The sequence below is a fragment of the Parasteatoda tepidariorum genome, chromosome 6, assembly GCF_982258835.1.
Source record: "Parasteatoda tepidariorum strain Cologne lab strain chromosome 6, Ptep-v5.0, whole genome shotgun sequence".
NCBI lineage: Eukaryota > Metazoa > Arthropoda > Arachnida > Araneae > Theridiidae > Parasteatoda > Parasteatoda tepidariorum.
Window position 1 is genome coordinate 37,949,448 of NC_141760.1, and position 72,089 is coordinate 38,021,536.

Here is a 72,089-nt window from a genome sequence, read left to right on the forward strand (position 1 = left end):
ATTTTTATCTTTGCAGTGACGTTTGATGTATCAGTAGAATTTTAAAGTTAATGGTGTGTAATGTACTGTCTGTGAATCACGAGCAAGAGCCAGTTATGTGACTTCCAGCCAATATTAATTGGTATTTTATCGGTTATAAGTATTGTTGCTAATAGAATTTGTTACCGTCATTAGGGCACAACTGCTTCAAAATGTGAACAATATTTATAATTGCAACAAAATTATTTCAACATCTGAGAACAAAGAAGGCTACAAAATTCAACAGAATAACATAAACAGTTTATTTTATAAAATAGAAAGAGGCATATATCCATTACATGGTATTCAAATACAATATATTTTATACATAAAAAAATATAAGTACCTTCTAACACTTTAAGAGTTTCAAATATTTTGCTTTGATAGAACAACAAGTTTCAAACATTTTGCTTTGATAGAACAACAAGTTTCAAACATTTTGCTTTGATAGAACAGCAAGTTTCAAACCTTAATGAGCATAGATGCTTCTAAATTTCTATAAATTATACATCTCTTATTGTTATCTAATTACAAAGTTTGTACATACTGGGCAATAAATGCTTTTTTGTACTTGCAATTTATTTCTCTTTTGTACTTGTGAAGAATATAAACTATCATTATTTTCTAAAATTTACTTTTAAATGTATACCTTAAATTCAGTTGACAAACAATTCATGATTGCAAGCGTTGAATTCTAATATTATGTTTTTTCATCTAGTTTTATCGTTATCTATTTAATAATGATTCTAATTGCTTCTAATACAAGATTTATGAAGTATTATAAGAGTGTATTCTTCAACTGCACATTTTATAACTATAAAGCACATTTGAAAATAGTAAAGCAATAATAGCTTTGAAAGTCACTTTGCACAAATTATAAAAAGCGTTTTGAAGTGTAAAAAATATATAATGTTACAATGTTCGATGTGCTAAAATGAAAACTATGCATAGAGCGGTTATGTTACGAGTAAGAGTATGATAGAGTATGGAAATATGCCAGTAGAAAATGGAAAACGGTAGGCAAGTTTAAGAAAATTTTGTGTTCTAACGTTTGCATAAATAGAAAAGATTTTTACATGCATAAATAGAGAAGTTTTTATTTGAAATTGTTAAATTCATATTGCTAAATTTTATGTTTGACGCTTAAATTCAGTTATTTTCTTAAGAAATTACAAATGTATTTTCTGTTTATTTCATATTAGCTTAAACAGTATAGCTGATTTGTGACAGTTTACTGCAACGACGTAACAGCCACTGTACGCTTAGAATAACGGACTAAATATCAAAAACAAGCTTCTCAAACAAGTTTATTTACATAAGTATTTTTGATTGGATGTCTTAGGCATATATTTAAAACTTTTTTTTTAAATAAAATATTGTGTTTGTTATTTTATTTTTCAGAAACAACAAATTTTAGATGATTTCAAAAAAAAAAAATTTAAAAAAAAAATTAGCATTTGGTAATATTATTCATTTAAGTTTTTTCCTATTAACTTTTAATTCCGATAAAAATTCAAAAGAACATTTGGTAGTATCACTCATTTGAGTTTTTTTTTTAAATTTTAATTCCAATAAAAATTTAAAGAATAGATCCTTAATTATTGGATTATTAGAAAGCACAATTTTATGAGTATTTTATGTATCTTGTCAGTAAGAAAAGTTATTTCATAAAGAAATTTTCTATAAACAACAAATTTTATATATAATTCTCTCAATTGTTATAATACTAACGAAAACTTCATTTTTTCTAAAAAAGTACAAGACTTAAATTATTTTGCTGTACAGTTTTGTATAGAAACATATTTTAATATATGCAAAATTATTACTTTCTCTGAATGTCGGATCATGAGGTCAGAATATGAATTCTTGTATTATTTCACTGAATTTTCTTCTATTAAATCCCCCCCCCTTTGTAAGCGGACAAATTATTGTGAGCTGGAAAAAAAATTTGGATTATTAGAATGCACAATTTTATGAGTATCTTATACTTCTTGTCAGTATAAAAAGCTATTTTATAATGAAATTTACATTAAACAACAAATTTTATATTTCCTTCAATTTTTACAATCACAAAAACTTCATTTTCCTTAAAAAAATACTGGGCTTTAATTATTTTCTTTAACAGATATTACATAGAATTATATTTTAATATATGTGAAATTATTACATTCTTTGAATGTTGAATTTGATGTCAGACAATGAACACATATATTATATCACTGAATGTTCTCTGTTAAATTCTCCCTGTTTGTAAGAGCACAAATTGTTGGAGCTGAAGAAAAATATTATGATCTACTGTCTGCCAATCACGAGTTGAGCTTTCAGTGAGAACAATGACCCATTATGTGATTGCTGATCAATAGTAATAGGTATATTAATATCCGTTATGAGTATTGTTATCAACAGAATTTTTAGACTAAAAGTTTTCCTATTGCCCTGATATTTGGTGCTTCAGTAGAATTTTAAATTTATTGATGTGTAATCTCCTGTCTGTCAATCACGAGTTGAGCTTTCTGTGAGAACAAGTACCCGTTATGTGATTGCTAGACAATAGCTATTGGTATTTTATCAGTAACAAGTGTTACTGATAGAATTTGTTTCCGTCAATAGGACGCAAATGATTCAAATGTGAACAAATTATTTCAACATCTGAGGACAAAGAAGGCTACAAAATTCAACAGAATAACAAGTTTTTTTTCTGCATAAAATAGAAACTGTCATATATCCATTACATGGTATTTAAATACAATATATATTTTTAAATACAAAAAATATAAGTACCTTATGACACTTAAAGAGTTTTAAACTTTTTACATTGATTAAATAACACGTTTCATACCTTAATGAGCATAGATGCTTCTAAATTTCTATATATTTTATTTCTCTAATTGTTATATAATTACAAATTTTGTATACACAGTGCAATAGATGCTTCTTTGTACTTAGAATATATTTAATTCGTTTTTGTACTTTTGAAGAATATAAACTATAATTATTTTCTCAAATTTGCATTTAAAGGTATATCACAAATTCAGCTGACAAACAATTGATGATTGCACACACTTGTTCATCTAGTTTTATCGTTAGCAATAAATGTAATGTGTAATAAATGTTATCGGGCAATAAATGCTTTTTTGTACTCACAATTTATTTATCTTTTGTACTTCTGAAGAATATAAACTATCATTATTTTCTAAAATTTACTTTTAAATGTATACCGTAAATTCAGTTGACGAACAATTGATGATTGCAAGCTTTGAATTCTAATATTATGTTTTTTCATCTAGTTTTATCGTTATCTATTTAATTATGATTCTAATGGCTTCTAATACAAAATTTATAAAGTATTATTAGAGAGTAACTTTCAACTGCACATTTTAAAATCACATTTTAAAATAGTAAAGTAATTATAGTTTTGAAAGTCACTTTCCACAAGTTATAAAAAATGCGTTGAAATGTAAAAAAGTAATAAAGTATGTTGCAATGTGCTATGTACTAAAATGAAAATAAGAAAATTGCATAGTGTGGTTATGTTACAATGTTACGAAGAAGCGTATGATAGGCTAAAGAAATATGCCAATAAAAAATGAAAAACAGTGGTCAAGTTAAAAAAAATTTAAATTACGTTCTAACGTTTGCATAAATAGAAAAGTATTTCTAGAAATAATCATATTGATAAATGTCATGTTGTCTAGTGAAATTACAAATATATTTTCTAATTATTTCATATTTTATATCAACTAAACAGAACAGTTGATTTAAGACAGTGTACTGTAATCATGTAATAACCACAGCACATATGGAATAACGGACTAAATATATATATAAAAAACGTTTTTTAATTAAGTTTTTTATATTTATTTCTTTGATTGGATCTATTAGGCATATCTTTAAAAAAATTTTTTTCATTTTTCACTTAGAGAGACAACATATTTTGAGTGATTAAAAAAAACAAACAACATTTTCAAAAAATAAAATACAAAAAATAAGCTTTCAGTAGCATTATTCATTAGATTTTTTTATTTAATTCCGATAAAAATTCATAAAGAATTTTCATATAATGGATTATTAGAATAAAAACTTTCTGAATATTTTACATTTCTTGACAGTAATGAAATTTATTTCATCAGGAAATTTGCAATAAGCAACAAATTTTATATTTCTTTCAATTTTTACATTAACAAATTTCATTTTCCTTAAAAAAAAAATACAAGAGTTAAATTATTTTATGTAACAGATATTGCATAGAAACATATTTTAGTATATGCGAAATCACATTCTCTGAATGTTGAATCATGATGTCAGATTATGAACTCTTGTATTATCTCACTGAATGTTCTCCCTTTAAATTCACCCCATTTGTAAGAGGACAGATTGTTGTTAGCTAGAGGAAATAAATAAAAGATTTATAACAATAGCAAATGTTATAAGCCATAAAATAATCCATATTATTACAAGAAATTATTAAACAACTCAAATCATACAACAAGATTATGAAATTTCGGCTCTTTTCGAAAATTACTTCGATTTATTGGCACTTTTGGTAAAGCAATGGAAATAAATTGAAGATAATTATATGTTTTTAAGTAAAAAAATACCGTCATCCATATCGTGAATTTGAGTGAATAGAGAAGTATAACGGGAAGGCTCCGGTTTAAGGTGTCATGAAGCCTGGGGCTAATGAATAAGGTGGTGCTCTATTTATCATAAAATGTTTTAATATCTTAACGTTAAAGTTTAATACGGTACTAATCAAAGTTAAATCAGTTAAAAACTTAACAATCAATACACTAAATTAACAATTAATATATTAAAACATACATTAAATAATGAAAATAAGTTATATAAGCTTATAAATAAATTTTTGATAATATAAAAGCTTCATTTGTTTAAAAAATAAAATATGAAGGTAGAAAATGTCGACATATTTTGAGCGCTTAAAAATGGCTGTCGATTCTCTAGGCTCGTTAGACGATAATCAGTCTTTAGATAAAAGATTTTTTTATAATTTTGTGTAAAAACTTTTCAACTTGCTTAAAAAGCTCCCGAAACTATTTTATTTAGACCATATTTTACAGATTTCGACTACTCCGTATATTTTCAGGGTCAAGATTCCAAACCCATTGGAAAAAAGGTATTTTATGCAGAAGAAGTACAATTTTGTGTCTGTATTTGTTACTTAAAATCTCGTATCTGGGTTTTTCATGTTTAAAATAATATAATAGTAAAATAATGACAACAGACAAAATTTTTTTGGCTTAATATTTAAAATTTATCTGAAAAACATTTACATTATTGTAAAAAAAAAAATCAATGTAGAAAAGAATCGTGTTTTAATTTTTATTTCTAAGGTCCTGTATATTCTTTTCGAAAACAAGTTTTTTAAATGCTTAGTTTTTTATGGCTAATTCATCAATACCAGGAACTTGAATCCAGCCTCTGCTTATTATTTTTTTTTTTAAACTTTCTTTTTATAAAAAGCTCTGTTTAAAATTTTTACATATTTCACCTACTTTTTCTTAAATCCTATTTTTGTTTATCAGAATTGTTTTAAACAAAAATCTATTTTGTTATAGCTACGTTCTCAAAAGAATAATTTATTCCAAAAATTAAACTGGACAGTTAATATACTTTGGAATAAGAGGGTGGAAAATGGATGGTAGAAGAATTCGGTAATATAATTAAATTTAGTATTTCTGTAATGCGACGTAACGAATGCGTGGAATGACTTTATAAATCTATTACTTTATGTTTTACTTCTTCACAACAATTCAGAATATTAAGTAAAATTATATCGCTGAATTATTCTACCACAATCTAAATCTTTCCCTTGCTAACTCCAAAAAAAAAAAAAAAAAAAAGCAAGATAATATCACAAAATACAAAATCTAATATTATATAGCATAAAAACCCATTCCAAAATAATGCTATGGCGAACTCGAGATAATATTAGTTAGTATAGAATCTAAAGTTATATAATGCAGAGAAAACAGCGGCCTTTTGTATCTCTCATATTAGAAAGTTGTGCAAGATGTAGATGACGTTCGATTTTACTGGTTTTCTGATGCTATCTAATATTAGGTGCCAGTTGGGGCTGTGGGAAGAGAGTGGGGAAAAATCCTGCTCACACGTGGTCAACATTTCTTCCCAGCTGCTTGTAGGTCAAGGTCGCGTACAATGGCATGCACACTCGCTGGTAGAAAGGGGAAAATGTTAGGGTAGGGTGGGAATTGGAAGAGTTGAATGTAACAGATTGAGTAAATAAGAAGGGCGTCACTCATAGAAGTGTCCTATGGGCATAGGCGTCGGGGATGAGGGGGCGCTTGCCCCCTCAATAATTTTTCAAAATTTCGTTTTTTTTTTTAATTATTATTTTAAAAGAAAACACTAAAAAACTTTTTTTATTTAATAAAAAATAAATAATTTTCGATAGTTTATTAATAATTTAACGAAATAATTTTATATTTATCACTTTTTGGCGAAAGTTGTATCTTAAAACCATTTCATGAATTTTTTTAAATTATTTTATCATTACTTAGCGATTTTGATGTTGGAATAGATGAGTTTCAATATAGTTTATAAACATGGTTATTAGTTATTTAGTTTAATCCATGCACAATAAACTTTATTTAATTACAATTGTTTTCGATTAACATGGTGTAATGATTTTATAAGACCTGTTTATTTTTTGTAACTGTCGAAAAATTTTAGCATCGTTTAAAGTTATTTTTGTTTTAAAGCATTATAGAATTTTAAGCATGTTAGGAACTTAAAAATTTTTATTCTGATTTTTCTTTTTGGATTTGTCTTCCTTGATTTTTAGGTAAGATGTGATTAAATACATATATTAATTATTCTTATAATTTTTAACCAATAAGTTGTATTTCATACGAAATATCCCCTTTACATTGCTGAAAAATTTTAAATACAATGCAACAATTTTCTGCATGTCTCAATAGAATGTGTTCCAAACTGTTTTATTTGATTATCACATAACTTTTAAGAACCTACAACCGAACTACATGCATAAAAATATTGAGAAGTGGCGGATTATTGCACACAGTAAAAATGTTATTTTTTAGATTTTAAGGGACTTTGATATCGAGGATTACAGTTAAATAATAAATAAAGTACATTATGATGAATCTCATTTTCTGTGACGCTTATTGTCACTCAAAATTAAAATCAAGAGAAAGGACTAAAATTAGATTTCTGGAACATTTCAGAGTCTTCGATTAAATAAAACTACCGTGGGAAATCTCCATCGGCAAATAGTAACTTAAATACGGATAAAGTAATTCAAATAAACAATTAGGTTTATATCTTACAATGTCACCCCCATCATGTGACAAACTCGAAAACAACAATAACTTTTGGACTTGACCTTTCCTCAGATTTGTAACTTTTTATCACCCCAAAAAATACGATATAAAAGCAGCCGAAGGAAAGGGTTGAGGAGGCAATCAAAGAGCAATCAGCCAGTGGTGACAAAAGGCTGAAACCGATACCATGACTAAACTTGGTAAATCCAAAGATAAATTCAAATTCTTAAGTCCAAATTATTAAACAGGAGGTAGGAAAAATAAATAACCATTACTACACTAAATCAAATTGGAACAGCGCACAAGCCAGCTAAAACCAAATTCAAATTATATAAACTAGTAACAATATAAAATTACTTAAAAATGATTTAAAATATAATGTAAAAATAAAATAAAATTGTGTGTTTACAGAGCAGCACTTCATCAGGGAACACACTGTCTGCAAACACACAGGAGCCTTTCTGTTGTTAGTGGCAAAGCCAAAACTAACAGTGCCCCGAGGCCCCTAATGATAATACAAACATAAAGAATAATAATAATTACCACATTAAAAATCATATAAATTTGCAAGAGAATCACACTCAAATTAACAAATATATAAAACACTACAATGAAACGCCCCCAAAGCACATTATAAATAATCAAAACGATAAACAGTTACAGTTAATAAAAGTGAAAATGAAATTCCTAAATATACCAAATCAGCTCAAAAATAAAGTGCTGACACCTAGATGTAAATAAACAAATTAAGACTCTCTCTCCATCTATTCTAAAAGCACGTAAGAATTAATGTATAGATGATAAGTTGAATTAATTGTATATTCTAATTCTAAAATAGTCCTGTAATTGCTAAATCGGTTTAATATAGTTATGTTATTTCTTAAATTGTTCAAATAATAAAGTGTTACTTGTTTTAAAACCAAGACTTCTAATAATTCTTTATTTAATTTTAATAAAAACGCCACATTTCTCATAATCTTCCGAGAAATGGTTAAAAACGAATTTAATCTGTAAAAACTAGTTCGCGTTTTGGGTAAAGCGATCAGATCGTTAAATACCAGCCTAAACTAATTTTATTCATGCAACTCTTTTATTAAAATGTATATTATGACAGTTAGAATTGCATCAGATTTGCTATTATTTTACGTAAAATGAAATATAATTCACATAAAAACACTTTCCTAACATTTACTTAACGATTTAAATGTTAGTATGAATTAGATTAAAATAGGAATGAAAAGTTTAAAAAAAAAATCGATATTTTTTTTTTAATTAATTGTTTAAAAATAAACTTAGTAACTGAGAAAAATTGAAGTTTGACATTTTCATTCCTAGAAAAATATAGAGTGCACATAAAAATAAAAAAAATAAATAAACTAAAAGAAAAAGGTAATAAGGAAATAAATAGTATTAACAGTCCAACTTGAATAACCTTTGATTTAATGATCAGTTCTTCACGTTCCAGGCCTCAATCTTAATTGTTTTAGGGGAGACCAAAAACATGCTAATTAATCAGTGCAGACGATACTTTAAGTTATGAAATCAGACACAAAAACGCATTTTCTTTGAGTAAAAATATTTTTTTTTTCTATGGATTCAAATTTCTCACCCCCAAAATTTATATGGAATCTAGAAAATATGACTCTAATAGTTTGATCAGAACAAAGACTCAAAGTTTGCATCCGTTATTGTTAATTTTACTTTTTGCGTATTTCGCCATATCTCACGAACTTTATTAAGGAATTAAAAAATTTTACCACACAAATAAAAAATTGTTTGTCTTAAGAGAATTCCATGGAAAAAATTAACTTTTAGTAAATAGTTATTACTTTTCAGTAATTTACTTAATTCTAGTAAAACAAATTTAACTGTAAGGTATACAATTTTCAAAACAATTCAAAAGTACGTAATTTTATAAAGAAAAATACTAAGTTTGAACGATTTCGGTGAAATAGTTCCCTAGAAATTGAATTTTAAAAGCAAAACCTTTTTATAATTTGTTTTCAAAGGAACTATTTGACCGATTTCGCTCATTTTTTTTAAAATTTTGCCATGTAAAATTATATTCATTAAAATGATGCAAAATATGTTCAATCTTTCAATTAAAAATTTTTTCGACCATTGCAAAACAAAATAATAATAAAAAAAATATTTACTTAAAGTTATTTTATAGTTGTGCAAAAAAATTTAAATTTGTTTAATAAGTTTTCGAGATGTAACGAAATACGCAAAAAGTATAATTAAGGAGTCAAAACCTTAAGACTCTCGTTTGACCTACTTCTCGTAGACCGTTTTGTGTCTGATTTCGTTACTTACAATATCGCCTACACTAATTAATCATATTTGAGGTCATGATTGAGTCTTAGAAAGTGAAGATCGGATCATTGATAAAAAAAGTTATATAAGGTGTTTTTTTTTTTTTTTTTTTTTTTTTTTTGAGCGCAGTACATTAATCTTAATCTTTTACAAATAAGTGATTATATATGAGAAAGTACGGCACGGTATTTTTAATTTCAATAAAATAAAACATAAAATTTAGATTTTCCATGGTTTCACAATATGCCCTGAACACATGACAGAATCCGTCGTCGCCCACGAAATTTTTTTTTATTCACTAATTTAACTCATCTGTTAAATACAGAAAATTACTCTTGAATAAAGACATTCATAAAATTTTCTGCGTGTATTTCTTTTAATATTTATATTTTAATATATATAATATAATACATATAATATAATATAAATAATATAATATATATAATATAATATATATAATATAATATATATAATATAATATATATAATATAATATATATAATATATATAATATAATATATATAATATAATATATATAATATAATATATATAATATAATATATATAATATAAATATAGTTTTATTGGCTAGCAATCCTGGGGAAGGAAATGCGGAAATTGATCACTGGCAGAAAACTTTTATCTGAGGAGTTAATATCCCCTTCGAATTTCTAGAAAAAGAAAGGGAAAATGTCTTTCCGTATCCAACAGAATGCTGGAAAAAGTAGCATTGAAAATAGCAGCTACTCTTGGACTTTTAGATTTCAAGGCATCGCTGATGTCCATAAAACTAGGGGAAAAAAAGAACGGCATTTCGATGCGAAGAGGAACTAATGAAAGCCTGAAGTTACTAGCTGATCACGTTGAAGCCGTAAAGGGCTTCATTCAAGCTATCTGCTTATGGAGGATGACAAATGACTACACGTCATATAATATGCGAAAAATGGATAAAACCATGATGTGGTTTGATGAACTATACGCTCGGACAAATAATATTGAAGAAAAAAAGCACCATAAGAATCTCTAACATCGGGTGCAAAAAGCTAGGAGCAACTGCTTCTGGAAATAAACTCCACGTATTTGTGATTTTAAAAGAACTGATAGGGTGCATCCCACCTCATGTGCTAAAAGACTTAAAAATTTCACAAATTGTTAAGGTTACCCGTTCTCTCAACGGATGGATGACGGCTAAAGGCCTGGTTTCTTAGGACAGGACGCCGTCAGCTGGAAATCAGCGCTAACCTCTGATTGGTCCATTTGTGAGTTTGATAGTGTACGTCATCGAACGCTCATCTTGAACTCGATGACGTATACTATCAAACTCACAAATGGACCAATCAGGTTAGCGCTGATTTCCAGCTGACGGCATCCTGTCCTAAGAAACCAGGCCTTAACGAGGATTTTGAGTCCAAATGAGGATGATGCTCAGAGGTTAATTATCTTGGATCGGACCACAACTCATTGAACCTCGAGTTTGTCTGAAAAAATAAAAAATCTAGACCCAGATATAGTTTTAATTCCAGCAGGGTGCACAAGCCCTCTGCGGCCAGCAGATGTTTCATGGATTGCGCCCTTTAAAAGTGCATTGCGAAGAGAATGAGCTGTCTTCATAAGAAATGAACAAAGAACCTTGATGGAAATTTAAAAAGGGCAACTCTGCAAGATGTGATTGGTTTTGTGTCGCCCGCTTAAGAAACCGTTTCCGAAGAGACGATTTCAATCTCTTTTAAGCGTTGTAGTATATCCAACGCATTAGATGAAAGCGAAGATGGACTTCTTCATTGCCGATTAACGGAAGTTAAGTCGGATTTATAAACAATGATGCTTCTGATGAACTGAATGCAGAGAGCGTTGACCTTATTTTGAACTCTGACATTTCTTTCGATGGATTTTCGAATTCCAATAAATAAAATAAATAAATTATCTTTCTTTTTATGAAATATTTTATTGTCCATATTTTTTATTATTTCACCTATCTGCATGTGCTGCAATCGTACCGAGATCTAAAAATAAAGTATTGTTATAGAAGGTAACTTAGATTTACTGATTAAAGTTTATATTTACTTTCTTTTGTTATAATTATTTTTACTTTATATTTTGTGATTCATACTTAAAAATTCCCAACCAAATATAGTTGATATTCTTAAAACGGCGCTTAGCATTTTCCTCAGTACCGTTTATTCGCACCCCTCGACATCACTGCGATTTTTGTCAAAATTAAGGTAGTACTTTATCTCGGTATTTTAAGGTATAAAAAGTTTACAATCTTTACGAAAAGTCAACGACATAAGATAGAATAGTCTACGGCATTACCTCTACATTTTCCTTTTCTTTCGAAGATCTCATTTTCATCTTATAGACGATTGGATTGAGCAAATTATCTTCAAACACTGTTGGCTTACCTATCAATCAAACATAATATACAGAATACATAATATGCATAATAATAAATAATATAAAAAAATATATAATGTATAAATGTTAACATAAGCAACACACGATAATGGTAATATAGATCAATTAATATTTCTAATTTTAGTTTCAGGCAAATTTCTATGTCTTTAAAACTCAAATTTGGTCCATTTACAGAAATACCAGCTATCAGCTATTAATTAAAAGGAATTAAAATAAGATTAATTTAAAATTCTTTAGTCTGACTGATCATAATTTGGGGAATATAAGAGACACACTAAAAATTTTAAAAAACTTTTTTCTATCATTCAGCTTAAAAGGTGTAACGGAACAAATTTCTTTGTAAAATGTTAATTTCCTCTCAGCTATTAATTAAGCATGAAGAAAATATGATTAGTTTCAAATATAATTATTTTAATCTTTCAAGTCTGGCTCATCATAATTTCGAATATAAAAGAGATACTAATGTGTTTGAAAAATTGTTTTCTAGGGTTAAGCTTAAAAGGTTTAATGGAACAAATTTCCTTTAAAATGTCACGTATAGAAATAGAAATTGAATTGTTTGCTTGTAAAATCCTATTTTTCCCCGAAACTAAAATTCTAAAAGTTAACTATACAATATAAACTATATTAACTAAAATATTAACATCATTAAATATAATACTACTAAAATATCAACTATAATAAATTTCCAATTTTTCCGACATAAAATCTATATTTACATTTAAAAAATGCGTTAAAAATCTAAACAAAGAAACTTAAATAAGAAATATGCACAGAGTATACCAGAATAACCATCCATAGCAAATATTGTTTGAGTTTTTTTGTCAAAAAACAACGTATAAGAAGAAAGACAAAGTGCAAGTGAAAATTATGAATTAAGCGAAAAAAAGGTTAGAAACGGTGAAGAAGTCTGACTTGTTTGATTGACAATAAAGCGCAGCTTGTCCTCAAAATATTGATAATATTTTTAAATTATGTAATTTTTGGTAAATGACAATGTTCCTTCCAAATAATACCTTCCAATTTCTAGTCATAACATAACATTGCAAACGAACATTTTTCACGTTGTTCATAAGCATAGAAAATCCAGTTTTGGATTACCATCTTCTGAAACAGGAAAAATACCAGTACACCATCTTCTGAAACAGGAAAAATACCAGTACACCATCTTCTGAAACAGGAAAAATACCAGTACTTCTTCAAAGAATGAAAGTACTTGTAACTGTCCTATGTGTCTCTATTTATCTCTCTAAATTTTATTGACAGGTGTTGCTTTCGGAATATGAAACTGAATAAATGCCATGCTCAGATCTAGTTGTTTTGATCTCACAGCCTCAAAAAAAGTTATCAGGATCTTGATCTAATTAAACCTATCTTTCACGGAACATTACTGATCATAAGCGAGATTGCTTTTGAAAGACAACATTTATTTCGCTTAAATTATTATCTTAAATTTATTCTCATCAAAAAAGTAAGAAAATAACATCTTATTTTTGAAAACTCACATTAATATCTTACTAATGAAAGAAATTTATATCATTATAGTTTTAAAACCAATGTTATATGGCTTCCTATTGTTATATAGTAATCTACTGTTACCAATCTTTTCTTTTTTTCTTTTCTTTTTTTAAAATGTCTATGAAAATTTCATTCACTGGTAGGTTTACTTTAGCTATTTTTTTTTTGTTTTTTTGTTTTGTTTCTCTACACATTTGTGATTCATTAGATTACGATGATATTTATGTTTCATTCTGGCTTAAATATTAATATAAGACTACTAATATGAATTACTTTTTTAAAAGGAGACTAAATATATCCATTGACGCCCGGTGGCTGAGCGGTAGCGCTTCGCGCTGTCGTGCCACAGGTCCCTGGTTCGATCCTCGGGCCGGGCAAGGTTGACTCAGCCTTTCATCCCTTCAGTGGGTCGATAAATGAGTACCAAGCATGCTTGGGAACTAAACACTGGGGGTTCGGCTGACCACCTGACCGGAACATCTGCTCCTGAACCCCAGAGCCCAAGGTCAAGAAAACTGAGATGGGCACAGTAGGCCTTGGCCCTCTATGGGCTGTCGCGCCACTGAGTTTAGTTTAAAAATATACATTAAGAACGGAGAACTTTAAAGACTTTCTATATGTATTATTTAAAAGATTAAAATAAATTATCATCATACCAAACAAGTAACTGCAACAGTAGCCCAGTATTACAGTGATCATTACTCCAATAGGACTAAACCACATATAAGAGATTTTGTAAAGAGGAAAAATATGACTGAAATAAAAAAAATTAAGATAATTACTAGAATATTATTAATTCAATGACACTCATTAAATATTCACACTTAAAACTCTAAATTTTACTAACTAAAGTTAGTTTTCACGAACAAACTTTGAACACTAACATCGAAGAAATAACGGATCAAACAATGTACAGTTAAATTTAAAAAAATACAAAAAATTGCTTATATTTTCATAATTTTTTTTTAAATCAAGTATTACATTGGTTCAAATTAAGTAAGCATACAGTGGGAAAGGTATTTATCTTCCATGGCTTCGGTGGAGTTTTATTTATAGTCTAAGAACTTAGTATCTGACTGTTCACCGATTGTATCACAGCAGAGCGGCATTGCTATATTTGGGTTAAGTAGCGTAATGCTAAGAAAATCAGCTTTTCTGGAAATGTTTTATGTGCTATGCAAATAACCTTTTTAATCTACTGTTCTTTGAAAGTTGTGTTTCATAAAAAGGCAGCGGTATCAATTTTGTAGTAGAAATCCGTTTGAATGTGAGGGAAAAAAGATCATTCTTTTAGAACGCACTGGCAAGTGACTGTGGGTTCGTAACAGATTTCATGCTTTGTCAAGTTTAAGAATCTGCGCAGATAGAATGCATATCAAACTTTTCTTTTCTAAATTACGGTAAGTATCGCGAGAAGTACCAATAATCTTTCTGGATAATCACAAGCCTCATACAATTAACATTTATTGTGACATTAACAAACGAAGTTAAAAAAGGCTAAATCAAAGCCGTAAAAAAATCTCTTTTGCTATTTGAAATAACGTCTTTATAATCATATAGGACTTGTTTTTGTGTATTTTTTAAGCACATATCAAAGTATTTGCATCAGATATTTAATTCTGTTCGATTAATCGTTAAGATGTATTAAGTTTTTTTTTAAAAAAAAATTTTCTTTTTAAAAATAAACAGAAACTTGCACAGCATAAATATAATTTAAACAGCATTTCGATAATTAACTTATAATTTTTGATAAAGCTCAAAATACAGTTTCTAGAAAATGAACATAGCTTGAAATGCACATTTGCATAATTGAATATAGCTTTAAAAAAACGTGCGAGATTAATATAGCTTAATATTTGCATTTCAAAACATTAGACATAGATGCTTATTTAAAGCTATGACCATAACTTTAGTGTGTTTTCAAAAAATAGACGGTCACTATGTTCCATCAATAAAACTGGACATAGCATAAAATATACCTATTCAGTGTTAAATAATTCTCCCAAATGTTTTATTCATTCAAGTTACTATTTAAAAAGACGCGTACCACTTTTTTTAAACACTGTTAATAGCATTTGTTAGAAAATTATATCTTTTAAAACACAATGAATGTGGCGTCATTGCTCTTCAAAATTTTGAAACCATAAATTATTAAGGCTGCTGGCAAAATACAAACTTATTGCTGTCTGGCAAAATACAAACTTCTAAATGTTTCTGACTTTATTGATGTGTTTTGAACACCTGTACGTTCTTTGTTAAGGAAATCGTTCTTTTGCTTGTAATTTTTATAATTCCATGCAAAAAATAACTTTCAGTAAATATTTATCTTTTTTTTATTATTTTTTATTAAGAGTCAAATAATTTTGAAATATAAAGTAAAAAATTTTTCACATCATTTAAAAAATTTTTTTTGTTACATGACAAAATACGAAACGCTAGCCAAAGCTCTCGAGAAAGCAAATTTTAAATATACAACTTTTTAACATTGTGATTTTTTTTTTTTTTTTTGCGAGCTGTACATCTTTAAAAGCTATGTCTATTTTTTTAAACATGCATTTTTAGCGAAAGTAATTTTTTTAAAACTAGCGTTTCTTTGTTTATTTTCTTAAATGCAAAATTTAGGCTATGTTCAAAACACAACTTCAAAGATTGTAACTAACGTAAACGTTCACAATTTACGTCAAATACTTACTCTTGAGAATCTTCTTCTACAGAAGAAGTCACTGGCATAAAAGTAGGCATTGTAGAAAAGGATTCTAAGCTGGAATATTCTTTAGGCACACTTGGCGTGATATTTGACATGAAACTTTGATTGGCAAAACATCCATCGGTAGAAACAGGTAACTTAGGATGAGCGATATTTGTAGAAGCACTACCGAAACTTATCCAAGCTGTCACAGAAATAGAACACAGCAATCCAATAATCGCCCCCTAAATCAAAGAAACAATGATAGCAATGAATAGAGCATTTTATTTTTTAATAATGAAGAAATAAAATTTATACCAATGTTATAGTATCAAAATAATTTTTTCTTTTTTTGTTAACGATAATATGTTAGGCAAATTTGAATGATTAACTTTTCAAACAACTGTAAAGACCGATTTATTTAAAAACGTTCTAACTTATATTTCTTGAATAATGTCGACGAAAATTAACACAATAACAAGGATTGGAATTTATTATTTGATAATGATGTAACCAATTGCTAATAAGATATGTTTTAATAGCCCTTTTAATATATAAAGATTAGATCAGTAGGTAAATGGTGGCTTAATTGCAATTTTAGAAAGATGAAATTTAGATGTCAGTAGCATATTAATTGCAATTACGAGTACAGTAGATGAATATTTAATCACCTGGTTAATAGTCACTTAAAAAAACTTTTAGTACGTGAGGTAATTACTTGGTAAAAAGTTGCTGACCGTGCAACATTTCTTTCTTCAACCTCAATAGTTGAAATATTCCGTTGTTCACCAACCTTAATAAAAAATTTCAAAATTCCTATAAATTACAAGTCGTAAGTTTTCATTTAAGTAGGTAGAAATCAAAAGCGGTACAATATTTGACGAATCATTATCGAGAAAAACGGATTAAAAACATTAAAACTTGCTCGATTGCTATATAATCTTGATATAAGATATTTCTAATGATAATTAAACTGATTTTGAGTTTTCTTATTGACTTTGCTAGTTCGTTTTTATATTTGCATAAATATCAATAAATAAAACCTTTTCATTGGTTCTTGCTGTTAAAACACCTAATAGGAAAACGCCTAGTGTAGGGCCAGCTACAAGTCCGTAGACTATAGTAGAGGCCTGCAGTACATTTCCAAAGCTAGCCACGATATATGTAAGAAGAAGGCCAATGGTTCCGTAACACAGAGCTGTAAATATAACAACATAAATTAGATAGATATAATATGCAGGAAATCAATAGAGTATTAAGTAGAAAGAAATGAGTATGTAGAAATGAAGGAAATAATTAGAATTTAAATTTTTGAAATTATTTTCTCCAATTAATAAAATTTTTTAATTACATTTAACATGTTAATTTACTCAGTTTATTAGGCGAATGATATTTTAAATTGAGTTGAATAATAATTGCTACAGCTCTTACAATTTACGAAAAAGAATATCTCTCTCTCTATATATTTCTCTAATATGACTCCCTAAACTCCAATATTTCTATATCCATTAGCAACACTTTAATTAGTAGTAATTTAAGTTGAGTTGAATAGTTAGCTGTTCGTTAAGTATTCATTTAAAAGAATTTTGTATTATTATAGAAATAAAAACTTAATTACGGAGTAGTAATACAGATTCTATATATTATATATATATATATATTCTAGGTGAGTCATCTTGACCATCAGTTAGTAGCAGGTGTTCCTTTGAAACACTCCTTACAATGCCTTTTGTTCGTTTTGGGGGGGGGGGATAGTCTTGTGGCAAGTTGGACTGGTCACCCCCTGGTCAAATTATTAGACGCACTGTAGTTTTTTAATAATTACATGTTTTGCACGAGTTTATATACAATACTTTTATATTTAACCATTCATGTGATGGGTTTTTATTTACGAGATTTTTTTATATACATCCTGTTTGTAATTATTTTTAACGTATTGTATTGTCACTATGTTAACCAATTGATACACGAACATAAAAAAGTGCAAATTGGCTTCAGTCACGTTCTCGCGTGCGTCTGTTGCGGACGTGTTTCTGTGGCTTTATGCGCGTGATACTTTTTTCTGTGGCTTACGAAGATTGGAAGTTTCTGAAACTGGCGTACTATGCATGTAGAAAAAAAATTGAATCTGGGGACGAATTGGACCCTAAACGGAGCGGCAGAAACTTAAAGTGCTAAGAATATATTTATATATATAATGCGATGTTCAAGTTATGGCTCGAAAGGTGTGTGAGATAGTAACACAGTACATAATTTATCATTGAAAAGGGTTTTTTATTTTATTTCAAGACAAAGATGGAAATAACTTCAATACTTTTGTTTACTATGCTTAAATGAAGTAATTTTTTTTAATAATTTCAAAAACAGAAATAAGACTCACTAACTTATCATTTTAGCGACAAATGCAGTTCGTTCTTCACCTAATCCTTTCATGGCACAAACAGGTTTCATGAAATCCTCAACAGTTACAGTGGACAGGGAGTTTACCATTGAAGACATTGTGCTTAAAGCAGCGCTTAACATGCCACAAATACACAACCCAGCTACTCCAGGATATTGTCCCAAAGATATCATCGAAAAATAAGGCAACAGCTGAAAGAAAATTTAAATATAATATTTACTTAACTCACAATAAGCCATCCTCTTAACTTTCAAATGGCTCCATCTATAACTATAATGGTGGCGTACATGTAGAATCATGTGGATATGCGTTACTTCGACTTTCAAGCGCCGTCTTAAGGAAAACTAAGGAATAAGTATTTTTTTTTTCAAAAATGGGAGAAGGGGAGGAAAATTGATGTAGAAAGTTGTAAAGCAATATCGACTTAGTGTGAAGAGACACCTTATGGACATTAATGCTATGAAAATGACATTAAAACCGCTTAACTTTTTGCGTCTTCTTGCGTGTAACAAGACAAAATGTTCTTCGAAAAATTAGAAAACAGATAGTTATCGTAAAATATCTTTATTTTCGATCATTAAACTTCCTCCGATCACTAAAGTCTTTGTACTCTTTGTTCTTCCTCAGAGTTAAAATTATTTGGTGCTTAAAAGAGCCTTACTAAATATTACATGATCAATTTACTGCTGCTGGACACTTTAAGTATAACTGAAGCCATTCAAAGTTAACAGGATGGTCCCAAACAATAGTGGAAACACTTTGTACATAAACGGAATGCCGTAAAAATGTAGACAATTACAGGAATTTAAAACTTGTGATACGTTGTTACAAAACTTTTAGATTTGCGAAAAATGCATCACAATTAGCTTACATGTAAGTTTGGCAAGTCTTAATCGCTAGAAAAGATGCAACTGAAAAACAAAAGATCAGTTTGGAAATTTCGGAATTCGAAATATTTAATACAAGCTAGTTTCTGCTTAGTTTTTAATAATATTGAATGCGAAAGTCTAAATAATGTTTGAATTTTGTTCAATCTTTCTTAGCATTTACGATTTGTTTAAAATATTTAACGCAGGTTTTGCTGTATTTTTTTCGTATTTGAATTGTTATAAAATATACAGAAATGTTACGCATCTTTCAAAACTAAACTCTAAAAAATATTAAAAAGGAGCTTTGGAGCTCAGGAACTGTTTTTTCCCCTGCAGCTGGAGCACTAAATAGTATTATGCTTCTGGGCTCCTCCAATTAAATTATATCCAACAGGTACTTGTAACGGTATTTCCGGTAAGTCAAGTTGTTGTGGAAAGACTATTTTCGGTATTAAAATACTTTTATAAACATATACGATCAAATGTTAAAGAATATTTATTAGATTCAATATTTTTTTTAAGACTGACATGCGAATTAGCTTAAATTTATATTCTCTGTGTGGGCTGATGATTCTGAAATAATTCTTTAAATGTTCTTTTTTATTATAAAAACTTTAAATTAAAACCCGAAATCCAAAACTGAGCATAAATCTATAATGAAAAATGTAGGAGCCGGAGTAAAGCATTAACTTATTATCTAGAGCAGTGTTTCCCAAAGTGTGGTACGCGTACCCCCAGGGGTACGGGAACAGTTTAGCGGGGGTACACGTTCTTATGCGACTTGCAATAAACGAAAATTTCAAAAACTTTTATTTAAAAACAAAGTTAGCCATGAAAATTTACGATTATGTATTTTTCTACAGGTTATTTTTTGCAGAGTTGACAGTTAATAATTAGTGGTGTCAACAGCCAGTCGTGATTTTTAACTTTTGTGCAATTTTTTTATAGTAAAAGTTTGTAATAAATTCTACTTATTTTGATTATTTTTATAAAATATAATTTTTATTCCTAACATAGAATACGGTTGGGATCTAAAAATTTTGTACCAAAAATGAAAAAGAAAGATATTTAAAAAAAATACATTTATTATTTTTTTTAGTGGTACACAGCGTCACGAAAAATGTAGTAAGGGTACACAAAAGTCATAAGTTTGGGAAACACTGATCTAGAGCCTTAAAAAAATTTCAGCTTTGGATATCTGAATTTTTTTATATTTTTGAAAATGTTGCTTTTTTATAATTATGTTTAATTTTTCTGAACATTTATTGAATAAAATATTTGAATATACAAGTAGTTTCATTATACCCAACCTTGATGCATGTAATAAATAAAATACACACATTAATAGTGAAAAATTAATATATAAGGAACGAAACAGAAAAGCTATTGCAACTTGAACCACCACGGAGGAAGGGCACTAAAACCTATTTGATTGCGCGAGATAAGACATAGAAGTTTAAAACCGTTCATAAGAAACACTTTGAAAAAATAATCAGCCTTCACAAAACACTTAATCTCAAATTTTTCAATATATATATCTACACTTTAAAGTGGAAAATGGACTGTTCACTTGTTTTCCTTTAAACGCTTCCCTCAACATTATTTTAAAATTTTTAAAATTTATTAATTATTTTTAAAATTTTTTAAAATTTATTTTAAAATTATTTCTCTGAAAAATATGGTTAAATATTTATAAAAATTAAGAGTGGATTTTTCCTAATTTCTCAAAAACTTGAATTTTTACAGAAAGAGTGGAAATACCCCAGATGGCCTTAACCAGGAAAAGAGAAAATTCAATTCAAACAGGACCAGAGAAAATTCACTTAAAGCAGGACTGAAGATACTATCTGGCCAAAAGTATCCAGCTATAAGGGCTCGGTGAGTGCCAAGGCATATGTTAATGTAGTTCTCTTTCTGCACCAATGACAGTCTGCACATGTTTGACGAGATATCCCACCAGTTTTTATTGATGACATGTATGACGAGATTTTCTCCCAGTTTTTGATAGATGACATGTCTGACGAGATTTTCTACCAGCTTTTGATAGATGACATGTCTGACGAGATTTTCTACCAGCTTTTGATAGATGACATGTCTGACGAGATTTTCTACCAGCTTTTGATAGATGACATGTCTGACGAGATTTTCTCCCAGTTTTTGATAGATGACATGTCTGACGAGATTTTCTACCAGTTTTTGATAGATGACATGTCTAACGAGCTTTTCTACCAGTTTTTGATAGATGACATGTCTGACGAGATTTTCTCCCAGTTTTTGATAGATGACATGTCTGACGAGATTTTCAACCAGTTTTTGATAGATGTCATGTCTGACGAGATTTTCCGCTAGTTTTTGATAGGAATTATTTTCCAGCCATTCATCACAGCTAATGTGAGTGCTCGCAGTGAGGATGGTCGATTCAGATTGTCTGGGTTCTATAATTCGACATAAAAGTGTTTTGCTTGACTTAGATCGGGGCTCAAAGATAGCTTCTACAGTGGTTGAACACTCATTCCGTCAAATCATGGATGTGCAAGACTCGATGCGTGAATGGAGTATTTATCCTGCTGGAAGAGAAATGGCCTTTCCAGAAATATTGGGATAGAAGTGGAGGAGCAGCACTGTTCGGATTATCAAAATACATCTCACAATTCTTGCTCCTAACCACAGGAATCCAAGGACCCAAGGAGAAGCATCCCCATACCAAGCTGTTTCTTCCACATCTTTAGGTGGATGTCTGGACACTTATAGCCAGATTGAGCAAAAATAATTATTTAAACTAATTGTTTATCAAAAATATTTTAGAATACAAAAATTCAATAGCAATTAAAAAGCATTACTTTAAAATGACATATAATCGTGATTATTACTTAAATACGGATAAAACAAAAGAACAGGGAAGAATAACTGTTTTAGTTTAACCCTTTTCGGTCGTAAATAAATTTTTATATAGTTGTCATAATGAATTAATTTTTGCTGTGTAAACAAAATATTCAGACTAATGAGAGAAAAAATTAGAAAGGAAAAACGGTATTACTTTTAAAGACAATTTGTAAAATATTATTTCGCAGTTATTCCAAAAGTCTATTGCCTTAGTTGAATGATCAAAATAGAATCAACATATTTCATTGCGGTAGTGCTGAATATAGAGTGTTATGATAAAAAAAAAAGCTTTGGTAGTATAAACATACGACCGCAAAGGGTTAAGATTTATTTATTTCAAAATATATAAAAAAAACTGACCTGATCAGGTTTGGTAATTTTATTATCCGCAGCTTGTGGATCACAGTGATAAAAATAAGCATACAAAACAAGGCCTGTGAAACAGTTAACAATATGAAAGACGAAAGTACAAGGGAGACTTGCAAATAAGGCCCTAAAACACAAAATGACTTTAAAAATCTGGAGATATTGGTACACTTAACCAAACCAAAAACTCCTTATCAAAAACTCCTTACCAGAACTCCTTAACAGAAGAAAACGTAGGTTCCTACGTTATTTCTTGCATAATCAACATTTATAATAATTTAAATCCCTCATCTACAGAATTAAAACAAACTCCTCTTGGCATAACACACTAATTACCTCATAAAACAATGATTGCATAAAACGGAAATTAGTAAAGGATACCAGTTTCAGTTTTTTAGCTGAAATCATTAAACTAATGACATAATTTGAGAAAAAAGCATTATACACTGAGGGTAAAAAAGTAATGGAACACCACTTAATATCGTATTGGGCCTCCGTTAGCTCTATGGCGCAGCAACTTGATTTGGTATGTCAACAAGTAGATGGAAGTCAAGTAATTGGACAAGTAGTTGAAAGTCTCTTGCAACAAGTAGTTGGAAGTCTCTTGCAGGAATATTCAGCCATGCAGACTCAATAGATGTTCATAATTGTGAAAGTGCTGTGGGTGCAGGATTTTGTGCACGAACTGACCTATCGATTATATCCTACAATGTTCAATGGGACTCATCTAGGTGACCAAATCATTCGCTGGAATTGTCCAGATTGTTCTTCAAAGCAGTCGTGAACAACTAAAGTCCAGTGACATGGTGCACTGTCATCCATAAAAATTCGATTGTTGTTTTGGTACATGAAGTCCATTAAGGGCAGTAAGTGGTCTCTAAGTGGGTGAACATAACAATTTCTCGTCACTGATCGGTGAAATCGAACCATAGGGGCCAATCCATGTCATAACAAATCAGCACACACCGTTATAAAACCACCACCAGATTGCATAATGCTTTGTCGACCACTTGGGGTAATGGCTTCTTGGGGTCTGCGCCACACTCAAAGTCTCCCATCAGCACTGACCAGCTGATATCCTGACTCATTTGACCAAGCTATAGTTTTTAGTCGACTTGGATTTAACCAATATGGTCACAAGCCCAGGGGAGGAGCTGGATGTGATGCCGTACTGTTAGAAAAGGCACTGGAGTCGGTCTTCTGCAGCCATATCCTATTACAGACAAATTTTGCCGCATTGATCTAACTGATTTGCAATTTCACGTAATGCTGCATTGATGTTTGCTGTTATTTCACTTAATGTTACTTGTCTGCTAGCAACGACAATTTTATGCTCACATCGGCGATCTCTGTCATTGAGCGCAAGCTGTCTGTTAATCTATGTAATCCACAGTGGGAGTTTATGCTTGAAATAAGGTATTCTTGGCATTGCAGATCTAGGAATATTGAATTCCCTCTTAATTTCTGAAATGGAATGTCCCATGAGTCTAGCTTCAACTACCAATCTACGCTCAAAGTCTTAATTCTCATCTTGCTGTTATAATTACATCAGAAACATTCTCATACGAATAACTTTAATACAAAAGTACTGCCAGTGCACTAACCATACATACATTTTATTTTACTTACGATTTTACTACTTAATGAATATATGAATATCGCTATCCCAGGATTTTGTCACCTCAGTGCATATTTTAATGTCCTATTTTTTTTAAAATTGAACATTTAGCAGTCAATATTTTTTTCTATGTATTCTACTTTAGAGTTTTGCACAGTTTCACAATGATTTATTGATTCTCTGAAAAATGTTTAGAATTTTTATAATGTACAAGTTAGAATCATTATATTGAACAAGTTAGAATTTTTATAATAAACAAAGCATGATTACCCTACCAATTGTATTGTAACTTAAAAACAGAACGTAATTTGAAAAAAAAAATTTTTTTTTGAGGTGAGAGTACAACCTAAAAAGTTGAGCCCACTGCTCAAAAATCTTAACAAAAATGATGAAAAAAATTTAATAATAAAAATTTACTGTACTTGGACAAACCACTAGGCAGCATGCATTATAGTTGCAACCCTTACAATATATTTTTAGAATCATTATCAAAAATAAAATGAAAAAAGTGTATACAAAACGAGGAAAAAAAACCCAGTAAATCTCGTATAAATTTTGATCTAATGATTGGATCTCCAATTTCTATGACTTAATCTTAATGTTTCGAGCAGGTGACATAAATATGCTAATTAATTAGTGCAGACTGTATTAAGTTATAAAAATACTGAGAAATCGAATTTTAAATATACGACTTTTTCAAAATTCGATTTCCCCTAATTAAATAGCACATTTAGGGCCAGCCCGTTATACGATTAGTCCAAGAATGTGAAGATCGGATCATTAGATCAAGAGTTATTCTGGGTGGCCCATTTCTTTCCGCACTGTTCGTTAAGGATCACATCTAAATCCCTTGATGGAGATAGTAGAAAAAAGATTTTTAAAATCTCAAGAAAATAGAAAATCTATGATTTGAAACACCAAGTTTAAAGCGAGTTTCCAGTTTAAAGTAAATGCTTTGAAATTAAATTACTTTTTAAATGAACAAAAATAAGCATATTTAAACTTAAAATACCAGATAACTGTTTAAGTTTTATATTTAAGTTAGCGTTTGCTTTTACTTCAACTTGTAAACTTTTAAAATACCTAGGGAGATTTTTAAGTTTAGTAATTTTTTAGTTAGTACATAATTTTTTTAGATTTCTGGCAATCAAAACTGTAACCATGTTCCGACTAATGAGAGTGATTAAATCTTAATAGGAGTTCTGAAACAATACAAATTTTAATCTTTTCATAGGTAGAATTTATCATTTCTATCAACATTCTAATGAGTATTTCTATCAATTTCCAAGTAGCAGAAGATATCAACTTCAACAGGAAATGTTTAAAAATTTAACGTCAAATAAAATTTATTACTAACACCAATAAAAATGTCCACCTTTTTCAGCCAAGCTAGGGTGTTTAAACTTCTGCTGGAGTTCCATGCTGGGTAATAATACACATTTGATTTGGATCGATTACATTCCTATCAACTTTAGTACCTGAGTTCTTCTTTTTTTTTTTTGCTATGAAAAACTAGCACACACAAATTTAATTGAAGAAAATAATATTAAAAAAGTTATAAAAAGCCGCGTTTTTCAAAAGGAAAACATTGGTCACACATAAAAATATAAAACGTACCTCCCTTTCGTGATGAGCTTATATCACCACCGAAAAATGTTGCTACGATTACCGACAGTGATGCGCCCTATTATTTATCTCACAGGCATTTCAAAATTATGATTACTTTCCTTTCTTAAATATTCTTGATAAACGTGCTTTTAAAAATATTCTTTTTCACATTTGTTAGTTTTAATGGATAGATAAATACTTATTAAAAAGAAACTTTTTTCATAACAATACTAATAGTGAATTCTTTAAGAGGTTTATAATATATTTTTATTCTTTTTTACGCTTTCTTAAACAAAAAAGCAAAAAAAAAAAGAAAAATCTAGTAGTAAAGATACAAGATAGAACTATAACTAAATTTCAATCTAATATAATGGAGTTTCCCTAAACTATATAGTGGTTGTTTATTACGAAAGGATGTGCGATTCTAAAGGATTCAAGTTTAAGTTTTGATAGAAGTATTTTATATCATTATTTAAAATTAAAAAAATAAAAACAATAAAGTTACTTAAATCATATTTTGTTGATGTATACTGCATGGAATTAAAAAAAAGGTAACACCTGAATAATTTTTTCGAGAGATTGATCTAAAATATGTAGATTAATTTGTGCAGACGTAAATTTAAGTTATGAAATCAGGTCCAAATTTTTTATTTTTATGAATCAACATGAATTTTTTTTCGATTGATTCCGATTCTTGCCACTAAAAATAAGAGGGCAATCTGTAGGATAACATTCGAAAAATAACTAAAGTTTCAAAAAAAGTTATCTTTGCATGTTAATTTCACTTTTTATATACTTTGCCACATCTCTAGAGTAATTTAAGTCTTTAAAAAAATCTTGTGCACAGTGATTAAAATGATTTTTCCAAAGACAAATAAAAAAATTATTGATACATTTTACATTTTATTATCAATTTCAACTTTAAGAAGAAAAAAATGAAGAGTAAGATATAATTGTTGTACCTGATTTTAAACTATGTAATTTAAAATTACAAGTGACACAAGCCTAATCCACTTTTCTCAGAAACTATTCAGCAAATTCGTTAAACATTTTGATTTTTTTAAATCTAAAATGATGTATTTTTGCATACCTTACAATAAATTTTGTTTGACCATTTGTAAACAAAATAATAAAAATAGTAATAATTATTAATTATCTTTTTTTTTACTCGGCAGGAGACATTACTATATTTTAGGAAAACGAATTCATGATTGTGTGCTAAAATGTTTTGATACGCCTAAATATTTTCAAAGGTATAACAACATATGTAAAAAGTTAGAACAAATTCGTTCTCCTCTCTTAAACTTATCAAGACCAAATTTTCTAGATTACTATTAACACCCACATTCTGCTTTCAAAGTACGTAATCTGTATAGAAAAATACACATTTATTCAGAAAAAATTGGTTTCTGTGTTCGATTCTGTAACAAAAAAAATCGCCTGCACAAATACATCCTGCAAACCATTAAAATCGCCTGTTAGTACTTTAAAATTCATTAATTAGGTCGTAAATTATTAAGGTGTTCCTTTATCTGCTTACTGTTCGCAGAACAAAAATTATATTATCTTTAAAATATTGCTTACCATTGAGCCTTTTTTAATGTGCTAACTGTGAGCAACCTTTGTACTTGCATCTGGCTTGCCCCGTATGCAGACAAAGTGGTGACAAAACCATAAATGAAAATGTTGAAGAATGTGTACCGAGTTGTGAAGTCAATGAAAAATCTAAAAAACAAGAAAATATTTTAATTTTTATTACAACTAAACATATTATAAAAGATATTGCATTGTTAATTTATTAAATTAGATGGCAGCTCTTGGGCAAACGAAAGAGTATTTTTATCAAAATGAATATTTTTTAAACAATTAACTTTTATAAAGGAAAGAATTGGGACTGATAGTGATAAGCCAGACTTTCGTTAAACGCGATATATAAGTATACTAACAGCCGACCAGTCTGTGTAGGGGGCAGGGAACTGTCCTTGCATTAGAAAGGTTCTGGGTTCGAATCCCGGGCAAGGCATGGATGTTTCTTTCCCTCTATCTGTGTTCTATGTCCTTTCTCCTTTGTGTGTGAATGTGTGAATGTGACCCGCCCTATAAACGGGTTGTGGTAGTGTGACGTGGGCGACGCTGTTCCACCGCCGTGGCTTCGCCACAGGTGCCCACTGGGTAACGAAAAGAGAATTAGCAGTTCTGGCACTTTCTGTGGCCAATGGACAATAGCTCCAAGTGCCCGCCATTAAAAAAAAAAAAGTATACTAACACTTTCTTAAACATTGTTGCCATTTGGAAATTTTATAAGTTTCTAGAATCCTTACTAGATGACAGCACAAGTCATGGAGCATCTTATTGCCTGCATTGAATTTTTGTCAAGCTAAATTGCTCTTTAAACAATTTGTGAAGTTGCTTTGATGCATCAGGATTTTTAACGGCTGAATGAGATTTAATATTTTTTTTAAAACTAACGTGTGTCAAAATTGTCAACTTCTGTGATAACAATTAAGAGCACACTTTGGAGACAAATGAATTTTCCTTTTACAAAATCAAATTGGAATAAATGAGTTAAATGATTGGAAAGCAGTTTAGAGTTAATGACCCGGCAGTCTGAATAAGATATTATACACGAAATTCAAACAGCTTTACGTGCTCTAATTAAGCTAATCAATCCGTACTAAAAATTAAGTGACAAAAAGAAGAAAAAAAAATAGAGAAAATTACTCACGCACCTCAGGGTCATAACCCTTATCAAAAAAAGAATAGGATATAATTTGTGATCTGTAGACTAAAGCGAAAAAACGTGAATAAAGCTTTATATATGATATGTTTAAAAGCTTTATATATGACTTCTAGACAAAAAATTTCATTTTTAATGACAGTCTTAGTCTCTTCTTTTTAGAAATATACAAAACTAAGAACGTTATATAGAACAGGGGAGCACGTAAATGTTGCGACGACAAATGTCTAGGAGAGTTAGGCATATCACAGGATCCTATTTTCGAAAATGTCGTCATAAGTCACTAGGGGTGATTCCCTGTTATTAACTGTTTCTTCGTATGCTTCTGAACAGATCATAATAGAGAAGAGCCCCTAGCCGTGTATGACGACAGTTCCAGTCATAAATGTCTATGCAATTTTAATCCTAATGATGTCTTATAATTCCCAAAGAAGTTTGTCGCAACATTTACACCATCCCTTGTAACGTATAACGTCCTTAAACTTTTAAATTTCATAAAAAAAATTTAAAAAAATAGATGAAAAATGTCATTTTAAAATATATTTAGCATTAAGATTAAAACTAATTTCATATTTAAAATCACTACATCCATATTAGGCAAATTTAAATATCTGTATAAATGCAACGAAAAAATTGTTCCCCAGTGAGAAAAAAAAAGTTAAATGTGGCATTAAATCTTTTTCGGCAAAAGAAAAAATTATTTTAATCTCTAAATAATAAATAAATTTTAATAGTTATTTTAACTACTAAAGAATTTATAGTAATACCCTGGTACAAGAAGCCTTCCGCCTTCAATTGATCTTGATATAACAGTTTGAAATCCTCCAACATCAGAACTACCTTTAATTACCATAATTATCATACCACCATACATTAGAGTAGCTTGGAAGACATCCGTCCAAAGAACAGCTTTCATACCACCCTGAAACAAACGAGTTTTTTTTTCAAGAGTTCAATTTTTAAACATGAAAATAATACGCAAAAAGAACACAGGGTGTTCCGTATTGACCACTCTTAAAATTGACTAATTAATATTAAAATTGACACACTGACCATAGGTTCTAAATCGAAACTAAAATTGAAAAACTCTAAATGCTTAAACATAATCAGGAGAATGGAAAGTGATATCGAAATGTAGCAAATCGCAAGTTGGGAATGGGAGATTGAAGACATCGCTGTAATAAACAGAAAGGACTTGAAAGGCGATTATAGAACAAGCAAGCTTATCAAACGAACGATTATAGAACAAGTATCAAACGAAATTTTTATAATTTTTTATCTCGCCTTTATCACTAGTGATTCAACAAAATTCGTTATTTGAGCCATTGTGACTCATGGGATAGAGGGTGTGCCTTAAAATGACTTATCCAGGCACGAAACACAAAGATGGCAGATTAATACGAATTCTACTCTCGGTTTGCACCAACCACAGTGCTGACGTAAAATATCATCAGTTCAAGACGGATAATTGGTTAGAATCCCCTTTCCGTCTGGTTAACCGTAAGAGGTATTTGTGCATTTCTTCTCCAAACAACGCAAATGCGAGTTAATTCCATCATAGAGTCCTCCAAGAAGACTAGTTTGGCCTAAAGCTTGATCCAGAAGTTCACTTGCCTTCTAGATTGGGTTTAAAATTACAAAACTACAAGTTTAACATTTGTAGTCGTAAACTCAGACTTGAGTCGCTGTTCAACGCCGGTTATAAAATGAAATATAACGCAAAATGAAATATAACGCAAAATAAAATTTCATTATCGAAGGCGTGGTGGCTCAGAGGATAGAGCATTCATCTTTCAATGTGGTGTCCGGGCAACGAATATACATAGGGAAAGAAGTCTAGCTTTCAATGACATAATGTAAACCAGTCCCCCAACGTTAGGTGTGGTATAAAGGAAAAAATAACATTTGGGGGCACAACAGCAGAGTTTCTTAAAACAGGTTTGCACCCTCCTCTCCTCCTAACCATTGCAGGTATAGGAGAAACATTAGGGTGAGGGAGAAAAGTTTTCTGTTTTTATCCTCCGTTTGTTCTGCATTTTCTGTATATTGATAAACAGTACTGTACTATTAATTAAGATATTTCTTTGAGAATACATTAATATTATCGAACATATTTTGACATAGAGAAAAGAATAAAATGGCGTTGGCGAGAAGCAGCCTACCCAACCAACGACCATGTAGCTTGTAGAGTTGTCTAACCACCGGTTCACTGGTGATGTATAGTTTGTCTAAGGTAAGAACACTCCTAGCCATTCGTCTAGACCCGTGGAGATGGCTATAACGAGGTATAACTCTTTCAAGTAGGGTTGCGGGGTCACTGTTGCGGACAGGTCTTGGCTCGGATCAACAAGAGAAATTGGATATTTTTCTTCGGTCTGTTGTATTAGGCCTAGGGTGAAGAGAAGCTACCCTCCCTTAAATGAGCAATTCTTGCTTCCATAGAAGCAGGCGACCTCTGACTTTGTGGCGGGGGGAGTTCTGACCGTAGACAAACTGTACCTCCTGACTGTCACTTTGCTTACTATGCGCATGCACTGGATCTTAGTTTAAATGACGCTTTGCTAAATCTGAGTATGTTTCTCACTCTGTAAGTTGTATTTCTGGTATTGCGTACCGAACCGAGCGATTCCCCGCTTTAGTTTCATATTCGAACAGCTGGACTTCTTCTTTTCTCTACATTCCTTGATCGGGGTTCGAATCCCAGGTGTGGTTGATTGATACGAATTCTGCTCCCGACTCGGACAGACTACGGTGAAGTAAAATATATTCAGTGGTAGACGGGTCATGGGTTAGAATCCCATTGTTTTAGGGTTAACTGTAGAAGGTTTACGCGGTTTTCCTCTCCATGTAAAGCTAATTCGGATTAGTTTCTTCAAAACGTCCTCAATGAAGGTCAGTTTGTCCCAATGCTAGACACAGGAGAAGTTCTTTAGTCTTCTGGCTGAGTTTAAAACTGCAAGGCTACAGAGTTGAACATTAATAGTCGTAGACACAGAATTGGTACGGTTGTTCGGCGCCGGTTATAAAAGAAAATTTCATCATCGTTGTTCCTTCCTTGCTTAAATATCAATTTGCTGTATACTTTATTTTTAAATTTTATTTTGAAAGATTATGAAGATTCTATTAAATTTTTGACTCACCAGGGTACAATAAAATGTGCATACGACTCCAACAGAAATAACAGATGTCCATATTGAAAGACTAGTAACAGCACTTAAGGCTAGGGCAGGAGCATATAAAACAACGGCAATATATAAAATCTGAAATGATATTTTTTAAAAAAAATTAGCTTTGCAGCGTAAAAATTCGCTTTTAAATCTTACTAATCATCTTTTGGTAAATTAAATGAATTGCTTTAACATGTACAGTGAGCAAAATAAAAAAGCAAACTCCCTGAATAACTTTTGACTTAATAATTCGACTTAATATTGCTCGAAAGCCAAACCTTAAATGTACTTTGAATAAAGAAATCAGTAACAAAAATTAATTTCTCTGAAAAAACATAATTTTTTTAGTATGCTTAGTCTTTGAATCAAAGGTTATTTAGGGGTGTCTGCTGTTCTATTTCCTGCACGTATATATATATATATATATATATATATATATATATATATATATATATATATATATATATATATATATATATATATATATATATATATATATATATATATATATATATATATATATATATATATATATATATATATATATATATATATATATATATATATATATATATATATATATATATATATATATATATATATATTTGAAACATTAAAAGGGCATGCATTATTTTATTATTTTGATTGTTTATGACATAGGCATACAAAAAATGTTTTTTTTAAAAAAGAGAGAAAAAAAGTACCACCTTTAATAACTGAAAATATTTTTCAAAACTAAAATCCTTTGCTTATTGAATGAGAAATTTTGTCTAAGAAATGTTTGAAGCGTACCTAAATTTAAACACGGATTTTGCTTCTTTCTTATTTTTTTTTTTTTTAAATTAGCAAATCAAGATATAAATTTTATAAATAAAATTTTTTAATGATTTATTTTTTTCCTGTAATTTTAAATTAAAACTATATTGGATTCATTTATAAAAATATAATATTCTGCAATAAAATGTTTTTATATACGGAATACCTAGTTAATTCGACAGTTAGACCTACCATAAAGACTTGCTTGTGTTTATATGTCTATTACATTACTGTATTATAAAATAATGGGTAAAATAAGCTCTGATTAGTTGTACTTTAATTACGTATAACCTGCACAGAGCGCAAAATAAAATGAAATAAAAAATTTTTTCTAAGAAACTGAACAAAATAACTTTTGTTCTAATGATCAAACTTTCACGAACTAAGAGGTAAATCAAGATGGTTGCTAAAAATGATTTCAAATATGGAATTGGATCAGTTCTAACCTAACTATAAATTTTAATACAGAATAAAGCACAAAATTGCATTTTCTATGAATAAATATACCTTTTATTCGACAGATTTCAATAAGATTGCAATATTGAAAATATGGTTCACTGCAAAATTTGCGGTAATTGAAATAACCATAATGTTCCTAAACTTTCTACAGTTCTCCTTCAGTCCTCCTTGTTGGGTTCATATTTTCCGAATTACGGATTTTGATCCGGATTTTAACAATCAAACATCCGTTGAGAAAAAGGTATGTTTATTCACCATAAGAAAGTTTCCGCGTCTGTTTTTGTAACTTACTTAACAGTTGTCACTAGCTATAGCTGAAATATTTGGGGGACAATCTTTTGAAGATTTAAGATAAACAGTTTGTGAAAATCTGATAATTAGAGCAAAAATTATTTAATGACATATCTTTGGATATTTTTAGGGATTAAATTTTAAAAATTTTAATTAGAAAAAATTATAACTAACATAGTTATCATTTATAGATGCAATCGTAAAATTGTAAAGGAAAAACCACTTACTGCTTGAATAGAAAAGCTTAACGAGCATATAATCCTTAATACTCTTCCAAATCGTTTCTCCAGATACTGAAAATAAAATATAAGTATTAAAGAAAACATTGTAAATTAGAATTCTGAGAAGAAAGCATTTAGCATTATTCTTTTATTTTTTGTTTTCGGGTAAAATTGGTTTTTGACATGTCAAGTGTTTCGTCAAAACTGGCTTTTGACTTCGATTTTGACTTGACAAGGATGGAAATCCTAGGATATGATAGTCAAGGATTCAAAATGCATGTGAATTTTTGTACAGTTTATTTGAAACGTTAAATCAATATGCAAATATGTAGAAAAGTATAGTCAAACTGTTGTTTCTGTATTTATATTTCGAAATATTTCGTTATTTTTAATTGTGATTTGCAAGGTAGTTATTCCTCCTTTGCAAGTTTGACTTATTACTGTATAAACATCAGGTTATAATATCGGATTAAATTATAAGTTATGCAGAATCATCTAAAGAAAAAAAAATTCATGAAATCTTATTATAGTAAAGTAGAAAAAGGTGGAATGCAGTAATCTAACTTTTTAACTTAAAATCATATAGGTTCATAATTTTTAAAGGAATTTTTTTCTAACATCTGTTAAATTGTAAAAGAAGATATATCTAATATCTTCTAGATATCTAACAGTTCTCGCATATATTAAGTTGTATATTTCTGTAAGAAGTTAATTATATTTTACTTTATATAAAACTTGAAATTACTATTTAAAATGTGAATAATATAGAAATATCAATAAAAGAAATCCCCTTTTTCGACTTTGAACAAAGAGTTTTCGACTTGTTTGTTTTATCCAAGGTTAAAATATTTTAAGAGATGGAAGACAAAAATTTGCTAATTCTGTTCTATAACAAGTCATTGTACTTAACAAGTTTTTATACAATACCGGTAATTTTTTTGATGACTGTATTTACAGTAATTGTATTTACAGAAACTGTAATTAATAAGCAGTTATCTTAAAATTAATTATTTCATATTTTTAGTATGTACGGAAATGCCTGGTAATGTGATTATTTATATAGGGTAAATTACCGTGCAGTCCAATCAGTTAAAAAAAACTTTTGAATACCGTATATTATGTAAGCATATTTATTACGTAAGCATTTTTTTGGCCTTTTTTATACACCTCTTCATTGTCAGTTAAAGACAAAAAATCGCGAACCAAAACACGCCTTTAGTTAAAGGAAATTTAATAAAATAGAAGCTTGGACATTTTTCTCAAACAATCACATAAATAAAATTGATTAAAATTTTATGTGATTGATTGATTTATCTATTAAGTTAAAAAAATACATATTAGTATTTATTAAAATAGATTTTAAGATGATTTTCATTTTTTTGATGATAAAATATTTCAGTCGAATATGTCTTCACCTGATTTTATGCAACCAAACAATGTAACTGCAGAAAATAATAGTGGGAACTATGAAGAGAATTGATTTTATGGAGAATTAAACTAAAATCCCTCTTACGTGAAAAAAAAAGTAAAGCAATGATTTCACGAAGTACAAATTTAATTAAATGAGCGTATTTTTCATGATAAAGAAGTATTTATTGTTAAAGAAAAAAACAATTATTGATGTCTAAAATACATACAATTTTGTAAAACAAAATCATAACATTTAATTTCACGAATATCAAGGTAATTATGAATTTTCGTTATTCTCTCTGATTTATAAAATCCCAGTTACTTCGGGCTAAAAGTGCCATTGGTATTTATCAACTCACCTTATTCATAAATGCAAGCAATAAAACGAGTTGACGTCACAAAAAATTATTTAATAAAAAAGAAAAGATGCAAAGCAATACTTGTCATACCTGGAATGGAAAATTTTAAAAAAGCTCATTTTTCACGAATTAATGTACCTTTTATTAATTTTAAAAGGTTAACTTGCGTAACACAATCATAAAATGAACAGATTTATTTGAATAACAACAACGTCGTGCCTCATGCAAAAAGAAAATTGATTTTTTCCCCTGTAATTTGAATAAGTTATTCCCTAAAGAGGAAATAAATTGGGAGACAGATATGAGACCAGAATTTCTCATTCAGAAGGAAAAAAATGAAGAGTAACTGTCATCGTTTGCGAAACTACAACCACTCTCAAAGAAAACTAAAAGCAATTATTTATATAACTGTGAGATACAAGCTCAATTGAATTAATTTCATTACTTCGTAAATGAAAAACCAACTATCATCAGAATAAATAAAATTTATCTGAGGCTTAAATACTTCGCAATGCACCCTAATTAACAGCCAATAAATTAAGAAAAACACCACTGCAGGTTTTTTTTATTAAAAAAACAAGTATTTTTTAAAAATTTAAAGAAACATTAATTAGTGAGAAAAATAACAGTCTTGATTTCATAAGCATTTCATAAGCAGAAATTCAGACAGGTCTTGAATTTCATAAGCGGATTAATTCCCACAGAGTGTTTTCTTTTCCTCCACTTGCTTTTGAAGTTGATTCTTGACCTGTGACTGTGAGTTTTTAATTTTCTGATGATTTTTATTGATTTTCTTTTAGTAATTTGTTTATTCTTTTGAATGTATCTTGTTTTTCCTGGACCTCTATGCAAAACCATCGGGGTACTGAGGGAGATATTTTAAGCTTTTGCTTCTCCCTCAAATAGAAATGGTTTTGTTTTTAATGGCTACCGGGGCCGGTACCCCCTGAAGACGTCGGCTTCGGTGGTCATATTTTTATTTTTATTTGTTTCTTGTATGAGAAAAATAACCTCATTTTCAGATTTTGAAATGTGTTCATAAAAAGAGATAAATAAACACAACTTCGTTCAACTTATAATTTTAACTTATGTTCAAGTTTTTTTTTAATATTTTGTATAATATAATAGATTGTCAGATATCGAAAGACAGTGAAGCAATTTAAAACTTTTAAATTGGTTTTGTCCTTAAAATGCTAAATGTTTTGAAAATAATTGGATGCTTCTTTTAACCCTTTAAACTCTCATAATTTTAAAAAAGAAGACAGTAATGAAATTGTTTTTGTAGTGAAAATTTATCTTTTTCTACTTCTCGAACTTCAGCGTCTCTTCCTCATCTAAAAATAAATCAGTCTGATCTGAGTCCTAATTCTTTTTCTCTCTTGTTTTCTAACGTTAGTTTTTTAGAAAAAAACTTCCAAGTTCATATATTCTCTCTAAGAGTTATCGTCGGTAAACGTTAATTTTTTGAATATAACTTAAATGAACGTTTAAGAAAATGAACATAAATGGACATAGCTTAACCCTTTGATGCAGATGGGACACCGGTGTCCATTTTATATATTTTTTTCTGGAGCTCCAAATACAAACAAAATTTTATTTTGGTGTTTTTAAATATAAAATATTTTAGATTATCTGAATTGAATTCGTACTTAGTACGAATCCAAATCCAAAATCCAAACGTAAACGTAATCCAAAAAAAGAGTAGTTCGAAAAAAAAACTTTTTTCTCTTTAGATACAAATATTTACTAATAATTGATTTTGTAAATTAGAAATAAACAAAGATGAATAACTGTTTTTCTTTCATTTAAATGTGCTTTTCGTCGGCGTTTCATGCTGTATTTCAAAACCATAAGTCATTAAAATGCTAAATATAATATTTTTCACTTATTTTCACCTAAACTAGTACAAAATATTTAAAAACTATGAAAAATAAGTTTAGTAAAAGTTTTGCTCAAAGGGATAACAAGAGCATGTGAAAAATAAAGCTGTGGATCAAAAGGTGAGTTAAAGAAAATAAACAAAACTTTAAACGCACGTGTGAAAAATGGGTACAGTTTAAAGTGTGTGTGTGAATATAAACGATTCGGCAAATCAATAGTTAATGAGTCAATAACTTTACACGTTTACATCTCTTTCACTCTTAAAATTTAAACCCAAATTTTTTACACCTACTGTTACTCTATAAAAAAATGTGTACCTAATTACTGTGAAAATTCCCCTAAATTTTTTAAATGCGGCGAATGATAATCATTTACTGATCAATTATTCTTTGTTTCTTACCAAACGGACAATCATAAAACTTTTTCATCAAACGCATCATCTGATTATAAATACAAAATTATTATTATGGTTTCTTATAATCGGAAAAAAAATTCATAACAATTTTAATTTCGATATTTGCTAAGACATTTAGTTTGCTATACACGTGTAAGAGAAATTAATTACTCTACACGTAGAATAATTGCTCGAATTAAACAAATGAGCCTAAGGAACTAATCAATAAATGAAGAAAATCAATAAGCAGAAAATCACAAAAGCAAACTATTAGTAAATCTATGAATTATTAAATAAATGAATGAACTTTTGACCATGTCAACGAATTAATTAATGAGCGAATTAATATATTGGAAAATGAGTAAAGAAATGAATAAGTGAATCAATTCAAAAGTTTACTCAAGGAATTAGTGAATATATCAGGTAAACAATAAATTAGTGAATTAGTGGATTCACGAATAGATAAACGACTACAGTATAAACGATTCGATGAATAAATAGTTAATGAGTCAATGATTCTACACGTTTAACTGATATATTCACTAATTACTCTGCACGTGCGAGAGTAGTTACTCGAATTAAACAAATGTGTCTAAGGAACGGATCAGGGAATGAAGAAAATCAATAATCAAAGAATCCCAGAATGAAATAATTTGTAATTTGATGCATCAGTGAATCAATTAATGAACACATGATCATGCTAACGAATCAATTAATGATCGAATGGATATTTTGGCAAATGCTTAAAGTGAGTCAGAGAATAAATTAAAAATTTATCAAGGAATGACCTAAGGTATAAATGAGTAAATGAATTGATCAGAACAAAATATTAACAAATTAACAAAATATTAAAAATTAACAAAAATATAAATGAACGCATAAGCAGATCAAAGATTTGGCTAATCAAAAGTTAATGAGTCAATAAATAAAAGATTGACTAAGGGAATTGATGAATGAAATCGGCGAATTTAATAAGAAGGAGAAAATTAAAGCTACTGAATAAATTTATCGTCAAACAATTTATGTTCTCTATCAATAAAGTTTTGAATCAATAAATTTGTTAATCAAGGAATAAAATTCAAAGAATAAACAAACCAGAAAATCAGCAAATCAAAGAAAAGAGAATAAACGAAGAAACCAATCAGATCGCCAACAAATCAATAAATCAGTGAATAAGCAAATCATAAAAGCAGTAAGTCAACAGATCATAATTCCTTACCCTGCGGTTCCGTTTATTTGTTTATTAGTTGCCTGGGTTAAGAATTTATTGTTGATATGATATCACACTTATTTATTTGCTATTTATCAAATCATTTACCCGTCTATTTGCGATTCACTATATTTCCAATCATGAAACTTTTCAGTCAGATATTGGATTACTAGTATATTAATTCCCTCACTGATTTGTTGATTTTTGTAATATTTTATTAATATTTTTAATTTGTTAATTCTTTGACTCATTCATTGAATCGCTTATTTGTTATTTTCTAGACCAACAATTCTTGTATTTTCTTTCCCTTTAACTTGAAAAAAATTACTTAAAATAAATTTATTTTTATTTTTAACAAGTTTTATGCCTTCGACTACTGAAATTTAACATTCGTTTTGATTTTCTATGTTTCAGAACAATCAGATTAAAATTTCAATAAAATGGTTTATTTGCCAATTTTTTTCTTATCGAATTATTTAAGGAAATACGGCGGTAAAAATCAACAAAAAATAGTCTTAACTAGTATTATAATTAATCTAATGTTAAAAAAGAAGCGAAGCATCCAGCGAAATCTTTCAATATTAAATAAATAAATATATTAATTTATGAATAATTTAATAAAATCTGAATGAATAAATATGGATTCCAAAGAATTCAATTTAATTTACTAAAAAGAATACTAAACAAATAAAGTTTAAAATAAAATTTAATAAATATATTGCAAAAAAAAAAATAATTTTACGAAATTCAAGAAAGTTAACTTCGATGCAAGTTCTGTTTAAGAAAATAGAAAAAAAAAATTATAATTAAATCATTCTTAATATAAAATCTATTTTCAGAACTATTCAAGTATAAATTAATTAAAATATCTGAGATGAATTCAATGAAGCTTAAATTTAATTTATTTAGTATGATTCAAAAAGAAAATCACATACGCAAGTTTCAATTTACTACACAGGATATTTTTTATCATACAAGAACAATTTAATTGCTCGTATTTAAAAATTTAAAATAATAAAGTGCATTCTTACCTCGTATGTTGTGCTTGCATTTGTACAAAAAAACACAGGCAGAAACAAAAATCCAGCAGCAAGAGCACCAGCTGTGTTTCCTAATATTATAAAGGCAAAATGTGTTCCATATACATACATATCAGATGGTACACCAAGGTACGTGATTGCTGAGTTTCCACTGGCCATTATAGAGAATGCAACTGGAAATACAGACATTGTCCGGCCAGCAAGAAAAAATTCCTGAGTAGTTTTTTGTTTACCTCCAGAAAATCGGAAATACAGTCCGATTCCCGAAGATATCAACAACATCACAACAATAACAAAATAGTCCACGTTGCCAAGAGTAAGCTGTTGTTGGCTGGCTAGAGTTGTATTGCTCAATAACATTGTTTCATTCATGTTTTTACAGTTCCCGTTAAAAATAATTCAGACAATCAAGTTCAGTGAACTAATTCAAAAATCAAAAATTTTTTATTCACGTAATGTTTCCTTAATAAGCAATTCTTTGCTAATATTATACTGCGTTTAAATCAACACTTTCTCTTCGAATAGCGAAGTGACAAACTACAACTGAAGTCTCAGTTTAAAAAAATAAATAAACAATCAGCACTTAAATATAATAATTTTACAACCTTGATGCGAATACACAATCTCAATAGTTCGAAAATAAGGCTAATGAGTAATTACAAGTAATATTGCATCATTTTGAAGGAAAAATAAATTCCTAAAAACAATTAAACTAAATGTTTATTATTTTTTTAGTAAAATTTTCCGAAATACAATAACAATTTATGACAGAACTTACTTCAGAATATGCAAGCGATATATTTCTTAGAAAAAAATAAACTTGGAATATAGAATCGTTTTCAATTTAGTCGAAGTATATATCTGCGAAATCCTAGAACTTGTACACCTGAAGATCGTCTGATACAATGTTATGAAAGCAAACGTTTTATTTCCCCCCAATCGAAGTGGTTATATAACAAACCGACGCTAAGCAGGGTACCACTTATGGATTACCTGCGCAATCAGAGACCCTCCGGACTCTATTCCACGGCGGGAAAAGGAGCGAATACTGAATGTGCCGCACATGCGCCTGAGGTAAAAGACGCCGGAATTTCGTAGTGAGGGGAGGGAAAGATGAGTAAAATAAGGGAGTTGTAATTATGAGGCGCCAGTAATAAATTTTCTTCTTATATTATCTATTTTTGTTCGTGTATTTGTTTTCTAAACTGGGATGGAAGTTATATTAAACTCGTAATGCAGGTCGTAGGAAGCTTATGTAATGATTATCAATGATATGATAAACTCTATTCTATTTTATTTTTAGTTCCATAATTTCGCGTGATTATTAGAAGATAAAATATTGTTAAAATAAAGTAAAATTTAATAATATTTATTATATTTACCAAATGTTGAAGATTTTTTAAAAAATATCTTCTATTATCAATTTAAAAAAAAAAACTTTAATAAAATGCGAAGCTCAATTATTTTGTCAAATTTAATTTAATTTTATTTATTTTACTTTATTTATTTAATTTTATTCATTTATTTTATTTGTTTATTTACTTTATTTGTTTATTTATTTTATTTATTTATTTTATTTATTTATCTTATTTATTTATTTTATTTATTTATTTTATTTATTTATTTATGATACCATGTAATGGTATGCATGACTCCATGGCCTTGTAATTTTGAACTCAACCCATAAAGGGAACTCCTGGATCAAATATTTAGACAAACTTGTCTTGGTGGATAACTTTTTGTTGGTTTGCGTTAAGAGGAGAGTGAAACCATGAAAACCTCCCAAGGTTACCCCGTGGCTAAGAGATTCTAATCCTTGATCAGTCTACCAATGAGGATATTTTACGTCAGTACGGTGATCATGACAACCTGGAGCAGAATTAGTATCGACCAGTAAAAATGGATTCAAAGTTTTAGTATTCGTCCGTAATTCGATGCCATCTTCGTGAAAATGCTTGGAGATTATACCCTTCTTCGCCCTCTTGGTCTGACTCTGAACTGAGATAATTTCTGTAAAATTATGAGCTGGTATTTTAGATAAATATTTTCATGGTCATTTTTAGGTAAATGTTTTCAAAACAGAAAATCTTTCCGTTTAATATTTGTTGCAATCTTGAATTACAACAATTTTTTTTCAAAAACCAGATTTCCTAATATTAATCCTCAACAGTAATCAAAAATATTAAATCTTTGAATTTTTTTTTATAATTTATTAAATGATGCACACCAACAAAAAATAAAAATCCCTTTTATGAACGAAAATTGCACGTATTTCGAAATTAAAAGATTAAAGAATTCTCAAATTTCAATTGAGCTTATAAAAAGAATAAAAAAAAACAAGGTAGTAAGACACATTTAAATTATTTACGATACTCCTAAAAGTACCAACCTAGATTTACAAGGTCGGTCGCGTTTGTATAGAATTGATTATGAAACACAGCATAAGTGTGTAATAAAAAAATATTTTCTAATTCGTCGCCAACTTGACAAGTAAGAGGTCCTTTTCACAGTTCTTCCTTCATTAGGGACAACTTTGTCTAAATATAAACCTTCATTCGGCGTCATAAAAAAAAAAATCTTTCGTGTTATTCAAGAGTAAACAAAAGGTTCCTTTAAAATTTAATTTTAAATAAGACTTTTTCTTTTACCTGCGATCTAGTTTCATTGGCATGTAGTACAGGAAGCCAAATTAAAAGAAGAAGGAAAAAAAGAAGAAAAAAAGACAAACGTTTTTTTTTTCGATGGAAAAAAACGGGTAATCATTCTTTTGCAACTGCAAACAGTCTTACTTTAACTGTAATTGTTTTATTTTTATCATACTACATCTCTTTGACGTTATTACCTTATTGATCACTTTCTCATTAACGCGTTGCGAGTAATTTTAAATGGGGCGATTTTGTGCCACACACGTTTTCTGGATGAAATGACATTTAGTGATAGCTAGATGCCATTGATCTAGCGATTTAGGGTAAACTAACCAGTGAAGGAACACTTAAGCTTCGCTTGCCTTTTAAAAAATCATATTAATTTCAAAATTCGTAATTTTAGTTAAATGACAGTGTCAACATATTTGTTATTAATTGCAAATTTTGTAAAAAAATTGTAGACCACTTACATAATATTGTTTTAAAGGTTTGGAGGTTCAAATAACAAGTTGTAAGAGGACCAAGTGAAGGAACAGCTCTTACCAATGAATGAACACCCAGTAAAGGAACACTTAATTTTGGTTATTTTTTAATGCTCCTTATGAATTTATAAGCCATACAAATATTTGAAAACAAGCCTATTCTTGAAATTATAACATATAAATGCTTGGAAAATGTTAACTTTTTTTGTAATCATGAATTGAAAATTAAAGTGTCAACATATTAACCCATACTGTTCATTCACTGGGAAATCTATGCCCAGTAAAGGAACATGCCTGTTCCCTCACTGGTTCGAAGTTGTTTTTCATATTTTTAACATACTTTTGATGTGGAACATCGCTAAAGGTACAAGAAAATTAAAGTTTATATTTTATTTTCATTAACTTAGAAAAAAACAGTAAAGGAACACTTGTTCCTTCACTGGTTTTTTATCGTTTGGTGATCCAGTGAATAAACACCCCCTTATCTCAGTACTTTATTATGCTATGATGCTTTAAAAAAATAAAACGTAACTTCAATAACTATATTTTGAATTCTCTTTTTCACAGTGAGAAAAATAAAACTATTACATGAAATTAATACCACTACAAACATATAAATACAAACACTCACCTTATAATTTTTTCAAAGAAACAAGGTGTTGCAGAGATAATAACAAATTCAAAAGTTTTTCCAGAGAAGTCTATTTGACCATGTAATCCAAAACATTGCTAGATGACTTCCTATTGTTTGGCAGTAAGCTATTGTTACCACTCAATCTAAAGAAAAACTTTCGAATTCTTATTTTTAATCAATATATATGAAATGTTCCGTCACTAGGTAGTGTTCCTTCACTGGTTGGTTTACCCTACTACATTCATTCTAGCGATATCTAGACTATCGCTGGTTATTTTATCTATTATTAAAGCGTTAGCTGGAATGCTGGCAATAGCTAAAGAAAGCATTCTAGCAGTAACTTTTTTCCTTTATTCTCGCGATAATTAGAGTATCGCTGGTTATTCTAGTTATTATACAAGTTATAGGTGGAATAGTGGCAATGGCTGAAGATAGCATTCTACCAATAGCTTTCTCCCAGCCGTGGTTACTCAGATGATAGAGCGTTCACCTTCCACTGAGATGAACCAGGTTTGAATCCTAGAGATGGCTGGTCGATACGAATTCTTCACACGGCTCGCACCGACCACTGTGTTGACGTAAAATATCCTCAGGGGCTGACGGATCAGAATCCACTTGCAGTCAGGCTAACCGTGAGAGGTTTCCGTGTTTTCCCCTCCATGTACCATAAAGATGGATTAGTTCCATCTAAAAGTCCTCCACGAAGGCAAATTTCTTCCAATAATAGATTTAGGAGTTCCCTTGTCTTCTGGATCGGGATCAAAATCACAAGGCTACGGAGTTGAATATTGGTAGTTGTAAACCCAACGGACCAAATTTGGGTCTGCTGTTCAACGACGGTTATGAAATAACTTTCTGCCTTTATTCTAGCGAAAACACAAATATAGGTGGTTATTCTAGCGATTATTCAAGTGATAACTTGAATGGTGGCAATAGAAAAAGGTAGCATTTTTGAAATAACTTTCTGCCTTTATACTAGTTTAGCGTAGCCACCTCGAATAGTGGTTGAAATAAAAGACACTCACAAGAGTGGACCTTACAAATTTATAAGCTTTTCACACCTTTATTTTAAATCTTAAGGGAATCAAAAGGAAAGTAAAGGCATTAACAAAGTTGCATTTACGCAAAATGAATTATAATTTTTAAAGCGAAATTAAAAAACGAAATGAATGGGAAAATTTTAAATTACCATATGTTTGAAGACTGTAGTATTATTCTTAATCGATAATGAATTGATTAAGTAAGATGATTATAAATTATTTATTATATGTTGGATGGCAACAGTCTGGATGAAAAATAGAACAGCTATGGTGAATAAATATTTGCTAACCTTCTGAATAAGTCTATCTTGTATTAAAGTGATAAAACAACACTTCAAGACCATGCTATAGAATTCTCTTTACTTACTTTCATCTTCTTAATTTTTTGATTTCCATTTCAATCAAATCTCTTTCTTAATTAAACAAATTCTCCACTAAAATTTTCTCTGACAAAACAAGGATCCTTTTTTCTTCCCTGTCCTTCAAACTTCGTCCTCCTCCTCAAAAGTTAAAACCAAATATTCTTAGATTAAGAGTAGAAATCAATTTAAGACTAAGGTATCTTAAGCCAATTTTAAATTAAAATAAGGGGGAGCTCAAAGATCCATTTACATTAAACCTCCATGGTCAAAAGTTATCCTTAACCCCGTAATTGGGATTTTTTTCGCAGTTGGTCAGGAAACGTAAATCATCTTTCTAAACTGAAGATCCAAAAACACGGTAGGACCAGAAATGCATTTTAACTTAACTATCTTTACTTTAAGTAAATAAAAAATGAGTTCAAACAAACAGTATAATTAAAATGAATATTAAATACATTAAATCAAGACATAAATTAAGTTACGATGTAATTAAAGATACTGTAACAGTATCTAGATCTAGAATGAAAATGTTAGTTTAAGAATTGTTTACAGTTTCAGAAATAGTATTATATTATGAAAAACAGCCGATTCTGAAATTACTAATGCGATTTGATTTACAGAATCGCCATTTGAATGAGCACTTTCGGCAGTCTAAGCTGAATTTTGTCTAAGCTCATTAATTTAGGCTCATATTTAGGTATTTGTATCGATAAAGTTAGTTAAAATTTAGATTTTCCCTGTATGTAACAATATTGCATTTTTGTTGTGTTTTTTTTTTTCATGCCTTACTGATCCAAAAATATTTCAATTTGAATGTCCCCTTAGGTTATTTTTTTGTCACGATTTAATCGAAGATACTACTTATAATGCGTGCAATATTATTCACCTAATTAGAATTACTAATAGTAATTAAATGATAATTTTTTGTGCTTTACATAAAATGCCTGTGAGAGATAATTTCCCCTTTATCCAATATAATTGATCTATCCCAGAACAAATAAAAATCCTCTTTTTTTCAGAGTTTTCCTTGATTAAAATCATTCTTACTTTATAAGAGCTTAATTTCAGTCTTGATTTAATCAAAAATCCTTCCCAGTGAAAAACAAAAACATTGTCGATACTTTGCCGAAAACAAAAACACTACTTGGCGTATCATCAAAAAAAAAAAAAAAAAAAAAAAAAAAAAAAAAAAATATGAGAGTAGGTCTTAAAACATTACAACTTGTTTGATTACGAAGTTAAACTTGGAGTTGTTTTTAATAATCGCCTTTCACCTTCTTTCAATTTCTTCAAGCAATTCTGTTTTTTGTTCTTAATTTCACTTTGCTTGTTATTTACTCACATTTTATGCCTAGTTCCTCTTTTCATCCTCTTTAAAATAATGACTTGCAAAACACTAATTTGTATTTTTTATTACAGATATTCTAAAAATGTGGATAATTACTTGCAACAAACAGTTACATCTATAAAATTATTATCTAATGAAGAGTAACCTTAAAACATAATTACACATACAAAACATATTTACAGATGCAAAAACAATGACTTGAAATTTTATAGTACTTTGTATACGTAAAATATTTGCAAATATTTTCGTGCAAAAATCAAGTGACAGTTTCTAAGAAATCTCTGATTTTTAAATTAACTTTTTATTTCTTCCGGTAAAGCCTGATCAGTGAATGGATAATTATTTTCATGTATCTCATTATACAATGAATCCAATTAGTTCATTTTTCAAAATGTTCTGAGCAGGCTCTTATTCTAGTATCATGGCAGTGTTTTATGAAGACCCACTAAGGACTGAGGAACTGGTACATCCCGTTGCAAAGGTGAACTGAAAGAGCTTACAAAATTTGGAATATTTGACAATTTTGTATGTAATGTGACAGTATACTTAATTTTTCATTTCTTATTTTTTTTAACAGAATTCTATTTTATATATTAGTAACCGGTCAAACCTCCTTGAAGAGAGGGAGGTTCAGCGATGTTTTTATTATGTTGAAAAATATCTTTTCTTAAAATAATAATAATTTAATTAGCTTATTAGAGTGTAAAAATATGCAGATCTATGCAGTTTTCGCAAAAGTGAGTCGAAATGCGTTGTCTAAATTAGATATAAAAATGTTGTAGAATAGTTTTTGTTTTTAATAAAAGTTTGAGTATCTAAACTTATGACAGTTTTAAAACATCCTTTGGAAAAAAAATTTATTTGGTAAAATTGAATTTAACCTATGACTAGAACTAGAGCTATCCAACTTACATTTTTTTTCTTCTGTGACCGTTTATCGCTTTTTGGGGGGTTTAATTTAATGAGATTTGCTATTGTTGTTGTATTTTTTTATTGGGATATAGCTTGTAAAATTTCTAAAATGAGATTGTATTTCAGAGCTTTATTTTGAACATGTTTTTCATGCATTATTTTTTTAAGCTTTATTTTTATACCAAAACTTAATGCTATATTATTTATGCTTTGGCGCATTGTTGGTCTTTTTACCTTTCATTTATATTTAAATACAGTAAAAGTATAGAAAGAACAATGGTTTTACAGTTAATGTCACCCAGAAATGTTTTATTAAAAGCATTTGTGTGTGAATCATCAACTATATTTTTACTATTTCAAATAAAAATAATAATAAAAAAAAACACTTTGCGATGTTATTTTTCTTAGTTTATTTTTTTATTTATTTATTTTTGATAGAAATATTTTCTTCACAATTTAGGAAAATGCAGTAAAATGACAAAATGTCCCTAATTATCCTATTTAGTTTATCTCCAGAGCATAACAACAATTTCTTGGGTGTGAATAAATCATTTTAAAACCAGTAATGGAATGACAAGCTAAAACAGTTTTGTTGGCTAATTGTCGGAGGTTTTGAATTCGTTATTATTTATCTTACAATAATCGTGGCTTTCTTTTTTCATACTTAGTTCTTTGAAAAGAAATGTCTTATTTAAAACGATTAACGTAAATACATTTATTTATGCATGCTGTGAAAATTTACATTTTATTAGCGGCATTAGATATTAATCTGGGGCTATGTAAATGTTACTATGTAAATGTTACTATGTAAATGTTACTAATGTAAAAATTACTTAGAAACATAAAGATATGAAATGTCAGAAATTGGCCGTGAAGAAGCTGGAATCACCGTGGTTGAAAATAGTTGTAAACCTACCACAAAATGACATAGATAGTTTTCATTTCAATCTTCTTCATTTTTTTATCACGCAATTATAAAATTCATATTGACTAGGAGTTTCAACCTTTTAAAAATGATCATTAAGTAATATTTTGTAATCTGTTTTCATAATTCCATATATATCTCACTATATCTAAAGACAAATAACCCTCTTGTTTATAGACAAACTTAAGAAATTTCCAGAAAGAAAATACTCGAAAACTTTTTTAACAGACATTTCCACATGTTAACATCTTGAAAATTCTGGAAGCATTCAAAGCACAAAACCGAAAGATATAAAGATGCAATATTGAACTTGCAGCTTACATAGAGAGATAAACTTAGGGATTAAAAGGAAAGGAGTTAACAAAGTAACAATGTTCAACAGAGAAATTGGTAAAATAAAAGAGGTAGAGGAAAAGAATGTTTGATGAGCAACATCACATAAGCTAGCTAAATGACTTTGAAACTGTGATTAAAATAACACTCTGTAAAAAAAAAAAAGAAGAAAAAAAATCTTGCTGGATAATTATAAGTTGCTTGGAACCAGGATCTCATTTCTTTCTTCCCGATAGCCATTTTTTTTTAAATATCTTTTTTACCGCTGTAAAATAAACATATTTATGCGTGTTATTCAAATAACATCATGTTTAACTCATTAATGTTGAAGGTCTCTAAGAATGCATAATCAATGATTCTAAGACGAAATTCTAAGATTGCATAACAAGTTCTCGAAAAAATTATCTATCTATCTATCTATCTATATCTATCTATCTATCTATCTATCTATCTATCTATCTATATATATATATATATATATATATATATATATATATATATATATATATATATATATATATATATATATATATATATATATATATATATATATATATATATATATATATATATATATATATATATATATATATATATATATATATATATATATATATATATATATATATATATATATATATATATACACTACCGGTCAAAAGTTTGCGAAAATTTTGAAATCTACAAAGAAAAGGTCTAAATTTAAATGTTCATAGAGCTGCGAAAAATCATTCAAATTGCATGAAAATTTGATATGATCTAAAGTAAACCCTCTACAGTTAGTTACATATGATGAAATTGCAATACTTTGTTTTTGGCGAACTGAATCTAGCTTTTTATCATAGGTTGTTTTTATGGTGAAAAAATTTGTCAAGTTTGAGCGCTTGCCAAATTCGTAAAAATTTTTTTTGTTCTTTCTGTTACTGGAAAATAGTTATTTGAACTATTCCATGCAAGCCCTCAAAATTTCAGATCGATTTGATTTTTTTTGACGAAGTTACAGAATTTTGAAAAATATTTTTACTTTTCTCGATTTTTGTGCATTCCACATATGCAGTCCTTTGGTCTATACATCTTCTACCAACGAGCTTTTTAATTTTAATGTTTTCCTAAATTTCAAATAATCAATATTTATTATAAAACAAATATTCTTATTCATTATTGTAATTATTAGTGTTTATATTTATTGTTTACATTTATTGCTTATAAGTATCAGTTTTGTTGTGATATTTTTACTTCACATTAAATTAAAATAAAAAGTTATAACAATAATTACATAAATAATTCTAAAAAAATAATAACAATAGTATAAAGAATGTGCATTTTTGCTAAACTATTTTATTTACAACAGGTCAAATACTTAACATATTCTTATTCGTATTTTGTAATTATATAAATTTACATTTAAATCTCAGATTCCTCGAACCATCCGCCTTTTGCTTTTATTACAGACATTCATATGCGTGGCATTCGTTCTAACAAACCATTAATCACTTCAAGTGATACAGAGTTCCATTCCTGTCGTAAAATGTCCCATAACTGACTTCGATTCGAAATATCAGAGCATCGAATTTGTCGATCCAAATGATCCCTTAAAAGTTCAATCGGGTTACAATCAGGACTCTGAGCTGGCCACGTCATAATTTTCAATTGCCTTCATTTTCTTATTTTTCTTAAATAATTTTTGCATAATTTTGACGTGTGCTTGGGATCATTGTCTTGCTGAAATACAAAATTTGGACCGATAACTTTTTCACCCGAAGGAATAGCATGACGTTGCGAAATAGAATGGTACTTTTTTTGGTCCATTATTCCATCTATTTTAATTAAATCTTCTACAGTATCGCTTCCAAAACATCTCCAAACCATTATGCAATCCCCTCCGTGTTTAACCGTTTATAGAATGCAATTTGGTTGCCTTCGTTCTCCCTCACGACGCCTTACAAACATGCGACGTTTGGTCCCAAAAATGTCAAATTTTGATTCATCAGTCCATAGTACACTTTTCCAATCTGCGATTGACCAATGCTGATGTTTGCGAACCCATTCTAATCGTAGTATTTTATTTTTGGGTCTAAGACGAGGTTTCTTTGCTGCGACACGTCCGAATAAGCCAGCTTCACGCAAACGCCGTTTTATTGTTGAAGTTGAAACTTTTTCTGAACCTGGGAATAATTTACACTTCAGTTGTGCAGACGTATCGAATCTATTTCTTAGACTTGTAACAAAAAATTTTTCGATCATCTCGATTAGATGTAATCTTTGGCCTTCCGGAACGTGTACGATCAACGTAGAGTCCTGTTTCATTGAACCTTTTAATTGTGGAATGAACGCATGATAATGGAACGTTTTCTAATGCAGCGATTTTGTCTATAGTGTGACCTGCTTTTCTTAAAGATACTATAGCTGCACGTTTTTCAGTTGATATTTCTTTTCTAGGAGACATATTTATAACGTTGCTTCAAATGAAATAATTTAATAGTAGAAAAATTAGTCAATGAAATTTTATAGTACATTCTTCAAACAAATTTTCGATGAAATGTGACTGTTTGGTCTTAAGCGAAACGTCATCTGTTGTAATTGTTTCGAACTAGTCAGTTGCTCTTGAACTCTTGTTTGAGCTAGTCGTGGCTACCATTGAAATAGTGCAATGATTTTGGTTTGATTATTTACAATTGTTAAGTAAAGTATTGTTTGTTAAATTTCTAGTATTCAATGAACCAGCGCATTGTGTACAATCATGTACAGTGACATCTATAAAATATTGTTTTAATTATATTCATAATAAATTCTTTGTAATAACAATAATTACAATAATGAATAAGAATATTTTTTATAATAAATATTAATTATTTGAAAATATAGAAAACATTAAAACTAAAAAGTTTTTTGGTAGAAGATGTATAGACCAAAAGATTGCATATGTGGAATGCTCAAAAATCGAGAAAAGTACACATATTTTTCAAAATTCTATAACTTCATCAAAAAAAATCAAATCAATCTGAAATTTTGAGGGCTTGCGTAGAATAGTTCAAATATTTATTTTCCATTAAAAGAAAGAACAAAAAATTTTTTTTGCGAATTTGGCAGGTGTTCAAACTTAACAAATTTTTTCACCATGAAAACAACCTATGATAAAAAGCCAGATTCAATTCGCCAAAAACAAAGTATTGCAATTTAATCATATGTAACTAACTGTAGAGGGTTCACTTTAGAACATATCAAATTTTCTTGCAATTTGAATGATTTTTCGCAGTTCTGTGAACATTTGAATTTAGACCTTTTCTTTGTAGATTTCAAAATTTTCGCAAACTTTTGACCTTTGACCGGTAGTGTATATATATATATATATATATATATATATATATATATATATATATATATATATATATATATATATATATATATATATATATATATATATATATGTATATATATATTATATATATATATATATATATATATATATATATATATATATATATATATATATATATATATATATATTATATATATATATATATATATATATATATATATATATATATATATATATATATATATATATATATATATATATATATATATATATATATATATATATATATATATATATATATATATATATATTATTTGGAAATATTCTATTGTTCTATATGCTTTCATGATCAATGCCATCAAAGCATTCGATTAATAATGCAGTTGATAATGAGATATTTTCTTTTTTTTTATCTCATTTTCGAATTCATCGAATTCAACTTGAAAGTTTACAACTCTTTTCGTTTTGTACTATGAGAAGTGCTAGTGTTGTTTGACTACTTAATTAGAGTTTAACGATTAACTGCTTGTTAACTAATTTATATTCAGATAATAGGTTAAGCTTTCTGTCAGTTAAAAATCACATAACAGCACACAAGAACCACATTAAAGAAGAAAAAAACTCATCACTCTCGGCGTCTCACTTAAATTTAAATTTTAATTTTATCTTGACGCTTTGTTTCGCAAATTACACTGAATTTTTCTTCAATTTTTTAAATGAAAATGCACAAAACAGAATATTTTTAAACAATTTTCCATTACATTCATTCTCTAAAAATCATTTAATAATTGTGGTTAGGGCATCAAGATGCCTCTTCCACTGTCATATTGGATTTTAGGTAAAATTTTTGATTTTATTTCCTTGGTGTCCTTTTAAGGAAGGCCAAAAAAAAATACTTTTGATGACAGAATATCATTAACAGCAATATACTTTTCAAAAAAAGGGATAAAATTAAATCGTCGGTTTGTTAAATTATACTAAAAAGAGCTTGGTAATGTTTAGTATTTCTATAGATTTTTTTCAAGAAATAAAAACACTGAAGTTACGCGGTTACTAGTTTTGTACAGGGAAATCAGTATGGTACATTTGTCTGTTGTCAGATAATTTTTAAAGTTAATTTATATTTTCAGTAGTATAGTAATACTTATTGTACAATTGAGTCTTAATTATTTAAAAATTCTAGATCAGCATTCTATTCAATTATATTTTCCCCACACTAATTGGAGAATTTGCGTGATTCAAAAGACAGAGCAAAGAAGAATAAATATCGAAAAATTATTTGCGAAAATTAAATAAAATTATTTGAAAGCAAATTTAGATTCCTTCCCACTTCAAACGTTGAGTTCGGTTTGGAAGAATGACCTTGTAAACAAATCAATACCGATACTTGGTTAAACAAACCAATACTGAATGCCTTGTGATTTAATATTGTTTTGTTTAACCGAATTTTATAGATGTACTACTTGTGCCATTCAAAAGTTTTTGTTTTTAATGCCATTTAATTTTTTAAAAAAATATTGAGCAATTTAAATACGGAAAAATATTTTTTGAAATTTCATATAATCTTTTTTTTTTCTTTCAGGTAAGATTGTTTTGTTTACCTCGTTTGCTAAGATTATTGTGATAACCGGCATTTTCTCTTGTTTGTCATGATTTAGTATTACAAAGATAAGAACAGATTCAAGATAACTACTCTATTCATAAAAGTCCACTCAACTTCAGTAATAAATAATTTTATGTGTGTTAAGTAAAGGGGAAAAATATATTTGCATTCCGGATATTTTAAATGATACTTTTGTGTGCTTTTGATACAAAATGTATTTAAACGTGATAAAAAATTTTTTTTATTAACCTACATCACAATGGATTTTTAAAGCAACATTTTCTAAATTGAACTTTTAATATGCACTAGAAAAATAAGATTCTTTTCAACTGATAAGAAAATAAAATCTGTGCGAAATTATTCAGCAATTTCAAGTGAATCTTTATTAATGTTAAACTTTTTAGAAATACAAAAAAAAAAAAAAAATGAAATAACGAGATTTTTAAAACACGGAAAAGACGTACCGTAAACCAGAGAAAAGAAACGGATAATCCTGCATAACGTTTGGTATAATGATCAGATCTTCACGTTCTATGCTAGGGCTGCAGGTTTGTCGCGGCGCGAATTTCCGCGAAATTGTCATCTTTTTTCCTAAAATCCGCGAATTTCTCAATATGTCTTGACTTGCGAAAAAATTGCTTAAAATGGGATTCTTTTTTCATATTTTATTTATTATTTTTATTAAACAGAATTTTTTATTTTCCTGAACCTTAAATTGAACATGTAAAATTGATTAGATATTTAGGGGAGTGAATCAATAACAAAATGACATGAAAATAGTTCAGAGATAAGAGATAATCACAATCTTGTCAACTAAGGTGGTCTTTCTACACTTAGGGAGGGTAACTACCTTCCTGAAGTCAGTAAGAGTACAAAAGAAATTGGAATCACAAAAGAAGGAAAATGTTATAAATCAAATCTTTGACAGAAAAATTGTTATACATGCTATTGCACTGGGCAATGCGTTCAATTTCTACTGCCTTTCTACATACCAGTTAATTTTTCCTAGGCGGCTTCTTGTGATTTCTTAAATATGGATCAGTTTCTTAGATGAAGGGGGGGGGGAATAGTAGCTAAGGTAGGGACTTGTAACTAGTAGTTTGAATGTAGAATGTTTGAGTTTTCACAGCAATTACTTCTTACAAAGCAACGGTCAAGAAACTACGCGTTGATGAAGGAAAATTGATCGAGTTTTGGAAATCAAAGACCGAACGCTCCAAAATTGGCAATTCGAAGTTTGTCGCTGCCTAAAAACAGCGTTGACGCAGAAAGATCGTTTTCTAAGTATAAAAATGTATTAAGTGATGAAAAACGAAGGATAAATGAGAATAATCTAACAATGTACAATACTTTGTACCAAAATTCTGTTCATTTAAATAAAAATATTAATATTGTTTGAAATTCAAAGTAATACTTTTGTTGTGTATTTTTAAGCTTTTTTTATTATTTGCGCAATTTCTGTCATTTGCATCATTTATATAATAAATTTTTTTATGTTTAGAATTTGTGTAATTTTCAAAATTTCCCGCGATTTTTCCGAGAATTTGGGGTCTTTTTCCCGCGACAAACTTGCAGCCCTATACTATGGACTCATTCTTAAAAGGTTCAAGGGGGAGACTTCAAATGCGCTAAAAGTAAGTGCAGACGATATTTCAAAATTCGAAATCCGACAAAACGTAATTTCTCTAAATAAATATACTTTCTTTCAATGGATTTGGATTTCTGATATCAAAATATACGGGGTAGTCACAATCTGGGAAATATGGTTTCAATAGTTTAGTCAAGAGAGCGCTCCAACGTTTGGACCCCTTAAAGTCAAATGTTTTTTTTTTTTGCTTATTTCGCTATATCACGAGAACTTTTTATGTGAATTTTTAAAAAAAGTCAAAATTACAGAAAGATAATTCCTCGCAAAAACTAACTTTTATTAAATATTTATTATTTTTTAATATCTATTGAATGGTCGAAAAATTTTGAAATGCATGGTATAAAATTTTTTGCATAATTTTAAAGAATGTAATTGTCAATAGCAAAAGACCAATTCTGAGCTAAATTGGTTGAATAGTTCCTGAGAAATCAAATTTTAAGTATTTCTCTTTCTTTGGGGGGGAAAAAACGTTTTTCAGATTGATTTATTTTGAGGCATTATATTTACATCCGCGAGAAGCTCTGTACAATGAAGATAACAATGTAACCAGGAAATAATATTGACACATAGTCAAAGAATATATTGGGTGATAACGGACTTAAGTTTCTGGCATACTTTTTCACCGCTGTAAACTCTTTAATTTGTTTCCGTAAACAATAGTTGTTTTTTAAGCACGGAAGCATTGGTGATCTATTTAATTTTATCGTTTAGTGTTATATTAGTTTATTTTGAATATTGACATGTGCGTCACGAATGTGATTTTCTTTATACAAAACAGTTACTCATGAAAAAAATAATGTTATCGCAATAATTTAGAGCGACGAAAGTATAAATTAGTACATTAGAAGAAAATGAATGTTTTTTCTTATTTCAGGAAGTATCTTCATGGTATTTTAAAACAAAATTTTTAAACAAGATTTTTAATCGAGGTGTTAAAGTCATGATACAAGCCCTAGAATAATAATGAAAGTATTAAATAAATGATCCAAAGAAACTAAAGGGGTATTACCTGTCAGAAAAACTTCCTTCGCGTCAAAAATAATCTAATATGAAATAACAGTCGATATGTTTCAAGAGCTTCAAAAATAGGCCCCCAGTTTCAAGACTTGACAGACGTGAATGAGAAAAATGCAAAATAAAATTCAATCAGGTTCAATGTAAACAACATGCAATTCAATCTGGTATAATGTGTAATTCAATGAGGTAAATAATGCAAGTAATTTTGATACGTACACTGAGGAGAAATGTATGGTCAAAACTTCCAGAATATGGTAAATTTTAAGATGTTTTTGGCTCTATGGGAACACTACAAATCTCGGTATCGCTGCGCTTTGTTAATGGTTTAGGTAAAATTACCAATAAAATATTGTTTTATAATAAGTGTTAAAATTTGGTAAATGCTATAAAATTCGGAAATTTTATTATGATATCTTAGAGCATGGCATAAAAACTATTCACTCGGTAGAAATTAACTTTTCAGTTTTATATATTTTACTAAATATGTAGAAATAAGAACTATAGTTTTGAAAACCAGAATTTCAGATAAACCGTAACCATAAGAACAGAAAAATTATCAAAACGAACGGTTTAAGCACAGTATATTTTAATTTTATGATCAGAATTAAGTTTACTTTTCTTACTAAAAATGTTTTTAAAATACAGTATACGGTAATTTTGCAACACTTTTTCCTCCGTGTAGAAAAATTATATTGAAAATTTTCTGCATTTCAAAACTTTATAAAGCTATTTTTTTCTCTATTTTATTCCTCAATTTTTTTAAATTGTTATAAATTATTTTAAAAATATTTTTGAATTCTAATTATAGCGTAGTTCAGATTATATCTTAAAATATCTATTACAATTTAAATTATTACTTAATAGACATTTGAGAAATGAGTACCATTAGTTGGCTCGTTTCTTGTGCCCTAAATTGTCGTAAAATATAATTTATTTAATCTTATTAACTATAACATAAGTACTTTGACATATTTAATAAAATTCATGTGCTGTGTATGCAGTTTTACTTATTAAACTCTAGATTGTGGAATATTCTTTTACTAATTGCTGATATGTAATTATTTAAAAATGGATGTACAAATAATCCGATTTTTCCCTATCTTAGGAAATTCAACCCACAATTTGGCAAAAATTTCACATTAGAACTTGAATTATGATTAATTCATTTCGTTGAAAAGGTTTCATGACTATTATTGAAATATGTTTCGGCTAGCGTCCTGTTTATAGGGCAGCTAATATTTACAACTATATATTGACTCATTCAGTGTTTTGTAGTTCCCTGTAGAAAAATGGTTTCAACCAATTTAACTAAACGAATTTGTATCAGTTTTAAGCTTTCTCCATTTAGTCTAGGAGACGCATGCATATTGCATCTATAACTGTTATAACTCTAAAAGCTGAACTTTAAGTCTCTCAAACATTTCTTTTATATATTCTTATTTCATTTCTCAATATATTATAAGAAGTAATTGTCTTACCATTTCGTGTATTCTCACTGGACAGAAAAATAACACGGTGTGTTCATTGCTATCAGTAAAAAACTAAGAAAACTAATGAAATAAACTGAATTTTCCACTAAATTACATACTTAGCCCTCATTTAAAGTATCAAAAGCATTTATTAAAGGGCTCAGGGGATAGAGCCTTCCAATGAGGTGAACCGAGTTCGAATTCCAGCAATGGCTGGTCGATACGAATCCGCATCCGGCTTGCACTGACCACAGTGCTGACGTGAAATATCCTCAGTGGTAGACGGATCATGGGTTAGAGTCTCTTCGTCGTCAGGCTCATCGAGGGAGGTTCTCATGATCTTCCTCTTCATGTAACGCAAATGCAGGTTAGTTCCATAAATAGATCTCCACAAGGGGAAATTTTTCCCAATACTTGATCCAGGAGTTCTCTTGTCTTCTGGTTTCAGTTCAAAATTACAAGGCTACGGAGTTGAACATTAGTAGTCGTGGACCCAAAAATTGGGTCGACTGTACAACGACGGTTATAAAATAAAATATTATTATATTAAGCAAAATTTTATGAAAAAGGAATTTTTTTGTTGTTTACAATAAGATGTTTATTTACACTACGTTTTAAATTGGTTATTAATAAATTATTTATTTGCTAAGTTATATTTACTTTTATAATAAATTTTAATAAAACTGAGTTCAGTCAAATAAAAATAGTTAATAAAAATAATTCATAATCATTCATTCAATAAAAGTAGTTAAGAAAAAATAATTCATAAAAAATAAAGCAATATCAGGAATTAACTTGTAAGACGATTCATTTCAAAAAATATTTAACTTGTTTTTATAGTAACGAAAAATTAAATTAAAATTTTAAAAAAAATTTGTGGATGAAGTGTAATGATAAACGAGTAATATCTTTAGAGTCTATTTTATTTGCAGGAAAAAAAGAGAAGAAAAAACAGGAAACAAAATAAAATCTGTGAAATATATTGACAAAGAAAATTCTTCTGATTAAATGACTATACTGTTTTAGTAAGATATAACATAATTCGGGTAATAAAATCAAAATATACGGTATTTAAAACATTTATTAGATAATGTTTTCCCTTAATATGGTAACGGCTTACAGGGTTAATATGGTAACGACTTTCTGATTTTCAAAATGACAGTTCTTATTACCGCTTGTTTAGTAACAAATGCACAACTGAATAGTAAATTCAACCGAAAAAAATTTTTTTTGCACCATTTGCTCAAAAGGATCATGGTAAAATTACCTCATTTTGCTAATTATAAAAGAAAGTATAAAATATCTCTAACAACTGGATAAAACTTTCTTATTAAACTGACACACTGGTTCACTTCCTTTCATACCTCATTCCAGTGAGTCACTTATCACCAACTTACTCACTAAAGACTGGGCCTGAAAGCATGGGAGTTCAGTAGAAATATCTAATATGAAAGCGTTTAGTAGAAATATCTAAGATCAAATGTTAACTACATAAATTTGAAAAAGGTTTTTGTTAAATAAGTATAAATGTGTTAAGGTGCAAAAATGCTCTTAAAATGAACCACATGTAAGTTAACTACAAAAAAAAACATCCCCTGCAACAAAATGACTTGGACCTTCATTGGGCCAATATTCATGAATCTGGGCTTGGTAAAGGTTCAAAAGGCCTTTATTTTTCCGATATTGGCCCTATATAGAATTTTCCGATTCACCCTATATTTTATATCCATTATTTAGCTAATGTAGGTTCTATATTGGCCAATGTAAGCCATTCTAGGCACAATATTAAAAAACCTAGACATCCCAATATTGGTCCCTCGGGGCATGTTCTAATAGAACCCAATCGAGCCAATTTTGAACCAAACTGGGGGTCCAAGGTAAAATTCTTGCTAGGAACAAGTAGAATAAATATAAAACATAATTATAAGTAATTTTTAAAAATAAAGATGAAAATTATTTTAATTTAATAAAAACTAAACGTGTTACTACATTCTATTTATAAGATAATGTACACACAAAAAATAACTTTGCTAAAAAAAAGAACTGTCGTCATAGTAAATGGAAATATAAAGTTAATTCCACTGGTTTGCTCCTATTTAACGTTAGTAAGTACCTCTACTCCCGGTAACTCAGATTAACTTGGAACTGTATTTAAAATAACAAGCTTTTAAGTTTTGGAAACAGATACGTCTACATTAGCTCTCGAATTTATCTTATAAATTTCGGATTATTTTAACAATAGATTAATGTTATAATAAATAGATTATTTAATAAATAAATTAATAAAATCTCGCATATTTATTTTCAAAGCTCCAAATGGTGTTCTACTCCTACAATAAATCTACGATTTATATAGACATCCGCCAAAAGAAAGATTATCAAATAACTTGGCGAAGATGAAGTGATAAATTTTAAGCCTCAAAACAAACAAAAAGATGTGTCACCAAAATTATGTGCCTTTTCACTTCTTTAGAAGTAAGTAAACAGACAGAAACTTGACCCAATTTTACGAAGATGTCATTTATGCAAAGGACATTGACAATATTTTACTTATTTTACTACTAAGTCGTGTCAGTCTGCTTGCAGAATGCTATTTCCGTAAATAAACATCAACTGTTTTTTTTTTTTCAAAACAATTTAAAGATATTTTTTTAATGTTTTACGCAACCCTCTGGAAATGTTGATTTTGGCACTTGGAGCATTTTTGACTATTATTTAAAACATTATATATTCCTAAATGTTAACTGGATAAAGGTACGTCCTTAAATCTTGAGAGAAGTGCTCAACTTTCAGTAGTTGTCCTCAAAAACTTTGAGGACAGAAAATGTCCACAAGTTTTAAGAAATGTGCTCAAATGTCGACGAGGCCGGGATAACCTGGCTCGTAAGGCGTTAGACTCGTGTTTGTGAAAACGAGTTTGAATCCAGTGGACAGTGGACCGAAGGAGTAAGTCAATGGTTAAAGGCTCAAGTTTCATAAGATTAAATCAGACATCATAACAATTAAATAAGCAAAAAAAGTGTATTTGAGTAAATAATGTAGTAAAATGTATCGATAATTGTTTTTGTAGGTTTAGTAATATAACGAATGACAAAATATTAAATATATATGAAATGTCCTGTATAATTTTTTTTAATTGATCAAACCAACGAAAGAAAATTCTACTCACCAATTAATCAATTGTAGCTCACAAAAAGTTGATTATTAAAAATTAATTTTTAAGAAAATTATTTAATTTTATTTCGTATTATGATTAATATCTTCTAACGAACTTATAATAAAAAAATTTAAAAAAATTAGTTTATGTAAAATATGATTCACTACAAAATGTAGAAAATTGTGATCGCCGCAAGGCGATAACAGTTACCCATTAGCAAAATGGTCTTTGTCTAATTTTTTTTTTTGGAAAATAAACTTTGTTGTGTTTTTATCTTGGACATCTTTAACTGTTAATCCTGAACTGCTCGATACACAATTTCGCAGACATATTTAAATGCAGTTCAGACACATTCTGTGTAAATTCTTTTGAGGACTGAATAGACATTGAAAAGCCAATCGAGATCAATATTAACATTTTCGGATTGGTACAATGGTGTTTGATGGAGATTGTAAGCTGCATCATACACCTGTTTCAGATTCACAAGTTCATACATGAAATATCATTTGAAAGCTAGGCTCTTTTTTTTTCAATTTTACATGAATAGTGATGAATCATTTATATTGCGTGGAAGACAGTCAACGGTCTTGTGCAAGTTGTTGGGTACGTTGACAATGAATCCTTTTATGTCTAACTGGTGATCAACACCTAGTTCTCGTATTTGCATGAAAGGGTTTCGGAGAGTCACCATTCGCTCTTCGGTAGGGTTCAATTATCTCAACCACTTTGGTACTATTGCGAGGAACGGGCTTCGTGCTAGCGTTTGTGAACGGAATCCTTTCATTTTTGCGTTTGTGTGCGACGCTTAGGGTATTCTCGTCTACGCTCATTGGCTTTTTAAGCCTTGGTAAGTTTAGGCCTTGGCATCTCTTTTTCTTGTTTCAGCACTAACTTTTGTGACCATGTCAATCAGTTTGGACCCTCTTTATTTGTGATATCCACCTGAATTAGTATTGAAAACGTTCCAGTTTGAACTTAAGGTTAGAATTTCTGATTCTTAATTAAAACAATAAAAAGAAAAATGTCGTTCAAATAATGAAGTTCTCTTTTATTCACAACTCAAAAAGTATTTATGGGATCTCTCTGGTTCCATATCTCAAAAATAAACTCACCAACTTAACGCATAACAAAATTAAAAGTGAAAAAAAAGAATTCTAAAAAAATTATCAAACAGCAGCGGTCGCCATAGCAACACATTGCGCACTGTTTACTATTACTCTTGATTATTGTAGTTGAAAAGTGAGGACGCCATGAAATCCTTACCAAGACCCATTTTGTCAATAGGTGAAATAATTTATGTTTTTCAAATGAGCTTAAAAGGAGAATGGGTGTTTTTTTTTCTTTTATTCTTTTTTTATTTATTTTTTAACACAACATGTTGTATTGAGTTGACGAAAATAAAATTATTTCCTCTGTACAAAATTCTCACTCCCTTCTTCTCTTTAATTCTCTTTATTTTTAAGCTTTATTGCAAAATTTAATTCAATTTTATCTCAGATTTAAATCGAAAATTCATTAAAATTTCGTATGTCAATAAATTTTATTGGATGATAAAATAAAGATCAGTTCAGCTTGAAACACTTTAAAAATTGCTGAAACTTGTGCTAGATGACAAGGGTCATCTAGCGCAAACGATAGTTAGAAGGTGGTACGAATTTCATTGGTAAGATTTGTTTCTCATAAACATGAGAGAGCTGGTTGGAGTATGGTAAAGAGTATGTAGAAATTAAATTTCGATATAAGTTAGATTAATAATTATAATAAGTCATAATAATAGTTGTAATAAATTATAATAATAATTATAAAGCTATTAAGTTATAATTTTAAGTATAATAATTATTATATTTTGATATCTCATTAAGCACTAATTTCCAATTTTTTAATTGTACATTAATATTCTTTAAAGGAAAATATCATAAAATGTCTAGACACTTCATGATAGGATAGACTTCATGATAGGATAGACTTAACAACGTGTAGAAGTGTCTATGCACTATCAGTGGCTAGATGAATTAAACAGACACAAATTATATGCTTGTGTACTCACATTTAAGACTTAGGCCAGTTTAGGCACAAATACAGAGCTTAGATTTAAGACGTTAAATGAAACCGTTTGGCAAAAAAGTCCATTTTAATAACCATGCAATTATACATGTTTTATGAATGTTGTATGATTTTCACTTTTTAACGGAAATAACCATTTATATCACATGACTCCTGAGTCATTATCTGTTGCGCTCGTGTATAGTTTCGTTGTCAATCATTTCTAGATGACCATAGTTTAATAATTATCATAATCTAAAGAACGAAAAGTTGTTCATAAATTAGCTTGGCATGAGGTTATAAATAATAAATATGGCATAAAAAGAAATGGGGAATTTTATAGAGACGGCGATTTTTAACAATTACTTTTCTGAAAGAAATGATCGAAAACAAATTTTTCTTCTTTTATTATAGCAACTTAATTCCGAAGAATATTTTAATGTCAAAAATAATCCTAAACTAAATGTGAAGTTCAATGTGATCACATACTGCAAGTGGATGCATTTAATCAATTTTTATCATGTTTTACTGCTTGTGAAGCAAACATGCAATTGGTATAGGAAATACAAAGACGAATAAAATATCTTTGAGATTACAGGGTCCAAAATGAGTGTGTTTGGCAGAAGAAGGCGATGGTTGTTCAGTTCATTGGCCAGCTAGATCACCGAACATTTCATGTGTAAACTTCTGCTTGGATCGAATGCTGACTTTGCTGAACGAGATGGAGTTAATTTGATTGAAAACTTCATCTTCGAGTTGCGATACAGGTCAAGAATCTTTCAGAACGTTACGAGTTTTAATACAGCGTCGCTATGATATCTGTGCTCTTGCTCCTTGTTGGAATTTCAATAAACATTTCCTGCAGCATGCACTTGTTGATCAATGTAAAACATGCCGATAGGATTCATTCTATTTCATCAGAATGCTGCAGTTTTTGTTCCTTCCCTTAGCTTCTTTTGGCCGTAGCACGTGTAGAATTTATTTTTATTTTTAGAACCTTGCTATACTATTTGATTTCGACTCTTCTTAACGAGGTCCTCTTATAGCTCTCTACAGCACGCAAAGCCGAATGCGTTTCACACAATGTTATTACATTCTACCTTCAATTCAACCCGAACTTCAACTTAATTTTAAAATTTGAGAATATTTATGATTTGTTTAATTTCATCAGCTCCTCAACAGTATCAAAATGTTATTTCTGATTTTTTTAAAAATTATTTTATTATAAATTGGTTTGTATATTTTGCAAGTTTGATATACCTACAACCGAAATCGTTTAAAACTGTTTATTACAAATATTAGAATTTATTTTGTTTTCATTTATTCATTTTTTTCCCTTTAACAATTTGGCTTTTATAAATAATTCACTTTAACGTGCTTGAAGATGATCTCTATTTTTATAATAAAAAAATTATGCAAAATATTATATCGCAATGAGAGTGTAAACAATATTATAATTGGCATTAATTATTCGTCAACAAATACTCGGGAGAAAAATTCTTGCTCGCCAACTTCCTCGTCCTATACAGAGTAATTTATTATTTTGTGTAAGTAGTTAATGTTTGTGAATGAGGTTATAATTTAATTTGTTTTGGGAATGGAAAAAAAATTTCAGAAACCATTTTTTGTCAAAAATATAGTAGATTTAAGAGCAATTTTCAGAATTAGCAATACCCATTTTTTGTTTTTATTGTTTTGTGAATAGAGTTTTAGTATCATGTAAGTAAAACTGAATGGTTTAGTTTTTATTAAATAGATATGAGATTATTTTCGGTTATAGTTTTTAAAATACATTTTTTACATTTATTTTAATTCTGAAATAAATTTGTTTTGCGAAATACATTATACCGTTTCCAACCATTTATAATTAATAATAATACACAATAGCTCCAGAAATTTGAAGTAAATATTTTTTCAAGAGCATAAATTATTAAGATTTAAAATTTTTGATAACAATAATTAATCTCATATCCCACTTCTGACACTAACTTACTTAATTTTCAAGTAAGTTAAAAAAAATCATATCTCATTTCAGATTCAGTCAAATAAAAATAATTAATATCATACCTCTTTTCAATTCATTTAATTAATAAGTATGTTAACAAAAATCAATCTCCTGACCCACTTCTGCTTCTGACCCTTTATTAATAAATCAATTAAATAGAAAGTATGTTAACAATAATCAATCTCATAAGCCATTTTAGATTCAAACAACGCATTTCATTAATAAAAAATTATGCTAATAGCAATAAATCTCATATATCATTTCTACTCCCAACCGTGTATTTAAATAATTTAACAGTATGTTAAAAATAATCAATGCCATATACCAGTGAAGATTTTAATACTGCATTTAATAACTAAAAAAAGTATGTTAACAATAATCAATCTCATACCCTACCATGTATTTAATTCTTACCATGCATTTAATTGTATGTTAAAAATAATCAATGCCATATCCCAGTGAAGATTTCAATACTGCATCTAATAACTAAAAAAAGTATGTTAACAATGATCAATCTCATACCCTACCATGTATTTAATTCTTACCATGCATTTAATAACTAAAAAAAAGTATGTTAACAATAATCAATCTCATACCCTACCATTCATTTAATTCTTACCATGCATTTAATTGTATGTTAAAAATAATCAATGCCATATCCCAGTGAAAATTTCAATACTGCATTTAATAACTAAAAAAGATATGTTAACAATAATCAATCTCATACCTTACCATGTATTTAATTCTACCATGCATTTAATTGATTAAAAACTCAAACTAGTTATAATCAATCTCATTAGCATCTTTTCATAAAAAAGTATGCATTATATAATATCCAACGAAATTTCACTAAAAAAAGAGCATCATTTTTAATTATCTGTAAGAATAACATTTACTTATATAATAATTCTCGTTTCTCCACTCACCAGCAGGATAGAGAGGAAGATAAATCTAATTCGAGAACGCTTCCTGCGTGCTGCAATTATTTCCTTTGGATTCTGAAATTAAGGACTGTAACGCTTTCTATTTTATTTTAGCCGCATCATCCCATTCATAACATAATTATGTAACACTAAATAACGTTTAGCGCTAGGTGATATTTAGTGAATTGTGCTTATGTAAGAAATAAATATAGGTTTATTTAAAATTTATTTTGGAACGATTCCGAGAAAGACCCTCAGGTAATTTTCTCTTCTATCATGAAAGGTAATGACTGTTATTTTTCATGGTTATATAAGAAGCGTTCTACTTTTTCTTTCTGCAAGCTGGAACCCATACACGTGTCTTAAATTATTGCTGAACCTTTAATGCAAATGTGGTTTGATGGAAGGTGAATTCAAGGATTGAATTTATTCTATGCATGGATATCTCATACTCAACCAGAGGCTCGTTGACAGAATAGAGCCAGCTGAAGCATTCTAATTGGTCCATTAGAGGGAATAAATAATTTCTTATAAAATCTAATAGAAGTTAGCTCAGTTTACTGGAATTATGACACAAGGTGTGTCTATGAAGTTCATGAAATTAACTTTTGGACCATGACCTTATTAGTCACTGCTTATTCTTATCGGTTCAGGGAAGACCTTCATTTTTAGAGAGCACAAAAGGTCAATTAGCATTTGAGGCATCAGATTCTCTGATTTAGTGGAAACTTGTTTTTCAATGACGCCGCTAAATTTTTTTTTGTATCAACGTTGGGCAGTTAAGTTTAATAAATAGTAAATTAGCAGTCAAGTAAGTTGGATAGTCAAATAAAAAACGCTGATGATGCGTGGACTTGAGTACGACTTGGAGACAATGTGTCATATTGCGAAGATGCGAGGATGCACAAAATCGAAAATGCACAACTAATTAGAGGTTTTTGGAAAAATGCAAGAATATAATTGTTGCCTCATACTTTATTCAAACAAACGAAGAATGCTGTTAATCTTCTAGGGCAGTATAATTATGCTTGTACTTTTATTTCTGTGTATACTTTTACTATGAAGTACTTACATGCTTACTTTTATTTTATGTAATATACTTTCATTATTTTTAGCTCAATGTGGCATCGAACCACAGTTTTTACAGTTCAGGAACTATTAGGTACTTAATAATCTTTGGCAGGATTCAAATCTTCCGTCATCGATCTTGGATTTTATGGTTGCTTTCTTGAAAATAAAATATACTAGCTGTTTGTGGTGACTAACTAGTCCACCAACACGAACTCACCACTCATCTGTTCCTTGTTCTCCTTTTCTTGTACGAACTTACAGCTTCGTGGCTCCATGTTGAATCCTGCTGTCTTTAACAGCATTGTCCTAAAACCTCGGCAATAGTATTTTAAGTGCAAATTGGAGGGTCAGAAATAGTTCACAGGCTCATCCTCTGCAGACAGCAGTGAGTTCTCAAGTATCTCGGTAAAAAAGTGACTTGATGTCTCCTATCTTGGTAAAAACGTGCCATTAAGCATTGTTTTCAATTAGTTTATAACCTTCTAACTCCCCCAATTATCAAAAAATATAAAAAAGAAACCTTTTTTTTTCTTGTTTTTGTACTTATCTCATAAAGCTCATAAGGAATATATGGTTTAAATTTGAAATTTCTATCTTGGTAAAAAACGTGTTATTTAGTATTACTCACTGTTACGTTGATTATTTCTAATTATTCCGATGTTTACAAAATAATGAAATTAAGTTTTTAGCTTTCTTTTTCATTTCATAAAGAACGCATGGTCCACTTTTTTAGCTGCTTTGAAAGTAGTAAATAAAGTAAAGATGTGTAAACGAGGGCTTGGCCTTTTACATGCAAAGACTAACGATATATCGGCTTCTAAAAAACTTGCACTCCAAATTCTGAATTTTTGGGGTCAGGGAACAGAAATACAGAATTTGAAAATGTATCAGGCTACATTCTTCTTCATTAATATCTGCACCTAATATTCACCAATCTTCCATTTAAAAAAAACAAGAAAAAAACAAGTTAATATAAGCGTAGGTGTAAAGCCGGTATTTACCACACACATTACCAACAACATGCTATCATTTGCAAAATATTCGTCAGCACTGACAATGCATAAAAAAGACATACCGTCATCCAGTGTTTTCATTACAGAAAAAAAGTGGGTGAGAATTTCTCACCCTTTCTCAAAAACTGGGTGAGATTTCAAAAAGTTAGGTGAGATTTCTAAAAATGAAAAAAAAAAAAAAACACGAATAAACTTGGAAAAGAAATATTTCATTTTTAACATCTAATTTTTAAAGCATTGAATATTTTTGCTGCATTATCACATGGAAAATGTTCTATATCTACTTTTTCATCAGCTATTCTCATTAGATTGCTCAAATGCTTATCAGTCAATCTGTTAGTATATTTTGTCTTAATTCGGTTTTGGGTGCAACACATGCTGAACTATTTGGAACCACTAAGTAAATTTGTAGCATTGTGCACACACTTTCCTATTCTCTTCATCTGCCAGCATAGGTTTTTCAATTATTTCTGCTATAGAATAGTGAAGTTATTTTCATGTTCTTACTTCATGCTAGTATTTGATCCGTATCCATTGAATATCCGTATTTGTTTCGTTTTGACCGTTCCTACCCACATTTGTTTCATTTTCATTTGTCCGTTACGGACTAGAAAATGTTGCCTTAACAAGGTATTTGTCCATCTTACATTCAAGCTCAAAAAATTTAAACGTCTTACATGAAGAAACCTTACCTACGGTTAACACGTGGTTGAAGAGAAATGTGTTCTGAAAGGGTTTAGGGGGTGCATTGTGTTCAGCTGTTCGCACTGGTTCTGAACAATACTGATAAATAGGAAAGCTTGATAACAAGGACCGATGTTGAAAATAAGGAAAGATCAAGGAAGAAAAGTGAAACGGATTTCATTTAAAATAGCGGAAGACGAAATTTTTTCCAAAATTCGCGAGATTAGCTCATTTTGAAATTCATTAATAGAGTGCGAGAACTTCTCGCGTTAATCATTTTTTAATGCGAGAAAAGAAAAAAATATGCGAGATTCTCGGGGTTACTTATGCCATCAGGGTAGCTTCAACTACTTTTACTGGTTAAATTTTGAAAGCTGATTTTAGAAAACTGTTTTTAGTTTAGTTGTTCATTTGTATTTCATGATTTCTCTGTTTTGGTGATGTTTCAAATCACATATTTCAATCAGGCTTGTAGCCCAGGGGGAGCCGACCGGCCTGTGTAGGGGGTAGGGAGCTGTCCTTGCATCAGATAGGTCCTGGGTTCGAATCCCGGGCAGGGCATGGATATTTCTTTCTTCCTCTCTCTCTCTCTCTCTCTCTCTCTCTGCGTTCTGTGTCCTTTCTCCTTTGTGTGTGAATGTGACCCTCCCTATAAACGGGCTGTGGTTGTGTGAATTTCGTGGCAGAAGTCGAATTCCTGGCCATAGATGGCGCCACTGAAAAACAGGAACAATCGCACCCCCACTGCCTAAACAGATATGCGTCAAAAAAAAGAAGAAAAGGGGGGATGGGTTTAGCTAAGCCTTGCCTAGTCCTCCAAGTGTTGAGCCCCTGGATAAAATTGTTCAGATACATCCCTGCTACGCACTACTCTCCCATTGAATAACATAGGGGAAGCCGGATTTTTGATGTTAGAAAGCCTGCAGCTCGGAAAAAGCCGGTACTAACTGAGGAGACTAAAATGTTAATTCTCCCAGATGGATAGTTTTTCAAAAGAATTATATTTTATCAAATGATGTTTATATTTGTACAATTTATTACATTATTTATGCTAATTACATAACTACTTATGCTAATACTTGATAAACAAACAGAGAATAAATGTAATGAAAAAAATTTATAATTTAACGACTGTTCTAAGTATGAGGTGTAAAAAGTAAGTAATTAATAAACCATATTCATCCGCGGAACAAAATTATACACTAAATTGAAGGACATATACCGTCACTATTAATAAAGTAAAAATAATTCAAATTTTCTCATAAATTTATTATTATTTGGTGCCTTTCGCGATGACTTTACTTTATTAAATCAAGGAAAACGCGTCTTTAAAAGTTCATCCCATCCATTGGCGTTAAAAATGTTATGCCGATTTTTTAAGGTTCCACTACCATTTCTCATTAATTTTGGTTTTCGCAGTAGACTACTTTTATTCAAGTTCAACAATCCTTGATTTAAAAAAAAATCTATGTTTAGTATCATTTGTATGATACTATATCTTGAGACCTTGATTCCTACATTAGTTTTTTCATACAACACCATTTACAACAATACCAGTACCACTTATTTCTGATCGGTCTGATCGTTGAGACACGGTTCCCAACAGATCACCGAAGTCAAGCATCACTGGCTGCGGTCAGCGTGAGGGTGGGTGACCACTTGGATCAGTCTGTGTAGGAACCGAGGGTGTGCGGTATTGGTTCTCGTTAAACTTTGCTACCGTAAAGTGCTCGACTTCGCGTGCAGGTCGTTGGGCTTCCGAAGCGGGGGTGCCATCCCCTCTGCAGAGGATCAAAATTGTGATGGCAAGTCTTCGGATCATCCTCAGGGATGTTTCCCAGACCGTCGCCAATAGCCCATTGTGCAGCTCTAAAGCGACGTAAATGAACTACAACAACAACCACTTATTTCCAAAATTAATTAAGCCTCATTGGCGTTAAAAATATTATGCCGATTTCTTAAGGCTCCGTTAAATGATTCATTACCATTTCCCATTAACTTTGGTTATCGCAGTACACAACTTTATTTAACTTCAACAATACTTGAATTTAAAATTATTTAGTTTCATAAAAAATATGTTTTAATAACTATAAACAAAATAACATATGTTGTTTCAGGCGAATTCTGGGATAGTAATTCGGTGACCCAGCTGTCACTTGCCATCCAAGTTGATCAGTAAGCTAACTGAAATTACATGTAAAAAATAATTAAACATTAAAAAAGTGGAAAAAATTTCCCTCTTTGATTGAGTTGAGTTGCAAGCTAGCAAACATTATTGATATTATCTTATAAATATTTGAAAATAATCATCGAGTTATTTAACCATGCTAATGCTAAGCCAATGAGAAAAATTAATTTTTCCAAACGTCTTTCGCGAATGGACTAAGTGAAGTTTTTGAACGAGTTTTAAGGTCAGGAGCTAAAAAGGCCCTTTGCCCTTACTGTCCAAATTTTGAGGAATCTTGCACGTAGGTTCTAGAGTTATAAAAGAGATACACAAACGCTTCTTTCTTCTTCTTTCTAGATAAGTGAACCTTTAACTAAAAATTTATCCCTTGAAGAAATGTAATGCAATCGGCTAAACCCATTCATTGTAGACTATTTTAACAACGAAGATACTAGAAATTTAAACTCTTTATTTATAAAGATAATTTCATAATGAGTTGCTGTGTTAAATAATTTCAAACAGCGAACTCGTAATTTTAAGTTGCATTTCTAATAGTCATTTATAAACATTTTCTCGAAATTACTGTTTGATTGTATCATAAATTATATTTCTCTATTTATTTATTTTTTAAAAAATTTTTTATTGTTGTTTTCTGTACGGGTTTTTAAAAGGTACACCAAATTTTTTCTATAAAACTGGCTTTTGTATCTCTCCATACCAAATTAGAAATATTTGAGACCCAAAGAATCATATAAGGGGACCTTAAAAATATGAATTATTTTTAGTTTTACGACAATAATAAAAAGAGGAGTATAAAGAAACTGTTGTTAATATCGTTACTCTGTTATTTGATATAGAGAATTTAGTAGAAATCTTATACATCCTGTCTCAAACTGAACATATTATGATAGTTTCAGATATTTTCCTTTTAATAATTCTAATTAATGCCCAATTCCATATTTCAAAGAACATTATAATGTTAATTAATATAAACATAAGCTTACTCCATAATATTGTTATCTATGATATATCTAACAGGAAACAAATTTATTCTTCTCTGAAAAGAATATATTTTTTTTCCAAATAAATAATAATATAAAATATGCAAGTATAACACAGTTAAACAACCAATTTTATCAGTATTTTTCAAACACTTTCGTGGTGTGTATTTTCATAAATTGCCCGAAGGCTGACATAAGAGAGTGTAAAATAATAATAATAATTTTTTTGAAATAATTTTAAAATAAAGAAAAGCGTTTGAAGTGATCGGAATCGGTGAACCTTTG

General features: G+C 29.3%; 1 protein-coding gene across 1 annotated transcript; it reads right to left on the bottom strand.

Moving 5' to 3' along the window:
- Positions 1 to 4,017: 4,017 nt before the first annotated feature.
- On the bottom strand, positions 4,018 to 41,046 carry LOC107444058 (putative sodium-dependent multivitamin transporter). The gene is made up of 12 exons (XM_016058121.4): positions 39,995 to 41,046; positions 33,716 to 33,781; positions 31,896 to 32,015; positions 29,523 to 29,677; positions 27,603 to 27,743; positions 22,787 to 22,919; positions 18,658 to 18,865; positions 17,317 to 17,471; positions 16,280 to 16,518; positions 14,244 to 14,341; positions 11,968 to 12,056; positions 4,018 to 4,402 (listed from the first exon to the last, which is right to left on the bottom strand). Exons 1-12 carry the CDS (start codon positions 40,373 to 40,375, stop codon positions 4,340 to 4,342), a joined length of 1,848 nt encoding a protein of 615 aa, XP_015913607.1. The 5' UTR covers positions 40,376 to 41,046; the 3' UTR covers positions 4,018 to 4,339.
- Between the last annotated feature and the right edge of the window lie 31,043 nt (positions 41,047 to 72,089).

Bases quoted from the DNA above. Each gene is read 5' to 3' on its own strand.
- LOC107444058 (XM_016058121.4), bottom strand. From the start codon at position 40,375: ATGAATGAAACAATGTTATTGAGCAATACAACTCTAGCCAGCCAACAA. The intron at 33,782-39,994 runs GTAAGAATGCAC...TTTTATTTTCAG, and splicing joins ATGCAAGCACAACATACGAG to TATCTGGAGAAACGATTTGG. The intron at 18,866-22,786 runs GTCAGTTTTTTT...ATTTTCTTTCAG, and splicing joins AAATTACCAAACCTGATCAG to CTGTTGCCTTATTTTTCGAT.